Source organism: Carya illinoinensis, chromosome 14 (assembly GCF_018687715.1).
Source record: "Carya illinoinensis cultivar Pawnee chromosome 14, C.illinoinensisPawnee_v1, whole genome shotgun sequence".
In the NCBI taxonomy this organism is placed as follows: domain Eukaryota; kingdom Viridiplantae; phylum Streptophyta; class Magnoliopsida; order Fagales; family Juglandaceae; genus Carya; species Carya illinoinensis.
This window is the reverse complement of record NC_056765.1, coordinates 32590143-32651887: the sequence shown is the minus strand read 5'-3', so window position 1 is coordinate 32651887 and position 61745 is coordinate 32590143. Positions and strand designations below refer to the sequence as shown.

The window sequence follows — 61745 nt, the reverse complement described above, 5'->3', positions numbered from 1 at the left end:
AACTTTCCAGCTCAGGTCTCTTCAGTAGTACTGTTTTTCTCAGCTCTTGTAGGACTAAAGATTTAGGGCAGTAAAATGATCATTAAATTCAGACGCAGTAGTCAAAAAGTTACTAAAGTGGAGCTGCGCATGCTGAACCTTCCCCCCAATAAAGACGATGGCTACAATAATAGACAGACTTTTGATGGCCCAACAATCCCCTGCCTAGATAGATCATGATGTTGCATGATCTGAGGACTACAAATTGCCTACACTAATATCGTGTGATTAGCGGGGTTAGAAGACTTCCAAGTCTATTTGCAGAATTTGCATGAATAACGACGATGACTACAATAATGCAGACCCTTGATGGCCTAACAATTTTGACTGGATAGATCACGATATCGTTGCAAGAACTACTTGGAACTTTCCAGCTCAGGTCTCGACTCTCTTCATTACTGTTCTTCTCAGCTCTTGTAGGACTAAAGATGTAGGGCAGTCAAATGATCAATAAATTCAGATGTAAGAGTCAAAAAGTTACTAAAGCGGAGCTGCGCATGCTGATCAATGGAGCCAGCATCAGATGTAAGAGTCAAAAAGTTACCAGCTCTTTGAATAAAATGACAGCTAGCTAGCTAGGATGTCTATCACTACAATATCATGTCTATGATAGTAGTTCTTATGCTAATAATTTAAACATAAAGAATATCAAACTTTTAAGATTACTAAAATATCAAGCACATTCATATTACTGAAGCCATTGCGGATCCAAGAATCTACTTTAACACACTTGGTCATAAAGTTTGTGATCATATCATGGAAATAAAGTGGGAAGTGCTGGGGAATTGCTACGCGTGTTAATTTATTAGCCTTTGCATAAATAACAACGACTTAAAATAATAGAAAGACTTTTGAGTTGATCGCAAAGACTTGAAACTTTCCTCATGTCGACCACTAGTACTCGATGGCTAGCTTCTGTATAGAACTCACGATCTCCATTGTTCTTCTCATTGTATAGGCCCGCACATTAGCAATTCATTGTATAGGCCCGCACATTAGCAATATTACCGTTAACAATCTTAGCTAGTATGTTTTCACAAACTTTTCAATTCATTACATTTCAATTCATCTAATTATTATAATTTTTTTAAATCTCCACATAAAATAAAATAAACAATTCAATTTTTTTTAATCTCAAAACAAAAATAATATTAAAAATATATATTCTAACAATATTTTATTCAATTTTTAATTTTCATATCAATTCATCTCATCTATAAAAACAAACGAGTCTAAACTTTTAGGTGCAGTTTAAATAATGAGGTAAGATGAGATGTTAGTATATATAATATGTAAATTAATATAACCTAATGAATATTTTATATAGGAGGTTAAGGCAATACAATGTGAGACTCTTACATTGCAGTTGCACATCGGCCCCTGCCCCTATTGGGCTTTCTCCCTGTGAAGCAGGGCCCCCACCCACCATGCAAGGTCGAGTTAGCGGGGTGTGGGCCCTGCTGGCCACCCCTAACGCTTATTGTTGACTTACAAATTCTTATCATTTAATCAAAATACTTTTCCCCTAGTCGACAAGAAAGCAAATCAATATGCTCAATTGGCATATTGAAGTTGACGTGGCACTAGTACTTTAAAACTTTCTTAATTAAAGTATGGATGTGGCATACTAATGCCACGCCTCACACAATTAAAAACAAACATGGAATTAGTATACTACATGTCGATCCTCTTGCTAGGTTTCTAACTAGAGATTAGTAAAAATACCTAATAGCTAGCGATATGATTATCAAATATTGATATTGTAAAATTGAAAAACTATGGTCTGAAATTTTGAAACTGTGTTCCCAAACTTTGAAAAAGTAAAAACCAACTGGTTATTGATTTCATTTAAACCCCGATTCATTTTTATATGGAAAATGCTATAGAACTTGACAATGGGTCTCGATTGTATTTTTTTTTTATTTAATGATTACAAAATAGTTTTTAATAATGTTGTAAATTTTTTTTTTAAATGCATGAAATAAATCATAAAAAAAAATTTACACATCTTGGTATCCAAAATCGAGACCCAATATCCATAGATGCAGCACTCTACCTTTTTTATATTTGGTTATGGATTTGTAAAAATCCACAAAGGCTTTTTTTCTCTGTTTTTGTGCGATGAACTTTTTGTCCTCGTATGTTCACCGAAAGTCATTAATATATTATAATAAAAAGAAATGATAATTGTAATTGTGAGTATGTCGCGCTGCTCAATCACTTAAAAAAAATACAAGCTTCACATGAAAAGAAATTAATTTTTTGTAGATTCCACTCTTTTTCAAAACAACTGCACTTGCGTACTTTATGACTATATGTAACATTACTCTTATATAAATCACCCCTTCTATTTTAATTTTGAGACATATAATGACAATGTTTGACATGTTGGTTGCCATTCCAAAGTGCTCTGACAAGGAAAATGCTAAAAATATACTATTAAACGGTTGGAAAATAGTAGGGAAAGCGGAAACATAGTAAGGAGACTGGCATTGTATGGGCTAGATTGCAGCGGACCGAGTTTCTTCATGCTTGTCTGTAGCGGCGGGTGGGGACCACATGTCGGTGAATGTGAGGTGGGGTGGGTCAGGTCTGGAGGTTGTGAATATACCTGTATGGCACGTGTAGCCAATGAACACACTTTGTCGCAGTGGCATGGAACAAGACCCTTGTGCTTCTCACATGCCAAGATTTCCCGATTGATCGGTAGCTATGGGATTGCGTGGTGGAGCACATGCACGTCGTCAATAGTTGGAGTGCAATAGATCTGACCAAAATGTAGTTCGTAGAAAGAGGGAAAAAACACTAACTACAAAATTTATACACAAACAGATATTAGAAAATGAACGGAGCTGAAAATGGGAGCCAAGGCTCCATCCTCTTTTTAGAAAGAGAAATTCTTTGTTCTCTCTAGAAAGAATATTAATATGGTTAATCGAATGAATATATACTGACATAATCTGTGCTCGCATTGGGCAATATTCTAGGATTTCAATTGGTCAAATAGGAAAAAGAAGCTTTTCCTTAATATCCTAATCCTAACACAATTATGACACAGGTAAGGTTTGGATAGTGAGTTGAGATGAAAGTTAAAAATTGAATAAAATATTATTAGAAAATAATTTTATAATATTATTATTATTTTAAAATTTGAAAAAGTTTAATTATTTATTATATTTTGTGTGAAAATTTTAAAAAAATTTAATAATTAGATGAAAAGAGTTGGGGGCCTTTCAATTGGCTAAAGAAGAAAAATAAGTTTTTCCTTAAGATCCTAATCCTAACGCAATTATGACCTAAGCCTAATCTTAATACATGAACTCTTATAATTGAGTGCTAAATCTAACTAAACTTTGTCTATTCTTTCATATTGATATTCTAGGATTTCAATTGGTCAAAAAGGAAGAAGAAGTTTTTTTCTTAAGATCTTAATCCTAATGCAATTATGACTCAGGTGAGAAATAAATAGTGAGTTGAGATGAGATGGGATATTGAAAATTGAATAAAATATTATTTAAATATTATTTTTTTAATAATAATATTATTTTAAAATTTGGAAATTTTGAAATTTTTATTATATTTTATGTGAAAATTTAAAAAAAATTGTAATAATTAGATGAGATAAGTTAAGATGAGTTAGAGGCCTTTCAATTGGCCAAAGAAGAAAAATAAGTTTTTCCACGCAATTATGACTCTAAGCCCAATTTCAATACATGAACACTTATAATTGAGCGCTAAATGAAACTAAACTTTGTCTATTCTTTCCTATTTATATGGCTTTTCCACAAAATTATAACTCTTATAATATAACATAAAACAAAAATATACCAAAAACCAAAAATTGAAAGAAAATATATATATATATATATATATATATATTTTGTCTTATCATCTTATCATAAAATACAATACTACTAAAATTATTTTATGTAAGAACGAATTTTTAATAACATGGCGTTAACGCCTAGCTACTAATTTTATGTAGGCAAAACGTATGGATTCTATTATCAATTATCAAGACATGGGTAGACAAGAGACTTAATTTATAAAAATGACGAAAACAATCTATTCATCATTTATTATCTTATTATCTTCTCATTATCCCATAATATGATATTAGATGATAGATTCACAAGTAAAATATAATAAATAGTTTCTAATCATCTAATACCACATGATAGAATGATAAGAATATAGATGATGAGTAACATTACTCTAAAAAATACTATATTATGTAAAACACAGGTTTAAAAAGTGGCATGAGAGAAGTTTTCTCTACCTAAAGACGGACCAATTTGGATATAAGAAATATTTCATCTCATTTCATCTAATCATTATAATATTTTTCAAATTTCCACACAAAATATAATAAACAATTCAATTTTTTCAAATCCCAAAATAATAATAATGTTGAATCCAATATTTTAAGTTTTATATAATTATATATCTACATATGTATTTTAAAGATAAAAAATGAATTCAAGTAGTATAAATGAGTCACAATGTCAAGTTGTTTATACAATGGAGCCAAGTACAAATCTCAAATTATCTACACAATTGAGTCAAACAGATCAACAAACCAAGCGTGAGTAAGAAATAAAACAAATTCACAAACAAAACTCTTAGAGTAATTTTGTGCATCTCTTGAAAAATTCAAAATTGGATTAATGCTCAAAATTAATCTTTTCTTATAAACCACCAAATTGCATTTTTCACATATGCATGACCTAATTAAAAGTTTAAATTTTTTAAATTTGAAAAATGATTGATTGTAATCTCTCACCATATGTGCATGATAAGTTTGAAAATTTTCAAAAGTGATTGATACTCTTTTTGATATATGCAAAAGGTAGATGATTTTGTTTGAAAATTTTCAAAAGTAAATGATATTGCCTTTGATAATTGCAAAAAAGATGAACTTTTATTTGAAAATTTTGAAAAGTGAGTAGATGTGAATCTTTTTAAATTTGAAAATGAAATCTCATATGTTTATAAATAGATCAATTGAAATCTTCAAATTCACAACAAGATCATACACACATCAATTGCAAGCTTTACAACATTCATTCAAAACTTTCAATTTCTCATCTCTAAACATTAAGCCTTAACATTTATTCAGTTTGATATATATATAGTTTGTGATGTATTGTTCTTATTTCACTTATTAAAAAATATAGAGTATTTTCCTTTTATATTTAATTACAAATTGTATGAAATAGAAATAATTACATATCAATTAGAGGACAAATAAATGGAAAGTATATACAAAAAAATCTCCTAGAATTAAGGGTAAGTTATGTCACATATGGCAAGCCTTAGATTAAGGCAAAGTATCCTCAACATAAACCCTATGCATATAAAAGACGTTCTACATAGATAATAGTTGAATCAATACTTGTAAAGAGAGTATTCTACACGGATTTTTTGTAGCGGTACTGCTCAATTGTGTAATAGATTTCTATCTCCACTTGAAAAATGTTGAATTGTAATTTAGAAATTATCAAGAGGTAGTTTGAGGCGAGAAAGTAGGTAGTGGGACTGAACCTCATTAAAATATTGAGTTTACTTCTCTTTTATCCTTACCTTTTATATTTACTACTACTTCTTATTTTGTTCATATTGTACATTATGTATTTGGTTTATAATTATTAACTTTATTCAAGTTTTAACTTTCATTTTAATTTATCTTATCTTAACTTACTGTTCAAACTATTCCATAAGCAAGTCCACAATATCGGTAAGAAAAGTTGATTCTAATCATGATTGGAAAATAAAGTAGCTACTAATTTGCAATCACTATCAAAATGAATTTCTTCTATCATCCTCTAGAAAATGTAGCCAAGTCAATCAACAATTTTATCAAATTAATTTATGTTTTTGACATCATCCTATTAAGAACAAAATGAGCGAAGTTGCACAAAAACTTCGTATACATTCATAGGCACTATGTACCTACGTGTTAATGAATTGCAGAAAAATTTACATTACCTTATCGTGTCATTCAGGAAATTATTTCTTTTACGCATTGATCTTTTTCTGGATCATGATTAGGAAATTAAGGAGAACATGAATGAGCGGCTTGTGGTTAGACTTGGATAAACATAGACGTTGAAGGTACTCACACTCAGTTTTTACGTTGAAAATCTCATTTAACAGTATTAGTTGTATGCCATGATTATTCCTGATTCCCTTGAAGACGGAATGGCTATCCTGACAAGATCAATTGGTCTTTTTTTATATTTTTTTAATTATTTTTTATATTTTTAAATATTTTTAAAAAATTCACAATATTATTAAAAATTATTTTTTTAATTATTAATTAAAAAATAACTTTATTTAAAAAAATTATCGAAAAATATAGATCCTCGATCAGTAGGATTATCTTTCTCATATTCTTTACAGATAAGAATATCTTCATTATTAGTATTTTTAGTCAAAAAGTTTTAAAGTGGGTGGAACCCAAGCCACCCTGGAAATATGCTGTCAACGCTGACCAAGAGAAAAGACTCTACTGCTAATTTGTACGAATGACTTCATTATTAATAACGTTAATAGAATGAATATATCCAGACTTGTTTGTGGTTGCAATTATGACCTAAGCCTAATTTCAATGCATGACCTCTTATAATTCAGCGCTAAATCTATAACTAAACTTTATCTATTCTTTCTTATTGGTATTGTTTTTCCACAAAATTATAACTCTTATAATATAGCATAAAACAAAAATATACCAAAATAAAAAATTGAAACAAAATATATATTTTGTAGTACTCTTGAAATAAGTAGTTTAATAGAATATTATTACATAATCTCATAATATGCATAACGTGATCTTATCATCTTATCATAAAGAGTAACAATAAATGCGGTTGTGGAGTATATAAGCGTCGAGAAATCTTTTTTTTTTTTTTTATTCAAAGTAAGATCTACTTTTAAAATATCAATTTTTTTATATAGATCCCTTATTTACTTAATTTAAAAAATTGTTATATATAATTTTTCACATACGTAAAAGATAAGTAATAATATTTTAAGGAAATTATAATACGACTAATAAATATGCTTACCAAATGTGTTCACTTATCTGTTTTTATTTTTTTATTTTTTTTAATGATTAAAGATGTTTAAAAAATAATTAAAAAAATAAAAAACTTATCTATATTAATATGTATATTTAGTGAGCATGCATATTTAATAATCACTCTAGTATTGTCCATATTTGAAATAGGCAAGAGACGACTTAATTTAAAAGGAACTGCATTATTAAAAATGCAGGTTTATTTTTTAAAAAAGAAAAAAGTAGATTTAGAAAGTGTCGGCAGGAAGTTTTCTCTTCGTAAAAACATAGGCAGGTCCAAAAGGTCGGTGAGTAGCTACCATATGCAATGAATTTCTTCTTCCTCTAGAAAATGCAGCCAAATCAGTCAACAGGAGCTTTTAATGAATTGCAGGAAGTTGCACAAAACATTCGTATGCATTCATAGCCCATAGAATGCGTTTTAACAAACTGCAGGAAGAGTTGATAGAACCTTACGGTGTCATTCAAAGAAATTACTTCTTTTACACTTTTGATTTTCATCATGACTAAGAAATTAAGGGGAACGATCAACGGAGACTTGTGATTAGACTTGATAAATATGGACGTTGATCACACTGTTTTTACGTTGAAAATCTACTTTAATAATTATCCTTGTACTACTAACATATATAATCCATACTTGAATTGGGTTTTATAACAATGTCCATGTTTATTTGTGTTATAGTCAAAAAGTTCCAAAGTGGGTGGAAGCCCAACTGGAAATTACGTACATACGCAATTGTAATCAATGCATTCCATAACAGAAAGTTGATGCTGCATCTTCCTGGAACTTTCCTGCTCAGGTCGACCAGTAGTACTAGCACTCCATGGCTAGCTTCTATTATATATACATATAGATCAACTCAGGATATCTTCATTGTTCTCATTGTCTAAGCCCGCAAATTACCAATATTCCCACCTTCCACAATTAAGCTTCTAAATCTCTCGCATTGCATTCATGGGCCAAATCATCGCCACTCTAGGAATCATCGCCACTCTAAGACCCTCTTCATCTACTAATTCCGAGAATACTAAGAAAAGAAAAAGAGACGATTCATCTTGTTCGGAAGAAGATGAAAGAATCATAAGCTCTTCCTTACCTTCTTCCTCGACGGCTCGATGGAAACATGATGTTTTCCTTAGTTTCTGTGGCGAAGACACTCGCAGAAGTTTTACGGATCATCTCTATTTTGATTTAAAACGGAAAGGTATTCTCGTTTTTAGAGATGACGAATCACTGGAGCGAGGAAAATGCATTTCTCAAGAGCTTCCGCAAGCAATTCAAGAATCCCGATACGCCATTGTCATTTTTTCAGAAAATTATGCTTTTTCAAAATGGTGCCTCAGGGAACTTGCCGAGATCGTTGAATGGGAGGAAAAGAAGAATCTCACAATTATTCCTATTTTCTACCATGTGAATCCTTCCGATGTAAGAAATCAAAGAGGGACTTTTGCAAAAGCTTTCGCCGAACATGAAAAAGATCCCAAGGTAGACATCAAAGAGATTAATACGCGGAGAAAAGCTTGCAAAACAGTCGGGGGTCTTAAGGGAGAACACATAAAGGGGGACAGGTAACATTTAGTCCTCTTTGAGATAGCAATATAGTCCACACTAGCTAGTACTGTTGCGGTTATTGTTATTGTTAGTGTTGTTATTAACAACTATCTATCTATCTATTTAGCTACTCATGACATTTACAATTTTTCTATAAAACAATGCTAAATATTCTAATTATAAGTTGAAAGAGTTTTTTTTTTGTCCATTAGTTTTTTTTTTTGTCCATTCGTGCATATTCAGCTTTCGTCTATATTAATTGTTTTATCAAATTACAGGTACGAGTCAACAATTATACAACAAATCAGTGAAATGATATTCTACAATTATACAATGCTAAATATTCTAATTCATGATAACCAGACAATTGTTGGAATAAACTCCCGTGTAGAGGAAATGATGAACTTATTGCATATGGAATCGAATGACGTTCGCTTCTTAGGAATTCATGGGATGGGTGGCGTTGGTAAAACAACGCTGGCGGAAATAATTTATTATAGATTTTCTTGTCGATTCGAAGGAAGCAGCTTTATTTCTTGTACTGGAGAAAGATCTACTACTGCTCATGATCTAGCTTCTTTACAAAAACAACTGCTTTCTATGATCATGCAACAAGAAATACATATATGGGATCATCGCGACGGAATCATGTTGATGAGAAACAGGTTGCGGAATAAAAAGGTTCTTATCATCCTTGATGATGTGGATTGTGAAAAGCTACTGTCGGCATTAGCAGGGGATCGGAAATGGTTTGGTCCAGGGAGTAGGGTGATTATAACATGCAGAGATAGTCATCTGTTGATAACACATGGTGTGAATGATATCTATAACGTTGAGCTGCTTGGAACCGCCGATGCTTTGCAGCTATTTAGTTTGTCAGCCTTCGACAAAACCAATCCTCCAGAGAATTACAAGTATCTATCTATGAATTTTGTGCATTATGCCGGAGGCCTTCCTTTAGCTCTTAAAGTTTTGGGTCGCTTCTTATTTGGGAGAACGATAGATGCATGGAAAAGTGCTAGGGATCAACTACAAGCAAATCCTAATAAAGAAATTTTTGATATTCTTAAAATAAGTTTTGATTGGCTGGAGGAATCGCAGAAAAAATTGTTTTTGGATCTGGCATGTTTATATTTGATAAGGCCTTTTCTAAACCTCTACGATTTTAAGGAAATATATCCGGCCATCGACTTTGAGGTTCTCGCCGACAAGTCCCTCCTAAGCAAATCAGATTATGATAAAGGGTACTTGAAGATGCATGATTTGCTAGCAAAAATGGGCCAGGAAATAGTTCGCCGCGAAGATCCTGAAGAACCTGGACGACGTAGTAGGCTGTGTTGTCAGGAGGATGTCCTTCACGTGCTGGAGAAAGATACTGTAAGTTGATTAGTGTAGAGATTAATATAAAAAGGTATATTTTCATCCTAATTCTTGCTAATCCGCTCTTCTTGGTTACTAGGGAACTGATGCAATTGAAGTCATAGCCGTCCATTTTGGTGATCTTCCTGATGAAGCGGAAGATAGAATATTCAATATTAACGCCAAAGCATTATCAAAGATGAGAAAATTGAGATTGCTTCATATCGATTATTCTTTAAAATACATGTCAAGCGATAAGTTGCAATTCCAAAAATGGTTTGATTGTCCTTCGAAATCCTGGCCGAGCAGTTTCCAACCAAAAGGTCTTGTTGTACTAAGCATGCCTCACAGCCGCTTCAAACGACTGTGGAAGGGATTGATGGTAAGTTTCTCACTCTTATAAATACGTATTCTTCATAGTAATCTCCCGTCTTTTCCAAATAAGTTAATTAATATATTCATATTTTCAATGGTGGAGCCAGAAATTTATTCTAGGGAGCAAACAAAACTAGAATAATATACATAAAATATTTTTTGTTCTACTTTTATATAATTTTTTTGTATGATATATAATAATCTGATAGGAAGATTTACAATAAAAATAAAATACGTTTAAAACAACTTATGTATTAAAAAAGTATTTGATATGTCAAGAACAATATATCATTAAAATAATATAAAGACATTCATATAAATATATTAAACAAAAGAAATACAGAGTGTTTAAAATTGTAACTTGCGTTATTTTAAACAAACAAAATCATTAAGTATTGAATCTAAATCAAAATGCTTAACTTCTTTCAATATATACAATGGAAAGAGGTTAGAAATACTATTGGTCCAACTAACTACTTGTTTGTTTATAACAGGTTTTAGACAATTTGAAGATCATAAATCTGAGTTTTTCTTATAGTTTGATTAAAATACTAAATTTGAGTGGAGCTCCAAAACTTGAGAAAATAAACCTGACAAGGTGTCATAGCTTGCATAAGGTCCACTCATCCATCGGAACTCTCAGACGATTACAAAAATTACAAATGCCTGGCACCAAAATCAAACAATTATGGAAGGGGATGTTGGTGGTAAGTTTTTCACTCGTATAAATAAATACGTATTGACCTTCTTAATAATCCCCCTTCATATATTTTTTAAATAAGTTAATATATTCATATTTTAATCTAATCTATAACTACTTGTTTGTTTATAACAGATTTTAGACAATTTGAAATATTTAGATCTGAGTGAATCTGATAAATTGATTGAAACACCAAATTTGAGTCAAGCTCCAAATCTTGAGAACATAGATTTTTCAGATTGTATGAACTTGTGTAATGTCCATCCATCCATCAGATTTCTCAGACGACTAAAACATTTGAGATTAAACGGATGTCCAAGACTTGAGTATTTCCCGACTACTCCGACTACTCTGGGAGATATGATATCTCTAGAGAACTTGAGTTTACCATCATCGAAAGTCTCAATTTTTCCGAATGTTATTTATAGTTTTTCATCTCTTGAAAGTCTCTGGTTGGATGGTTGGCCAAGACTAGAGAAATTGCCAGAACTGAGTATGTTTGAATGTTTGAAGGAATTTATGGCATATGAAACTTCTATATCACAAATACCATCTATCAATCTAATCCCCAAGAGCATCCGTTGCTTTGAACTCGAAGGAGGAAAGAGGATGCCACGTGAATCAAGAGACTTGGTTATGTTCAATAATGACTGCTCTTTGCCGAAACAAAGCTCATATCCCACCAATCATGATATCGGATCACCTGTAGAATATGAGACAGAAGAAAAGTTTTCGGTGCAACTTCAATGTGACGATGATATTGTGAGTCTCTCTATCTCTCTCTCTTCTTCAATTTAGAAAAGAACACACGTAAATATACGTAGGGTGCTATTGACATAAACAAAACATGAAGTCGACATCCACCAAAACAAAAATAGCTTAGTTTGTGCGGCAATTAACATCTCTTTTTGTGCAGGGCTTATGGGTGTCGATAAAAAGGTGTTCATTGGGATCTAGAATCCCGGAGTGGGTCCACAATAAAAGTAATGGCTCCTCTCTTTTTTTTGACATGTGTAATGGCTCCTCTCTAAAGATAGATTCGGATGGTAATACGATGTCGGTGATGGGGATTGCTTTCTTTATTGTTTGTCAATTCCATTCAATTACTCCGGTTAATTTATCCAGAAATGAAATTGTGACGTTTCCAATTTGGTTGGATGACGATGCTCGACAATATCCTTTTCTCCAATTTTGGTTTACACTTTCCACGGACGTCATTTTGGATAAGCCAATTGTATTATGTAAGTATTTTTGGGATCCGGAAAATTTGGGTAGCTGGAGATTGAAGCGTCTGGATAAACGGAAGATTTCCACTGCAGCAAAATTTAATCAGTTCCACGGTCAGACTTCATTTATGGAAGTAGAAGTGAAAGAATGGGGATTGCATTTAGTATGTCCGGATGATGCTGCTCTTGGTTTGGAATCAGATTTAGATTCCTTCGTCGATTTTATTAATTTAGGATTGGAAACGCAGCATGACAGGAATGAAGATTAGATTCATCAGGGTACCCCTTTCAAGCTTAGTCGTTTTGAGTAATGGCTTGGCATTGTTTATTTTGGGAATAGAAGATGATCACCATTTTGTACCAAAAATCTCTCAACTCCATTGACGATGTCAAAGTGATCATAAAATCTCAGATTGATTAAGGGAATGCAGACAATCACCGAATCAGATTTTCTTCTTTGTCATGTTTATGGTACGTTATGCTACCTCTGTGCTTCATCTTAAACTTGAATCTCTATAAAACATGCAGTATTTAGTCATTTCTGCTTCTATCTATTTTTAATATGAAAAATATGGTTAAATGTTATGTGCATGGAAGTGATCATCAGGGAAACTTCAGCTGCCAAAACGTGGGACAATACTTGACATGGAAGTGCTGCATGATGCGAAATGAAGATTCGATTCAACAGGAGTCCTTTATAAAAGTTACTTTTTTGTGTTTTGAGTACTGGCTTTGGTATTATTTCTTTGGGAATAGAAGATATTAACCATTTTGTTTACAAGTTAGGAGTCGAATTTCCAATTGGTTTGTTTCAACTTGCCACATTTAAGCACCAGGAGTAATAAGTTAATTAAGGGAGCCAAAATATATTATTATATAAGAGATTGTTTCTTTTTTTTTTTTTTTTTTGAGAGAGATTGAGAATTCCTCATGTATATGAACTGTTTAATTTTCCTATTAATCAGATTCCAATTCTGCATATAATTCTAAAAAATCTTATATCTGAATGAGTTTCAAACATACCTATCTCATTTGGATTGAGAGGTGATCTCAACTCATCTTATCTCATCATTACAACTTTCTTAAATTTTCATACAAAATATAATAAACAATTCAACTTTTTCAAATCTCAATTTAACTTATTCAAATTTCAAAAATAATGATAATAATATTTTATTTAACTTTTATCTTTCCTCTAAAACTATCTCATCTCATCTCATATCTAAATCCAAACGAAGCAGATTTAAGGAAACCATTGATATCAAATTGTCAAGAGGTTTGAACCATAATTATTATTAAAAATTGTCGAACTTACTAAACATACACGATCATCGATATCAAGAGATCAATAGATACTTGAAATCACTCCCACTTGACTATAAGATGTATTTAAAACACTAAACTTCACTTTTGCCACTCACTCAAGCTTCACAATTGGACTTACTTTGACTCCACATGCACTTGCACCCTAGTAAATGCATGCATGCCAAACTTTGAATTGATTTGCGCTTAGCATTATTATCTCCTTACTCCAAATCGAGCCTTTACTACCACTGATCCAAGTAACAATCAAAAGAAGGTTCTTGACTGCTAACCTTGTCAGTTAATGTAATATGCAATCGATGATGCGCAAAATGGAGAAAATCATCACCTTCGTGTGTAATAGGAAAATAAAGATTATAACTACTAGCATCCCTACACGAATAGACATACATACCCTTAATATGAGCATTTTGTCAAGATAGAATTGTGTTAGCATAACCATAGTTTCATTATTTGATTAAGGACATAATGATATTATGTCAACACCACGAGTAACTTGACACTGCTCTAAAGTCAAGTCTTCCTACTTTCTAAAAGAAACAAGAAAAGCAAAAATGGTGCGCCACTAAATATTTTTTTCTTACAAACTCGTACGAGGTAAAATGAAAGGCAAACGTGCAGCTTTAATACCAATTTATCATACATAGGAGCACACGGCTCAGCTGCTGCCGTAGCTAAGCTCCTCAATCGTTTTTTACAATTGACATGAAATCCTACATAAATGATAGGAAGAGGAACACCAAAATCTCACTTTCTTTTGACCTAGAAACTCCTTGCAATTACAAAAGAATCAAGATACCGTCCGCCCATAACACAAACAAGCCAGATAGAGATTCTTTTGCCACTTTTCCTGCACATAAACCAGAAGCATAGATGAAAAGTTTAGTATTTCACATCTCAGAAAAGGTACAATGAACCTATATCTGCACCTCATAGAAATAATCTCATCCCAGAAGAATATACTCCCCAACACATTTACCTTAACATGGGTGCTCGGAAATTGGGATGTCTGCAATGTCTCTTGTGTTTTGTCACCAGGTTTGCACCTAGGCACACTCAAAATGAGGGCAGCTTGATCCCATGTAGCAGCTATCGATGTAATTCGGTAACCACTGTCCCAGCGCCTATGGATTCCCTCACTGGGATAAAGAAAATCAAGCTCCACAACCTTATACAAAGCAATGACAGCATAGGTCAAAGAACCCGAGGGGAAGAATAGCAACCATGCCAATTTGTCTTCAAATGTGAAGAAACAATGTTGAAAATATGATCGATTTGTCTACCAACTAGTTTCAACCCTAGGTCACGTTGCTGAATTCAACATATGCAGTCAAGTCCATGATCATAAGTTGTTTCAAATCTATTTGGTAACAAAATTTACACAAGTCAAGCAGAGTGAAAAATAACGTCATGAAAATTCCAACTTTTATCTCCTCTCATGGATTTCCAACAAGTCAAATTAACATTTAAAAGCCATTATTAAGTTACGTCTCCTAATTAAATAATATAAAAGGCGAAAGAATAGTTCGCTCTAAGGGTGGGAGTACCTTTAGAGATAAAGGTAAGGAGAGGGCTGTTAATGTTATTTATGAAACCTAAAATCATTTCTTAGAATGTTTGGGGGTTGAACGACTTTAGAAAGCGTCTTCGTGTGAAAATATGTTAAGGCAGTGGAAGGCTGATATTTACTATTTCCAAGAAACTAAACTGAAAATTGTTAGCCATTTGGTAATTCATAATTTATGGAATTGTAACTATGTGGGTTGGGTTGAGTTAGTCTCTAATGGAGCTTCCGGTGGTATCATTGTTATATGGGATCGAAGGGTAGTGGAAGTAGTGAATCATTATGTGGGAGAATTCTTGGTGGCTTGTCATTTTAAGAATGTAGTTGATGGTGTTGAATGGGCTTTTGCTGGTATTTATGGGCCAAATTTAGACTCTTGTAGGAGTTTATTGTGGGATGAAATTGCGGGCATTTGTAGTTGGTGGGATCTTCCATGGTGTTTTGGAGGGGATTTCAACATTACTCGTTTTTCTTGTGAGAGAGTCGGGGATTCGATAATTTCTAAAGCTATGTTTGATTTTTCTGAATTTATTTCTATGATGCAATTGATTGATTTGCCCATGGTGGGAGGAGATTTCACTTGGTCAAATGGAAGAGCTTGGTCCCGTATTGATAGGTTTCTTGTTTCAGCATCTTGGGAAGCCTTTTTTCGGAGTTAAGTCAGAAAAGGTTACAGTGTGTGGTTTCTGACCATTATCCTATTTTGTTGGACTGTGGGGGCATCATTAGTGGTCTAAGATCCTTTAAATTTGAAAATATGTGGTTGAAGGAGGAAGGTTTCGTTGATAGAGTTAGAAGGTGGTGGGCCTCCTATCACTTTATTGGTACACCTAGCTTTATCTTGGCAGGAAAATTAAAGGAGCTCAAAAAAGATTTGAAGAAATGGAATGTTGAGACATTTGGCAATGTCAAAAAGAATAGATTACTCCTGCTGGAACAGTTGAATAATTTGGAGGAAAAGGAGTTGAGGGGTACAATTTCTAGTGATGAAAAGGAATTGAAGGCAAGGGTGTCGGCGGATATTGATAAATTTATGCTTATGGAAGAAATTTCTTGGAGGCAAAAATCCAGAATTTTATGGCTTAAGGGAGGAGACAAATGTACAAAATTATTTCATAGAACGGCTAATTCTCATCGTAGATATAATGCCTTTGAAGTCCTCCATGTTGATGATAATGTGATTTGTGATAAGGAGATTGAAGAGCATATTGTGAATTTTTATGAGAAACTTTTTCGAGAAGAATTCTCTTAGAGGGGCTGGTTTTCGACTCCATTGATAATCAAACTGCAATTTGGTTGGAGAGGCCTTTTGAGGAAGACGAAGTTCTTGATGTGGTTAGGGGCATGTCTAAGGATAAAGAAAACAAGTAAGAATCCGCCACAGCAGCCCCTTTACATTTAGCGATCCTGAAAAGGCAAGAAAATGCTAATTTAAGAGCTAAATCACCACACCAAACATCATGCCAAAAAGAAATGTTGGATCCTGTCCCCACTTTGAGATTAGTGTTTCTGATAAAGTCCCCCCATCCCATTCGAATGGACTTCCATAGACCCACCCCAAACACCCCTTTTATTTCATTAGTACACCAGTTCCCCCACATCCTTCCATATTTAGCATCAACGGCTTTGTGGAATGAGTTATTTGTTAAGGTAGGTATCGATTGGGTAATGCCTTTTCATGTGGTGGAATTTTTGGCTTGCTAGCAAGGTGCAGCTGGAAGTGGACGAAGTACAGAGGAGTGGAGAATGATTCCCCTGTGCTTATTCTGGTGTTTATGGCTTGAGAGAAATGGGAGGTGTTTTGAAGATCGTGAACACACAAGGATGGAATTTAGAGACTTTTTCTTCAACACTTTAAACTTTTGGGTGAATAATCTTTTGAGGGATATCAACATTTGTAATGCTTTTTCTTAGTACTGTTTTTGCTTTAGATTGTACTTAGGTGTATTCTCTTGTATACTACCTGTATACTTGAGCTATGCCTATTTACTATGAATAAAATCTCTTTTATCTATAAAAAATAAAAAAAATAAATAAATAATATAAAATATATAATGAAATATTCTTCCCCCACCCCCCCCCCCCCCAAAAAAAAAAGAAGAAAAACTATAAGAAAAATAGTCTTTTCCAACACCATTAATCGCTGCAAATAATCCCTAAAATAGCTGCATGTTCGCTATCAGGGATTTCTACTGCGCTGGACGTTAGTCGTATTTGTTTATTCACTTATAAACAAAACCAGCCGGAAATAACACCTCATTTGCAGCCATTTACATCACTGCAAATACTGGACAAAATCGTTGCAACTGCACATCACAATTCTGTTTGAAATTGTTGGGAAAAATTATTTGCAGCGATTTGTAACTGTCGCAAATAGCTGGAGTATCGCTGCAAAAAGATGTTCTCATTTGCACAGTTTGAAAAAATCGATGGAAATAATATTTCTCACCTATGTAAAAATGCTGCAAATGCGCATGTCCAACAGCAATATGTTTATTGCCAACGGCTAAAAATCGCCAGAAATACTCAATTACAAATTAAAAAAAAAAAAATACTATCGACGCTGGAAAGCTGTTATAGCCTAAAACATACAATCGTAGTGGAAGATAACAATCAATTAATGCATAAAAATCAAATAGATAAACACCTAAATCTCAAGGAGACCCAGTAAGAGCATATTATTCTTAATTGATAATATTATTTCTGGGCATTAAGGAAATCCAACGATAGAAATGTGCAATTTATTAATATATATTGCAATAAAACTTGTAGGCTAGCTTATCAATAGCTCCAAAACCAAAAATAAGGCAAATCCTATCTCTAATATCAAATCCAAATCTATGCAAGTATGTAAATTACAGTTTAATATACAGTTCAATATAATTATACAGAACAGCAAGGTAGTGCTATATACATATACATACATAATCTGCTCCTTTGTAAAACCCAGTTTTATATACACACACACACATTTTGATCAGTTCGATTCTTGCAACTGAACAAGGATTAATTATGAAAATAAATTAACAAACATCGATCATAAGGCTTTTGTCTCAAAGCTAGCTCCAGCTAGAGTACGTAACGGGAAACAAGTAATAAGCTGGGAACTAATTAAGTTATCGGGATTAATATAGGAAGAAATAGAGTTAAAAGTATAGCATAATGTTTTGTAGAAAGTGTACAAATTGTAACAAAACAGGACAGAAAATCATTTCACCTCTTCAGGCTGTAGGTTGCACGATTTATGCTTGTTTCTAACTTCTCTCCACCTTGTTACACACCCAACTAAACAAGTATTAGAAGGAAAAAATGTCAGAACAGATGAGGTTGGAAGATACCATGACAGAATTTATGGTACTAAAATTTCAGAACTTGGGAATGTCTTGCTGGTATCTTTGAGCTAATTTCTCTAACAATTATCTCCTAAAACAATTATAGATTGTGGCACTCAAAGACATGGCCACTATTCTAATACAAATTGTACACAGCTAGTTTGCTATCAAAACATTTCTTCCTATTTTATCACCACCAAGTTGTCCATAAAAGTGATAGATGAAGGGAAAGGAGTAAAAGCAATTCCTCTAAAAAGAAAGTTCCTCCAGGTGCATGTTTTATAAAGAAAACACATACATTGACTTGTAAGAAATTGTAGGCTCTATGAAATAACCCTTCTCACATTGCCTCATTGAAGAAGCCATGTACATGGGCTATGCCTATTTCATTCATGTCAATATAATTTACTTCTTACTTATAAAAAAAAAAAAAAGTATATACATTGGCACTGCATGAAAAGATTATCATTTTCAGGCATATGAATCAGGACATGAACATCCAATCAGTAACCTCAATATTTCATCTCATGAACATTTTGTCAGATTTTTTTTTCTTGGTCTTCAGAAAGGGCATTTTGTAGTTAAAGGTGCCAGAGATGAGTTTAAAGAGATGGAACAGACAATTCAGTTAGAGCTGTTAATTCATTAGCTTCGTATGGATATAATACAGTTCTTGTCACAGCCTGCTGAATGTTCCAGGGAATAAAAGAAGGAGGCTCATCTCAGAAGTTTTTTTCCTTGGAACATCTTCAATATCACTACCTCAAGTACCTTCTTTTCTCCCAAAAATAGCAGCAACAAATAGAGGCCAAATAGCAGCAACAACAAATGGCATACCAGGAAGATACGTAAACCAAAACCAACACCACAACCAAGAAATAGCAGCAGTAAAAATTGAGGAAAATATGCAAACCATGCATTTCACAATAAAAATAGAGGAAAAACATGGGAGACCCAATCCAAGCAACCCGCAAGACCAACCCCCTGAGGAAAAAAATTAAAACTTAATAGCCAGGAAATACAGAAATGTTTGACACAGACTCAGCGATCCTAGAAATGATGTGCACCGAAAGATTTAAATCCAAAAATTCCTTCCCAGTCATAACAGGAAAAGCTATTAGGAGTTATGTTTACTGAAACCTTCTCACAACCACAGCTTAAAAAAAAAGTTTGTTCTGGACTCTGTCCTAGAGTTCCTTGGTCGACATAGATTTTCTAAAGTAATCCAGAAATTTTCAAAAAATATTTCTTCTAGTCTTTCATCCCCAGAATAAAACCATCCAAAAAACCCCATCTGACATCATTATAAAGAAGTACATGAACATATTTGAGCAAATATATTATAGAAGTTGGTTTAGTCTTATTTATACTCCACTTGCCAACACAGTGACCCCACTTAAACTAAACATGCTAACCCAACACAAGCATCTCAAAAATACCTTGCTCTCCATCTCAAACTTTTGAAATTCATTCACATTTTACCTCAAGACATGAAAATAAAGTCATCCGCCATCACTTACACACACAGCAGCTGAAATAGATGTAATTAATTACTTTAATATTTGAAAACGTGGCATGTATTAAGAGGAAACAAGAAAACCCCATATAATAACAGATATTTCTGTGATTTCAACACTACAATCCTGAAAGAAATGTTTGCATCATCTGGTTAAGCACTTCAATGGGCATGAATTAACAAATAAGCATTTCAATGGGCATGAACAAACAAATTCCTGGCGATCCTGAAGTTATTAAAGGTACTTTGTATATATATAACTTGTAAGGCATCAATATTATGTTTTAAAAAGATACTATAAAGGCTCCTTCCTCCCTGCTCCCCCTTTATTTTCTTTTGTCTGCTATTTATTGAAGATCCTACCTTTTTATTATAAAAGGGGGAAAGGGGCAAACAATATAGGGGATATTTGTTTATTTCAAATTTTTATCTGATTATTTATTTCACTTTAATTTGGTTATTTTAATGATCTGGTGGAGCAGGAGATGGGTCCGCTCGGAGGACTGATGAAGAATTTGCAAGGGAATTGCTGGCTGGAGTAAGTCTCCAAGTAAAACATAAGCTTTCATTAATCTATGTCTAAGATACTCTTTGAACAAGAGACAGAGAAAAAAATGAACGAACTTGGAATAAGTTTTGAAATCTATAAATGATATATATGTTTAAGTTCAGTTTCTTTTCCTGTCTTCTCAACTGCTAAACCACGTAGGTCATGTTTCATATGTCAAAACATACCCATTCTAATTTATCTGCAGGAATTCCCTCCATCAAGCAAGTTGGATGGTAAAATATATGGTGATCAAACTAGTACAATAACCAAGGAGCACATAGAAAAGTACTTAAATGGGCTCACCATAGATGAGGTAATTGTACTGATTATTAGCTCACTCACAATAGTCGTATAGTTATTCCATAACCAATAAATATGCTAAAGAATGTCTATCACAACATCTTATCAAAAAATTTCACAAATGTTACTATGTTTCATATACTTATAATCTACAGTTAAACCATGCAAAAATTAATGCCCTATGTCTGGAGGCTTATGCTAACAAACCAGTACAGTGTTATAACCTTTGTAGATACAGCTTAGCATAATTTTATCAAATAAAAGGTCTAAAATTGGGTTTTTGTAATGCCCGCTAGCTAGCATGATCCTTATAACTCAACCCAATTCTGAAGCAACTAGGATTAATGCAAGAGCATGATCCTTATTACTAGCAAGCATGCGCAAGAATTTCTTGGCCTAAAAAGTTTTAGATGTTCTATTCTTGTCTGATCTTGATGATCTATGTGCAAGGTAAAAAAGCAGGATGAGTTCTTTATTTAAACATTTGTTTTATTTTTCCAACCCGGCAAAGATCATTTGAAAGTAAGATATGTTCTTCATCAATGATGGCATGACCATCAATTTTCAACATCAATTTTGCAACACAGCAACCTAAGGGATAGAGCTAGACAAATGAAATGCAGAGATACTTTCTATATCATTTTGATCTATATTCTATGTGGACCTATCTCTTTCAGCTAACCAAAAAATGATGTCAGAGCAAGTGCTTTCACTAAAACAGAGGGATATCTTCAAATGATGCCCAGCATCTCAAAACAGAACCAAAACACTTCAGTTCTTCTTCAGAAATCTAATAGTCAGATGTTTACATAAACAATTATTTGTTTATGTAATGATATACAAGACAAAAATTATAAATATGAATTGATTAGGAAAACACAAGTAGTAACAATAACTCCATGTACGCAAAGAGCTAGGGCAACATAAAGAAAATACGTAGTATTGGGGAAGAAACTTACTTTAAAGAAGAAAACAAGAATGAAGCAGGCAAAGAACTCCTTGCTTTCATGGTAATTTCCCTTACTGCGCAATTTTGTCACTGTATTGTTAATGTCAGTCACTGTGAATGATAGGAGTGAAGAGTATCCATTCTGCAAGACATGGTCACTGGGAAAATGGATTAGCAACTGAAATGTATAACATCATTTATATTGGTTTTTGGATTGAGCTATGGCTATATATGAATGAATATAAATGAATATAAATTGAGAAGCTACATAACGCAACATAATATTTAAACAAATGATTAAGCTAAATGAATACAACGGGTGTGAACTATTTCTCTGGAATAACCCATAACCAGTCTGGTCATTGGGTTTTGAGGCTCTATATGAAAAATATTATATAGGATAAAAATTGTGTTCTGGTCCTACATTTGTCTACATATATCTAGTATTATATGCCCACAAGCTCATGCTTGCTTAAGATCAGCCAACAACTTTCCTTTTTTCGAAGGTAATATTGAACTTGAATAATTGATATCCTGCAATTATTTTGCAGACTTTACTCGTGTAGCAAGTTCTTCTGTCAACTATAATTGATAGTTGTTATTGTATTTCTACTGGGCTATGCCTACTCTTTGATAAATAAAACTTGCTTACTTATAAAAAATAAAAATAAAAAATTCTTTTCCTTGGAAGAAGATATAGAGCAACTTGCCATTTTTATGCTCAAACTATATCAAGCAAATTTGAAGAAAAGCAACATCCAACTCAATTTATACATAAAAACATAAATCCGAGAACACCATATAATTTTGACGGGTAGGTGATGGACAGGGGCTAGGTCTTAAACTTACATAGCAATCCAAAAATCAAGGTATTGTAAAATACAGCTCTTACGAACTAGATACATATCACAAAATACACAAATTCAAGCAAACTGAAAAAAGTAACAGCTTAAGGAATTGGGTTTCCTAATCATCGAGAAGATAAGGACTTTTGGCACCCAAAAAAAGAATACAAAAATGCAAGAAGGAAAATAAACAAACTAAACACACTGATTAAATAAACACCCAGAGTCGTGGTTGATGAAGCTTCATATGATGGGGCTTCAATGGATTTCGAGGGATGGGAATAGGGATTGGGCTAAGGCTTCAAAGACTCTGATAGGGGGAGGAAATAATTGCTTCGAACGGAGGGGGAGGGTGGAAGTGAGTCTGCGATGGCGATTTCGAAGACTGGGTGCTGGGCGACGAAAGACTAGAGAGGTCGACGCGGGCGGGATTTCTCAAATGCGAAATAGTGTTCCAGGGGGAAAGGGCATTTTGGTACGTTTTGGCGCCGAGTGATTTGCTCTTAAAAAACACTAGTTTCATCGGGCCATTTATTGTCGGAACTAGTTTTTTTACATTTTGCAGCAAATTTTATGTCGCAAAAAATAAAAAAATCGCTGCAAACATCCATTTCAAAACTTTATGATGTGTTTTTATATTACAGCAAATATTTTCGTCGCAAAAAGTCAAAAAATCGTTGCAAAAGATCAATTTCAAAACTTGATATTAAAAGTCCGCAGCAACATCAAAATCGCTGGAATTAATGATTTATTGCAATAATTTTATTCCCAACAATACTTAAATCGTTGCAAAAGATCATTTTTCTTGTAGTGCCCCCACAAATAAAAAGAAAAAGAAAAATCAAAGAAACACTAGGAAAACAAAAGGGCAGCTTGTCTTTCACTTTCACCACATTTTTGTAGGAACACAGAAAAATTGAAGTGAGAACAGAATATGTTTGTACATAGAACAAGCAAAATTCAACCTGATCACTGAAGCCAGCATTACGAGGCATGACAACACCCCAGTGGCTCCCGGCAGTTGCCATTGAGGTCACATGGAACCCTTCCCTCCACTTGTTTACTCCCGGTAGGGGAAAGAATTGCTCACTTTGTAAGACTGCTGAGTGTATTGGGTACCTGCAAAAATTTAGGTCAGAACTTAGTCAGTTGAGGATGAATACCATAAAGTAAAACCAGCATACCGCAGATGTCCCAAATCTTTTTAATGCACAAGAAAAAAGCTTTTGACCAAAACAAGCCACCAAACAGTATGCCTCTCACAAAGTTCTCGTTAGAAATGACATAAGATGTGCCACTTTTTCCAAGACAATGTGAATTATAGTATCGGATTGGTGTAGTTTGGGTTAAAAGAGCAGAGAATCCATCGATCATCTATTGATACATTGTGAGATTGCCACGACTTTGTGGAATGACTTTTTTGCTGGGGTGGGTGTAGCTTGGATGATGCCAAGAAGGGTGATCAACCTCTTAGCTTCATGGAGAGGTCTCCAAGGCACTTCTCAGATTTTTGTAATTTGGAAGATGGTACCAATATGCCTATGGTGGGTTCTTTAGAGAGGAATGAGTGTAGCTTCGAAGATGGATGAACTTCGAAACATTTTTTTTACACCTAGTTCCAATGGTCGATTGTAATAAATAATGGCATGACCATTCATGAATTTCTTGTATCACTAGAAACATCACTCCTAGAAGTTGCTCTTGTATGTGACCGGTGTACTTGGACTTTTGCCTATTCCTATGATCAATAAAATCTTATTTATGAATCAAAAAAATATAACTAAGGCTTTATGGGATGAGATCTTTTCTAGGTTTGGTTTTGCCTAGGTTGTGCCTAGGAGGGTGGTTGACTTATTGTTATGTTGGAGAGGAATTCAACGCAATCTTCAAATCGCGGTTCTTTGGAGGATGGTGCCTCCATGCTTAATGTGGAGTAATTGGAACAAAAGGAATGGTGATATGAACCCTAGGGAATGTTCGATGGGACGGTTTAGGGACTTTTTCTTTCATACATTGTTACTTTTGGCTTCGGCCATTGTATTGAATGGGACTAGTTTTAATGACTTTTATGCCGATTTTCACAGCGCTTAGCTTGTAATTAGGTTCACATCTTGTATACTTCCTGTGTACCTGGGTTATGCCTAATATGTGTATTAACAAATTCTTCTCACCTATCAAAATACACACGCGCGCCGCATACACAAACACATATATATTTATATATCTAATAATGTAAACAAACCTTTAAACATAACCACAAGGGAGCTCCCATTGTTGGCACCAGCAATAGAACTGATGTAGTAGTTCTTTTCCCATTGTTCCATGATCCATTCCTATGGATTTGAAACATCAAAATTAATTGTTATTTCATGATAATATCCCCTGAGATGAATACAACTATAATATGTATGTGTATGGCACAGAAATTCACCTTGTGCAAGAAAAAAGGTGACAGCTCGTAAACTTGGCTTGTAAAACCAGTTCCAGCATCCATAATAAGTGCCCAGAGATTGGAACAAGATGCCACACAACTTATACGCAGGCCATCTGCAATCCCTCTCTCCACATGTTGTGCCAGCCATGCATCAGCTACATTATAATGGTACCTAAACATTAAATAAGTGAGGTGGTCATTTTTTTTTTTAGATAAGTAATAAGTGAGCAGGTCGTAAAGCAACTAACTCGGTGATCCTCTATGATTGTTCTTTACAAAAAGAAAATACATAAAACTGGTATGTTAATTTTTTCTAACACCAAAGCCTTTTCCAGCAAGGAAATAATAATGAGGTGATTAAGCCTTTCAACCAAACCAGGGATCACAGAAACCAAAAGACCAGGTGACCCCAAAGATAATCCAACAGCAAAGGTCTTGCACCCTATAAGTCCATCTCCTCAATATGGTTCCAATTACATTCTCAGTACCATAATTTCAATGAGTTTTGAACCATGGCTTTTTTTTAAAAAAAAAAAAAAAAGAGGACGGTACCTTGTGATTTGAAAGAGAATGGTGCTCACTTGATCAATTTAATGACCCTATCAGGCCTACCTTAGCATGGGGAACCCTCTTGTACACTACTGTCCCCCTTTTTAGGCTGTTTATAACACTACTCTTACACATTAAAAGTCAGGCTTATCTTAAATTTTTCTTTTTTGACATGTAATAAGAGAATTATCATAAAAGCGCAAAAGACAGAGTCTAATTACACGTGACATACAGGTCATTCACCTATCTATAAAGAAACAAATATACAAAAAAAATCATGTAAATTAAGCCTATTGAAGTCTATAGAAATTGTCCAAAGGAGTATAGTTTTGCGAAAGAAAGCCTTTAGCTCCATTATCCGTCCACAATCCATCAAAACTTCTTTTGCTTTCTTTCCATCCAAATACACGATATGGGGCAAGTAGGAACCATTTTCCACACTGCAGCAACTCGACAGCTACCAACTAACCTTCTCCAAGCTTTGTTTAATTTATTGAATGAAAGAGAGTCAGGAGGCAAAATCTAGACGTAATAAGGAACCAAACCATCTTCTGAGAAGAATTTTGATCAGCAGTGTTGCCGCTCAAACTTTTTTTGATTGGTAGTGTTGCCACTCAAACTTCATACTATAACATAGGATTTTTTGGCTCTCAAGATTAGTATCTAAAAAATCTAAATTGAAGCTTCTTCATCTTCATCTTTTCGATAGGTGGATATGAAGAGGCTAGTCTAATTCAAGCTTTTGTGGGCCCATTCTATGCGATTGAGTTGATACACCACATGAAACATTTTAGAGCATCAATTGCAGAAGAATACAGACCCCGCACAAAAACACACACATGCACACAAAGAAAGTATACGTTACAACTCAAGAAAAAAAGTATAGCAAGATGTAACTAGAAATTATAGACGAGAGGAGGCCCACTGCCATTTTACATTAAATCTGGCATCAAGCAACGATCTTTCATGAACAAATAAAGTGATGTTGATAAAAGGACATATAAGCCAATAGCAGAAAGGTTAAACACCAGAAACTTTTTTTTTTTTTTTTATAAGTAAATTTTAACATAGCAAGATAACGTAACACCAGAAACTTTGAAGTCAGATCCAAAGGTTCTCTCTTTCCTTTCAAATAAACCTGCCAAACCTTGAAAGCTGAACATCCAACACTTTCTTTCATTAGCTGCTCAATAGTTCTTCTCAGAACCAAGTTAGGAGCCACAAGTACCAAGGCACACATTAAAGATATAACATATTCATGCAGATTTTGGGAAACATAAAGAAGACGTTCTTAGATTTTATCCTCTCATAAGTAAAGTTCTAAAGACTAATTTCAAAAAATTTGTAGTACTTGATAAATAGTATTTTTTTTTTTATTTTTTTGATGTACGGGAACCCTCTTCAAGGTAGGGCCCTTCCGACCCACCCTTGCAAAATAAACCTCAGTCCCATGCACTGCACCCTCAGAAGTTTCTCTACATGGAAATGGTTAAATTGCTGGCTTTTCACCAAGAGGTGTGACCCCAAAAGATTGTTTGCACCCATGAGGTGTTGAACCTTGGACCTTGAAGGGAGTGATACTCCAAGGTCAATGCTTTCACCACTTCGACCAACCCCCTGGGGTTAGTATTTTTTTATTAAACAAGGTTTTATTAATGATGTTGACTTGATAAATAGAAAATACCACACAAACACCACTTGTGTCCCTAAAAGTTGCAACCAAGCCCTCAAATATTGTAATTGTTAAGACTTAGGTCCTTTTTTCAGCCACACTAATACTATTTTTTGTAAGATTGTTTTATTAATGATCAATAAAAGAGAGGACGGCATAATCGATATACGTGGAGGTATCCAACAAATACACCTAGTGAGAGAGAGAAGAACATAGAGAGTAAAGCTAGAGAGACAAAGTTTGGCTGCCATCCAATAGTAGATTGCATTAAAAAGGACAGCCCGGAGGTCTTCGATGTTGCATTGGGTATCCTCAAAACTTGTTCATTGCTTTCCACAATATCTCAGTGAGTTTGTTCTCAAACCACCCCTTCCAATATGCCAAAATATCTACCACCTTTCTAGGCATCACCCAACTCAACCCAAAAATTATTTTTTTGATTGGTAAATCGACCCAAACGAATTAAAAACATAGAAGTGTTCAATAAGTAATTCTAGAAATACTGAACTATGTGATCATTATGCCATTCATGTTCAAGGATTCTAGAGAATTGTTTCATCTACATGAATTGGCCACTTGGCAGAAGCACTAGCCGATTGACTCTTGCTCACTAATGCTAATATATGATGTCACATTTAGTAGCTGATATCAAATGACTTATTGATAATTTAGCAAAACTTCCAAAAAGAGAACCAACCGAGTTTAGGGCTAGTGACGTGATTCCAATACCCAGTCAAAACCATGCTCTCTTTTCAACTGATTATTCAATTATTACTATTTTTTTTTTAATAATTATTCAATTAATAAATCTTCTAAGTCTTAAATTTCTAACGCATATTTGGACTTACTGAAACTCTATTAGTTTCTCTGCCCGCCAGAGGGGTGGTGTTTAATTGAGTGTGTGTGTGCACGAGCACGTGTGTGTGTGTGTGTGTGTGAGAGAGAGAGAGAGAGAGAGAGAGCGCAAAAGCAAAATGTAGACCTACCACTGTTTCATTAGAGCCTAGCATCGTAAACTGAATTCCACTGTGTAGCAGGAACTCCTAAACGAACCTTCTTCTTGGGCTGCCCATCATCATCATCCTCAATATTCAACCTACCCCGTTTTTGACCAACCTGACAAACATGTCAACAGCAGTTGCATAAAACACCTCTGAATAAAATAACTATAGAATCAGAACTTAGCCCATCAGTGCTTATTGGCCTTAAAGCTGGATTATATATTACCAAAATTACCTTTTGAGCACCATCAGTGCTGATTGGCCTTAAAGCTGGATTAGGGCTATTAAACCCTCGAACAAAGATATTAGCTTGGCATAGTTAGGCTCCTCATCAAATTTCATGTTCACCACAATCTCAAGAAATTGCTTAAGAGGTGGCGAGCAGAAGCAGCATAGCATTTTAGAAGAGGTTGCCATCTTTTTTTTGCAAACTAGAAATGATTTGTTATCATCCTATCAGTGAAAAATGGACAGAAAGAAAACATTCAAAATGGTCCCAAAAGCAACTCCAAAGACAATAACAAATACTCTAAATGGTATATGTGTTAGTACCTCATAGCCTTGCCAAGGCAACCTACCTCGATGGAGAAAGATGAGTGTGTATGCAAGAGACTCAAGATCATCTCTTCTACTAGTAGTTCTTCCCAGGTAAGCGTGAACACTAGCATATCGAACGATTCCTCTGGGACAGACAAGAAAAGGTATCAAGACCATCAGTAAAATAGTTTTCTTGCAAACCACTGGCCTAAGGACAAAAAGATTCATTCACCTAAACATATCAGGACGTTGATCATATTCAACATGTTGTCCATTAGAGCTATCTCTCCACTTTGTTGCTGCAATCATGAATTGATAATGACAACGTAAGAAAATGTGTAGAATAAATTAATTTGAGTGTGTAAGAATTACATGAAATTTACTCGCCTAATCCAAGGTTAACAAGAAACAACTTCTTCTCTTGCGATGAAGATGGCTGCCCAAGACTCAAATAAAAAGTTCTCTGGCTTGACATCACCATGGAAATAACTACTATCAAACAGATACATGATTACTAATTATACAGATTCAATATTTCACAATAAAAGGACCATCAAACAAGGCCATTTGATGCAGCATTGCCAATATATATATATATATTTTTTTTTAAATACAAAAGCAGCAACCGAACCTTACAAAGTCGAGAAAAACTACTACAATCACATACCCTCTTGCATGCATCTTCTCTAGAATTGATAAGGACCCAACTGCTATACAAGCAACCATTTCTGAGGACATCCTGTGTGTATATATCATTGTGTGAAAGATTTAGAAACAAGACATACATTTTGAGAGACAAGGAATGAAGAGAGGAAGAAGAAACATTGTTAGACCAATAACATATACTTCTAAAATAAAGAAAAACAATGTTAGACTCTAAACAAAATTCATGTTTCAGAAAAGCATTTAACAACAATCAAAATTGAAGTAGCTTGTTGTAGTAATTGTGGCCAGAAAAACAAAAGAAACTAGAATAAGACACACAAAAAACACAAGCTAGTCTGCAGGTGAACACAAACAAATGTAAATTAATTTTTTTTAATTAATAAGAAATTTTATTACCAAAAATAGGCAAAGCCCAAGTACACAGGATGTATACAAAGGAAATATCTACTACACTCTAGAAAGCAGAAAAAAGAAGGCTAATACAAATCAGAAAATTATCATCATTTAGTACAAGAGTCTTTGCCCACAAACAAAAATTACTATAGAAAAAATAAGGTGAAATATAAATAAGGTGAAAAACCAAACATAAAATATTCCCCTAAATGAATTGACCTAATTATCTTCATTTGTAGCAAACTAAAATATGTTGAGATCTTTGCCCATCACAGGTGCCCCCTAAAAAAGCGTGGACAAGATTTCCATCACCTCCACCCTCTCCTTTTTATACGGGTGGGTGTAGGACAGGAATGAAGGGCTGATATTCAATTCACTTTTTTAAGATATATACAAAAAAATTGCAATTTTATAACAGTTCAAGATTAACTTCAAGAGTAACAGTTGAAGATCACCTAACTAGATGGGTGTCTTTCTTTTATATGTCTGTGTACTTGGATTGAGTCTTTTGCATTTTTTTTAACAAATTTATATTACTTCTCAAAATAGATTACATTAACAAAAGTAGGATGCTACATCCACCTAAATATTTCATAACCAAAATGGCATAGGGCATTTTTATATTCATGGTCGGGCTGCGATTATTTAAGATGACAACCACCTGAATACAAGATTTCTTGATTTTCAAAGAGAATCCATAAAACAAGCCTGTACAAACTCCAAACTATCATCTTAAACTGAAAATATCACCACTATTAACCACATTTTTGTTTCTTTCAGAAACCAGGAAGAAAATACAGTTAAAAGGAGAGTACAAATCGCTCTTTGCTGCTTCATTACAGTGTTAGCCTATAAAGGTCATGGAAGTGATCTTTAGTTCCTAGTTGTATCACTGGTTGGACACTCATATGCTTGGTTGCCACTCTTGTATATGTCCCGTGTACTAGGGCTATGTCTACCTATATCCTCAATAAAACTCTTTGTTTACTGATCAAAAAAAGTTCAAAGTCATATATTTTCGTGAAACACCTTGTGGCTGGTTTCAGCATTCTTCGCCAACAGAGCATATAAGCAGTGGAATTTAACTCACGGGGCTTTGCAATATAATTTGAATCATGCTGATTTGATAGAAACTCTTTAATTTTTTTAAGGAATAAAATCAGGAGTTCTGGTAGATCATAATTGTGGATACTAACGATTCCTACTTTTAAAGACCCTTTTTTCTGCATAATTACATCCTTTTTTTCCCTTAATTTTCTTTTGAAGTTAGACCCAAAGCTACGTGTACTTTCAAGTATTATAAACCTGTGACTTTGAAGGCATGATACTTAGTTTACTAAAGTCTAAAAGTCTTTCCTTTAAATAACTTAATTGAGCTTTGCCTCCAACCAAGCCCACAACAGTCATCTATAACAAACTCAAGTTTAAGATTTCAAGAAAGCACAGGACGACAGTAGAACAATAAAAATTATGACACTCTAGGAGGTAAAGAAAGATACAAGCATGGGATACTCACGCCTGCCCTGTAGTATTCCAAACATCCCACAAGCTGGGACCTAGCATGTCCATAACCTGCATATAAACAAGTATAAAAGTTTAACCAACAAGTTATAATGGAGAGATGGTAAAGATGCAGTTTGTGTGGATCATTCCATAACATAATAGTCTCCTTGCCTCCTTTTATAGTGACTTTTGGCACTCCATGACTACCACCAAGAGTGCTGTTCAAACAAAATGAAAGAAAAATCATAAATAAATGCATATAAATAGACACACACACACACATATATGGTACAATGGTCCACAATCCTTATAAAAAAATTAACCCAGAAAAAGGACCTACTTGTACACTTGCCACTCATATGGTGGACCATAGTTGCAGCCTTTACTGTTTCTATGCTCGAATTTCAGAGCTACCTGTGTATTCCATTTTCAAGTGCAGTACAATCACTCAGCATCATGAGTGCCATTTACATGTGTCATGGCAGCCAATGCTTGAGGAATGTCATCTGGCTTAAGAGCGTGATCAAACCGGTGCTAGCATTTTAACGCAATATGCCCCTTTTTTTGCAAATTTGACAAGTCTCCATGCGAGTAATGTCTCGAGAAGAGTCACGTACATTATTTGGGGCAGAGTTGTGTTGTGTCCCACTGGGAGAGGGATTTGGGCGTGACACGTTATTGGCTTGGGAGAAGCCACGTCCGCAGGAAGAGAAGTACTTCGGTTTAGAATTCTCGTTCCTTGCGTTTTGACCATGAAACACATAACTTTGTGCATTGTAGGTCTTGTGAAGTTGGGTTCGTGTCTCAAACCCCTGTAGCAGCGCCACAACCTTAGCATAAGAAGGCATCGGCGGTTCGAGCATGGTGGTGGTGAAGGGTTCGTACTTCGGTCTGAGGCCGTTGAGAAGGGCAAACACCTTCAATTTGTCACTCACCGGTCGATCAGTTGATGCTAGATTATCACATACAGTTTTGAAATTTCTAAGATGGTCCTGTAACGAAACCGATGCCTCCTTCTGCATGTAGGTGAGTTGCTAAGTAAGTTGAAATTCTCTTTCTTGGGACTCCTGAGCATTGGCCTCTTGAAGAGCATGCCAAACTTGGTAGGAAGTTTCAAGCCCTATGACTAAGCCGAATGATTCCTCGGACAGTGTACCGATGATCCCACCCTGAAGCAATCGATCCTTCTTCCGCCATTGTAGGTAAGTGGGGTTGGTTTCTTTGTGGGTGATTGTTGTTAGTAATCGGTGGAGGAACAGAATTGATGAGGTGGTTCATGAGATCTTGGCTCTCAGCCAAGGCCACGACTTGTTATCTACATGGGGGATAATTTCCCAGGTTCAACCGTAAAAGTTATTGACAGATAGTGAAATGGCTGCTGTGGGAGTAAGACTCTCTTACTCTAACAATGGCTCTAGATGCCATGAAGACAATTGTGAACCAACTGTACGTGGAAATGTGTCACACAACGTGAGAGCATTGAGAGTCTTCTATTATATATAAAATATGTAGTCTATGTACATACTCAAAGAAATTATGAATATACTTAAAACTAAATCACACATTGCTCAAGTAAGACTCTTGAATAGCCTTTGAGTCCTATATATGGTTGGCCTCCTATACCAATTCATTACACACTCTTGCTCAAAAGTTAAATAAATTGTAATATATATTTATATATACAATTTGTAAATTATAAATATAAATAAATATAAATATATATTTATAAAATGAGGGGCGGGGTTAGGCCCTACCTGCCCCCGCCCTCGCTAGGGAGTTAGATGCGGTGCAGGTGGCCCCACCACCCACACTTGGCAGATGAGGGCAGGTTAGCGGGGTGCGGGGCTCCGCTGCCCACCCCTATATGAAAGGGATGGGGTGTGCTATCTTTATTGTTTGTGATTATCAACAATTCCATTCTCCATAAGGGAGTTCAATTTCTTTGTTATTTAAGGAATCGTTTTTTTATTCTTCACATATCAAGTTTACATTTTGTTTTGAAACGGATGCAGGTTATGTAGAACATTTTTACTACTCCCTTGCATTTCCTTTCTTGGAAGTCTCTTTCTTTAAGCCAATTGGATTATGGGTGTATATACCGGCTCTGATGTTTATGGAACGCTCCAAATTGAATAATTTGAATCAATTGAGCTTCATTAAGATTTTAATTACAGCAAAAATGGATAGCTTCCACTCTCGTACTCGAATAGAAGTGAAAGAATGCGGGGTGCATTTAGTTTGTCCAGATGATGCTAATTCAAAGTTCTTTGATAGCAATGTAGCATTGCTCCTCTGGGTTTGGGGTCTTCAATTTAAATTTCTATTGACGATTTTATTTGTCTTTGTACCAGAAACATCCCGATTTAAGCGACGAGCTTGAAGTGTTCATAAAATCCTAGATTGATTAAGGGAATGAAGTCTATCGACCACCCAAGCTTTTCTTCTTTATCATGTTTTTGGTACGTTATGCTACCTTTTCCCTTCATCTTAAGCTTACTACATCTCCATAAGCATGTAGTATAGTCATTTATGTTTCTATCTGTATAAAATATAATTAATGTTATGTGTATGGAAGTGATCAGGGAACCTTCGGTTGCATAATCATGGGAGAATATTTGACATGGAAGTCCTGCATGACGAGAAAACAAGATTAGATCCAGCAGGAGTCCTCTTTTAAGGTTGAGTTCTTTTGAGCATTGGCTTGGCATTGTTTCTTTTGGGAATAGAAGATCTTGACCATTTTATTTACGAGTTAGGAGTCGGGTCTCATGTAGTGTCAGCTTTCCAATTGGTTTGTTGCCTCATTTAAGCACCGCGACTTATCAATTCAAGAGAGATCAATATTATTATTATTACAAAAATTTTATTATCATTTAAGCACCATACTTATCAATTCAAGGTTTCTAAATTTGATTGTAATCAATTAATTCTATAGGAAATTTGAAGGTGGTGGCTAAGTACTGAAGTGCTTTTTCGTACGAAAAGTTATTTGAAATTAGTTTTCTCTTGGTGACCAAAAACTCGGCCAAAATGGCTGGAAGTGGTGCTGCATAGAACCTTCCCTTAATAAAATATGTAATATTTTTTTAGAAGAGTACAATATCTTAATTTTATTAATTAGCCCTCATTTATACTGGTAGATGAATACTGTCATAACCAAGATTTTTCGCAAGCCATCTCAACATTTTTTTTTCCCTCCCTCCCAAAGGTCGGTTTCTCCTCTCCCACTACACACATTTCCCCATCCCCGTCATTTTCTCCCCCATTTTCGTCTTTCCCACATCTTTGCAGTTGGGTTTTCTCACCATTTTGCTCTCAACAGATCCCCTTACACTCCTCCCTCCTTTATGATTTTTCTTTTGGTCGTGTGGTGCTACAATTCTCTAGATTTTTTGTTGTCGTCGAGCCTCCATCTCATGAAACAACCTCTTTGGACCTGCATGGATGCCATTGTCTGTCTGCCATACAATGCTGGCCACCACCACCTCATCCCACGAAAAATCCACACATCCACGTCTCAGCATTATTAGTTGCTGCACCACCCCACCACTCACACACCCAACCGTAAACCACCAGAAACGAAGCCCAACTGTGCCCAACCACCGTAGCTCTTCATCACCAACCTCTTTCCCTCAACCCTTCTATCACCTAAGTCTAAGCCACTGCACCATTGTTGCCACCTTCCTCAGCCATAAAGCCACCATAGGTCAGCTTCTAGTTTTGGAAACACATGGCTGCAAACCATTGCACCATCACCACACCTAAACCGAGAGCCTCTGTTTTAGGAAGTTGAAATAGAGCAAGTTTTTGTTCAGGACTCAGTCCTCTAATGTGCATAAATTAGCCCAATCGTCAACGGAAGGCTCTCATAATTGTCATGCACTGCATGGAGACACACGAGCAAACCAAGACCACCGTGGGCATCCCTCCCCCACTCAGCCTCTTCAAGCCGCCCAACTCTACACAAACTGAAAGCCCCTTCCTGTTCGGTCGCTACCTTGCACCATGGCGGCACCAGCAACTCCTTTCCACTCCCTCATAGTGAAAATTCTCATAGCCAAAGTTATGGCCAAAATACTGAAACGCACTCAAAACTGCCTCAATTAGGAAAAGATCACGATTGCTTGCTATCTTTGTGCTGATTTGCCAACTCAAAGTATCTCAGCGCTATCAATGTACCATCTAACAACTCAGCATCATCTAACTCAAATCCTCCTACATCTCAATGCCTGCAATATATTAGCATCAAACAATGAAAGAGAATAATTAAGATAATAGTTAAATTAAACAGGATCTTGGTCCAGACTGGATTTAACCCTACCAAGTAATAAATTATAAAACTTATAATGGTGTCCATCTCTCAAGAAAAGCAATACTGAAGCATTTAGTCCATTCTTGTAAGTGGTTTAATGTCAATTTGTACTAATCCGATATGAATAAATGAATATTTTTTATCAGTATGTTGCTTAATGTCTTCCTTAGTTAACTACAGTAAAGATTCATAATCATTATTCAAACTAATAGTTTTCTCTACAATTTTGATCGAAAAAATGGTAAGAAATGAAAATTTAGAAGAAAGTGTAGCTTGTTTATAAATTAGACTTTTTGGGACATGGGGAATTATCTAGTCTTGTAAATTTCTTTCAATATTTATTATATTATAATCTTACTGATTAAAATAATCTAGTCGTACAGGTATACTTATTGAAGATCTAACTGAATTTGATCTAAATAAGGAATTAATCGACACAGATTAGGAAAAGATATCTATTTCAATGGGAATAGGTAAATCATGTCTTGAGGGAATGCCATCAGGACCACCCTAAAGCTTCCATGCATTGACGGAGTGACCAACAAATTTTCCTTAACTTACCAACACAAGACTCTGATAAACACTATTGATACTTTCATTAGAATATTTTATTAAAAATCTATTATTAAAATACCTTTTTTTCTTTTAATAAGAGAGGAACTAGTTCAAATAACTTTAATATTTGTTGCGTAGAATCTGAGTATATTTAACATGATCTTCTAATGCAATTACAGATTCTCCTAGGCTTCTAAAGATATGATACCTAGCAAACATTGTGTCAGTATCTTTTTATCATTATTAATTGCTTCTTTTTATACTCTTCAATTCTATCAAGTAGTAAATTTATTTCAAATATTAAATTATAAGTGATATCTTTTAAACTAATATAATCCACATATCATATTGTGTAGGCAATCCTCGTGTTAGGTTTCTAACTAGAGATTCGTGAAAGTACCTAATTGCGTGTGAATTGATTCTCAAATTAAAAAGTAAAAATCTAGTTACTAATTTTACATTTAAATCCACGAAATCATGTTTCTCTGTTTTCGTGCACTAACATTTTTTTCTCATCATACGTTGACCGAAAAGTCATATTATATATTATATAATATATAATATATTATATATTATGTATTATTTTATTTAAATAAACTTTCAAAGTGCTCTGGCGATGAAAAATACTAAAAATACACTATTAAACTGCTAATACTTAATGCAAAAAGTACTTGTCTATTTCAAATACGAGTTCGTAACCAAGAAAATGGGTTCGAATATGTATCTCAAGGTGAAAGTTTTGCTTTGGGAAGACATCTAACATCGTAAAACCGTATAATTAAGGCTAATTATATATATTATATGTTGTAAATATCTCAAAATAATATATATTTTATTTATTATTAATATTATTTTGAGATTTAATTTAGAAATTATAAATTCTTTTGAAAAGAGAGAATTTATGAAAAGTTTATAAGCTTATGGTTATATTATTTTGGATATATACAAATAAAAATATTCTACTCAAATATTATTTTGGAAAGTTTATAAGCCCAAGGTGCAATGCACATCGCCAAATCAGCCCAAGCGCCCAGGAAATTAATCTAAAAATTATTTTCAAGGGGCACGTCTGGTACTCAAACTAGTACAAACTGGTTGTTGGAGTAGCACGGTGACCGTTGGACTAAGTCCAAACTACGCATTGTTTGGCAGCAGATCTAATATATGTATCTCTTCATAACCAATTTTAGTAAAACAAAAAGTTGTAACTTTTTGCAACTTTTCGTTCGCATAATTTAGCCATCTATAAATAGACTTCATAGCTTACAAATTAACATAACCTCATTAGGCAATTTCAAAATTCTATCTCTCAAAAATTTTCATTTTTTCAAAACATGTTATTAATATCTGTTCATTTTGCAAAGAACATATTTCTAATCTTTTGATTAAATAGTAAAATCTGAAAGTATTTGAAACTAATTTCGTATGTGCATAATGCAGTTAGACAAACAAATTTGTTTTGGACTTCATTATATTTTAGAGGCAAATTTGCTTGTAACTCATATGTATATCGATATTGGTGAGAGCGAATATTATCTTGAAGAAAGCGATATTGTAACGTGTCTTAAAGCAAACTTTTCTCTTATTGTTTTATTTTTTGTAGCCCTTTTACACCAACATTATAGCAACGAGAAAATCATTAAGTTTTGAATGTCAAATACATCTTGTAAAAGCTGTGACAGAGGGAGGAGTATAGAGGGCTGGTGTGAGTGTCGCGTGCACATTTTCTTTGATCCTTTGAGAGAGAGAGAGAGAGAGAGAGAGAGAGAGAAGTATTAATGAAAGTTTCAGAACTATCAATGAAACCAACAACCACTAACACTAACAATAACAACGATTGCAATGTCCAAAGTGGCTTATAAAAAGTCAACTGGAGCTCGAGGCACTTGGACTCCATCCAATCCAAGAAGCCGACGATGTAATTTGGATCGGCGATTGACCTCATGAGCATGTACTCCTAGATTCAGCAGGAGCACTCCCTTAAAGCTGAGTCCTTTTGAGTATTGGCTTGGGATTATTTCGTCTGGGTATAGAAGATGTTAGCCTTTTTTTTTTACAAGTTGGGAGTCAGATCTCATGCAGTGTCAACTTTCCAATTGGTTTGTTGGCTCAATTAAGCACCACAAGTTTTTAGTTAAGGGGAGCCAGAAAATATTATTATATAAGAGAGAGTTTAATTTGAGAGATTGCAAATTCCTCTAAAATCTTTATAAGAGAGCAAGTATCTCTCGAATACCCTATCATAGTCAGTTAATAGAGTATTGACAGACATTATTACTACATATGATAATCAATTTTTTCCAATATTTTAATTGATGAAAAGCCTAGTAGTTAGCTCCATGAATATTATGAGAACCCAATTTGTGCACATTGACTATTTCATTTTCCTATTAATCAGACTCCAATTCTACATATGGTCCTAAAAAGTCTTAGACCTGAATGAGCTTCAAACAAATCTAGGCATAATGTGTTGGTTTGGAGAAGATGTAATTAATACTAAATTGTCACAGGTTTGAACCAAATGAAAAAAGCAATTTTGATAGATGTTGGTGGATTTCAAGGCTTCTAGGTGTGGTCAAGCTGTTTCATTATTCACATCTAAAAGAGTTCAAGACTCTGTTTGGATACTAAAAATATCTCAAATGATCTGTGAATAATAGTGAAAGAATTTATAAATAGTAGTAAATAGTTTGTAAATAGTTTTTCAATTGTAGTGAAGTAGTACGAGAGCATCTGATAACAATTATGTTTCCAAATAGATCCTAAGAAGATGCCCTCCAACATGTCCCCATAGGTTCATGTGGCTGAATTAAGAGTGAATGAATCTAAAAGTTGTGTCGGAATGGGATGCATAGTAGTTGCCAACCTCTGTGATCAAAAGTTTGGGGTGCAAAGAAAAAGGAGTTGCAACTGACTAAGAATTTTTGTTCTAGTGAAAGCAAACTTCAGTGTTCAAGTTACACCACATACAAAATGAGAAATTTACCATTTACATTGTGGAAGGCATGGAATTAGTGAGTGCCTATTACTAGTAAATTACGTTTTTAATTGGCTTAGTTTAGATTCTCTTGTTTGTCCTTTATTCTTTTTGTTTATTGTTTGTAGGCTTTTGCAAAATACTTGCAAGATGAAAAATATAAATGTGGATAATGGGACGTGGGTGATGTTATCATGATTGGAAAGAGGGGTTGATGGCATTAACTCAGAAGGACAGATGGAATTCAATTTGGGCACCCTGCATATCCATCACCTATGGGCATTGTTCTGACACAGAGAGATTTAATTTCAACTAGTCTAGGCATCGTGCTTACCTCTTCGATCGGCGGAATTAAGACTAGGCATTAATTATTAAATGCAAATGAATTTTCAGAAGTGAGTCAACAGGCATGAAATTTCAAATATGTGATGGGAGAGCTTTGATTTTTATATTGATTTGTAAACATCCTTTACCAAACTAATTTACAATTTTAGCATGGATCGAAGACAGTGATTTGAAATTATAATAATAATAATGCAAAGTGCTCCCCCATCATAAGTTTGAAATGATTTGATGCATGTTAACTGACTTGGCCACATTTCCTTTCTACAAGAGTACGAAAGAATTCATACGAGGCATTTAATCACTACCTTGTCTTTCAGCCGAAGAGGCATTTAATAATACCCCTTATTGCGGTCGGTATTAATGGGTAGAAAATAGAATAGTTTTGATCCTTTTCTCATATATTGGTACAATCATTATTTGGAATTGCATAGAAAACATCCTCTATTATTTGGGTTTATTTATTTATATTTTTTATACCCACAGATTTTGTAGCTACAACTCATTGATTTTGACTAAAGATAATGTGATCATAAGTGCACTAAATCCAACAGTACATTCATTTAAACGTGTTCTAAACCATTTTACGTGCACTAACAAAACAAGTATCATCCACATTATACTTAATGAATGCCTCAAATTTAATCCTGGATTTAATTTGCATAATCCAATCTCATTAATTAAGGCGTTATGGGAAATGGATACAGCACATTATTTAACCCTTGTGTGCATGAAAATTCTTTGAATAAATGACAGCTAGCTAGCTAGCTAGGATGTCCATTACTACAATATCATGACTATGATAGTAATTCTGATGCTAAAAATTTGCACATAAAGAATATCAAACTTTAAGATTACTAAAATATCAAGCACATTCATATTATTGAAGCCATTGCAAATCCAAGAATCTACTTTAACACACTTAGTCATAAAGTTAGTGATCATATCATGGAAATAAATCATGCAGAGAAGTGAGAAGTACTCAGGAATTGCTATGCGTGCTAATTTATTAGGCTTTGCATAAATAACGATGACTAAAATAATAGAAAGACTTTTGAGTTGACCGCAAAGACTTGGAACTTTCCTCATGTCGACCACTAGTACTGGATGGCTGGCTTCTATATAGAACGCATGATCTCTTCACTGTTCTACTCATTGTATAGGCCGCACGTTAGCAATATTACCATCAACAATCATCCGCCAACAATCCTCATTTGGTTTTACAAACTTCTCAATTCAATTCATTTTATCTCATCTAATTATTACAGCTTTTTAAAATCTCCACACAAAATAAAATAAATAATTTATTTATTTCAAATATCAAAACAAAAATAATATTAAAAAATATATTTTAACAAGATTTTATTCAATTTTTAATGTTCATATCAACTCATCTCACCTGCAAAAACAAACGAGGTTCAACTTCTAGGTATGGTTTGGACAGTGAGATGAGATTAGATATTAGTGCTTATAATGTGTAAGTTAATGAAACCTAATGAAGTCTTTATATAGGAAGCCAAAGCAATACAATATGGAACTCTTGTTTTGTAGTTGCACACCCCTTACCCCCTCTGGGCTTTCTCCCTGTAGAGTGGGCCCCGCAACCCTGCAAGGGCGGGGTAGTGCTACTGATAGACATGTTGTTAAGGATTTTTAGAATTGGAAATGAAAGTTCTGAACAAAGAACAGGAGAGACTGAATTAATGATGCTTTAAGGTAGGCAAGAGTAACGGTTGAGGAAAGTGCTTTTGATTTTGTGACAAACTAAGAGATGAGGTTTATGTAAAGAGAAGGAAGAGAAAGAAAAATAGTAAATTGATAATAACCTTTTTTTGGTAATTCATTCCCATGCGTTTGTGTGTTTGACTGGCCTTATTTGAATGACCATCGTTTGTCTCTCTTCCGAATTAGAACTGAAAAAAACAGAACATAAAGGGAATGAATAGTTACGTGTTAGGGCAAGTTTAGACATGATTTCCTTTTTTACTTAATGATGCGGTTATTTTGCTCCGTTATATGTGATGATGCAAGCATCAATTCTAAATGTATCGTCAAAAATACTATTTCCTTGGATCTGTTTCGATTTTTTAAACATCTTAAGTCTAGGTTTAAAGATCAGCAATGGATTTTTCTGCCTTGTATATCTGTTTTTTTTGCCTGCTTTTGAACAATGGAGATTGATAAACGTTATCAAAATAATTTAATGGATTCATTGAAGTGAGGATGAGAAGATATAAATTTGTATTGTTATCATCCTTTTTTTTTTGTATGTATATATTAATTTTCTAACTGTTTGTGTAAGATCATATTTATTAGTCCAAATTTTGTGTGGTGGATGTATGGATGTTAACTTGATCGATGTGTAGGCTGCTGAGTAAAATAAGTATCGTGAAAAATGTTCATGCTTTATCAATGTAACGGTATCAATACTTAAATGGATTGAGAAGGAAGCAAAATGGAACAGATCTTATAGCTATTAGTTTCTAAATAGATTTTCAACACAGCCCTTTTATTGCATTCCTTCAAAAAAATCTCCGCAGAGGGTAAACTCCAAGTTCCATGTTCAATGAAATGTCGATTCATTTTATTTTCTCAAGCCAGCACAAGAACCAACCAATATGATCATGAGATGTCTTGAGATGATTTGCATTGGAAGTATTGGAAGCTCTTTATAGCTATGTGAGCTAGGCAGGTTGGCTGTGGTGATTTGCATTTACCGATTATATGTTACTACATCATGTGTTGTTGTGACGTGTATCTGCTGTGGGAGTTATTTTTTATTCACAACATCAGTACAGTAGGAAGACCAAACAACACCTTATAGTCAAGGTACAATCCTCTGTTCTATTTACATCTGAGAGAGTTCACTATGAAGATGGCCTCCAACATGTCCCTGTAGGTTAAGGTGGCTGAATTAAGATTCGATGAATCTAAAAGTTACTGCAGAGGAATGGGATGCATAGTGGTTGCCAACCTATGTGATCCTCAATGAAGGTAAATTAGTGGAAAAAGTAGGGGTTGCAAAAAAAGAGGAGTTGCAGCTGATTGAGAATCTCTGTTCTGGTGAAAACAAACTGCAGTGCTCAAGTGACACCACTTAATGAGTAAACGAGTAATTTACTATTAATATTGTGGAAGACATGGAATTAATGAGTGCTATTACTTGTGAAATATGGTTTTAAATAGTTTCCGTTTATATTCACTTATTTATTCTTATTATTTTTTTATTATTAATTACCCTCTATCCAAATTCTAGAACTTGAGTAGAGGAAACTGCAGTTACGTATATCGATTTAGAAGATGTTTAGAGAGAAAGATGAGATGAGAATTTTATAAATAGTTGTAAGATCTGAAGACAACAAATTGCCTAGACTAATTGTGGGTGACTGACTACTTAGACGAACGCATCGTGGGATTTATTGGTGAGAAACTCAATACATTGATTACCATTATGCAAAACTCGTCACAATTAGACGTGAATGTGAGTTCATGATTACTATTTGTCATATTAAGATTTTATTTCTTTTTCTTTTTTACTTTGCCGTCACAATAGTACAGTACCTAATTCTATAGTGCATTATTATATATACCTATTATAAGAAAAAGAAAAAGATAGTGCATTGATCAATAAAACTTCATTGAGAAAAATTAGAAATCACTATCGAGTCATCGATTCAAATACATGGAGTATGGACTGTCAAGACTCAAGACTGATGCAGGGAATTGTGCCATTGTGGCTATTTCATTTTAATATTTTGATGCTATAAATTTAAATTTATTGTGATTTGTAGTTTTAAATTTAATTTTATCATTTGTGATTTGTAGTTTGATTTAGTCATTGTATTAAAATTTTAGTTTTGTAACTTATTTTTTACAGTATTTTAGATTTTTTGAATTATTTTTTTACATTATTATTTTTAGTTTTTTAAACAGGGGTGGGCCAATCTAAATTTCAGATTGGGCCGTTGGGCCAGGCCCAATATGAATAGGGCAACTGAGCCTAATTGTGGGCAAGCCCATTATTAACGTTTTTATAAGCAGTTGGAAGCCAGCTAGAAATTACCTGCAACAAATTAACAAAGACTTCCATGCAAGTTCATTATTTTATATATAATAATCAGGCCGGCTCAAGTAAATTAGGCCATTGCCTAAGCCCATTTATGTAAGGCTTCTAAAATTAAAAATAATATGTATTTTTTAATTTTTTTTGAAAAAAAAATAAAAACTATTTCATTATATAAAATTTTACATAATTTTTTTATTTTTTAATATGTGCAAGGCCTCATAATACTAAATTTAATATTTAATACAATGAATTATTTATATTTTTAATAATTTTTTAAAATCTTGCTAAATTGAAGTGTTAAATTTATATTGAAGTCTCATTTTTAAGTTGTAGTATTTAATATAAATTAAAAAAAATTTATTTAAAGATTTTAAATAAAATTTTATTTTATTATATTATAATTACGAATGATTAATTTAAATTTTATCTTAGATCTTAATTTGTATTGAGCGGCCTTGATAATAATACAGCTATTTTCCAAAAGTAATATTTATAATTAAAGCATATCTGTTAGAATTAATTAATGGTGTCACCGGCAAATAGAGTCGATGGATTGGACCTACGGGTTACGATATTCATTTTTAACTTTTATTTTTTATTTTTTATTTTTTTAATATGGCGTGATTAGCGGTTAGAAGACTTCCAAGTCTATTTGCAGAATTTGCATGAATAACGACGATGACTACAATAATACAGACTCTTGATGGCCTAACAATTTTGACTGGATGGATCACGATATCGTTGCAAGAACTACTTGGAACTTTCCAGCTCAGGTCTCTTCATTACTGTTCTTCTCAGCTCTTGTAGGACTAAAGATGTAGGGCAGTCAAATGATCATTAAATTCAGATGTAAGAGTCAAAAAGTTACTAAAGCGGAGCTGCGCATGCTGATCAATGGAGCCAGCATCAGATGTAAGAGTCAAAAAGTTACCAGCTCTTTGAATAAAATGACAGCTAGCTAGCTAGGATGTCTATCACTACAATATCATGTCTATGATAATAGTTCTTATGCTAATAATTTAAACATAAAGAATATGTTCTTATGCTAATAATTTAAACATAAAGAATATCAAACTTTTAAGATTACTAAAATATCAAGCACATTCATAGTACTGAAGCCATTGCGGATCCAAGAATCTACTTTAACACACTTAGTCATAAAGTTTGTGATCATATCATGGAAATAAAGTGGGAAGTGCTGAGGAATTGCTACGCGTGTTAATTTATTAGGCTTTGTATAAATAACAACGACTTAAAATAATAGAAAGACTTTTGAGTTGATCGTAAAGACTTGGAACTTTCCTCATGTCGACCACTAGTACTCGATGGCTAGCTTCTGTATAGAACTCACGATCTCCATTGTTCTTCTCATTGTATAGGCCCGCACATTAGCAATTCATTGTATAGGCCAGCAATATTACCGTTAACAATCTTAGTTAGTATGTTTTCACAAACTTTTCAATTCATTACATTTCAATTCATCTAATGATTATAATTTTTTTAAATCTCCACATAAAATAAACAATTCAATTTTTTTTAATCTCAAAACAAAAATAATATTAAAAATACATATTCTAACAATATTTTATTCAATTTTTAATGTTCATATCAATTCATCTCATCTATAAAAACAAACGAGTCTAAACTTTTAGGTGCAGTTTAAATAATGAGGTGAGATGAGATGTTAGTATATATAATATGTAAATTAATATAACCTAATGAATATTTTATATAGGAGGTTAAGGCAATACAATGTGGGACTCTTACATTGCAGTTGCACATCGGCCCCTGCCCCTGCTGGGCTTTCTCCCTGTGAAGCAGGGCCCCCACCCACCATGCAAGGTCGAGTTAGCGGGGTGTGGGCCCTGCTGGCCACCCCTAACGCTTATTGTTGACTTACAAATTCTTATCATTTAATCAAAATACTTTTCCCCTAGTCGACAAGAAAGCAAATCAATATGCTCAATTGGCATATTGAAGTTGACGTGGCACTAGTACTTTAAAACTTTCTTAATTAAAGTATTGATGTGGCATACTAATGCCACGCCTCACACAATTAAAAACAAACATGGAATTAGTATACTACATGTCGATCCTCTTGCTAGGTTTCTAACTAGAGATTAGTAAAAATACCTAATAGCTAGCGATATGATCAAATATTGATATTGTAAAATTGAAAAACTATGGTCTGAAATTTTGAAACTGTGTTCCCAAACTTTGAAAAAGTAAAATCCAACTGGTTATTGATTTCATTTAAACCCCGATTCATTTTTATATGGAAAATGCTATAGAACTTGACAATGGGTCTCGATTGTATTTTTTTTTATTTAATGATTACAAAATAGTTTTTAATAATGTTGTAAATTTTCTTTTTTAAATGCATGAAATAAATCATAAAAAAAAAAATTACACATCTTGGTATCCAAAATCGAGACCCAATATCCATAGATGCAGCACTCTACCTTTTTTATATTTGGTTATGGATTTGTAAAAATCCATAAAGGCTTTTTTTCTCTGTTTTTGTGCAATGAACTTTTTGTCCTCGTATGTTCACCGAAAGTCATTAATATATTATAATAAAAAGAAATGATAATTGTAATTGTGAGTATGTCGCTCTGCTCAATCATTTAAAAAAAATACAAGCTTCACATGAAAAGAAATTAATTTTTTGTGGATTCCACTCTTTTTCAAAACAACTGCACTTGCGTACTTTATGACTATATGTAACATTACTCTTATATAAATCGCCCCTTCTATTTAAATTTTGAGACATATAATGACAATGTTTGACATGTTGGTTGCCATTCCAAAGTGCTCTGACAAGGAAAATGCTAAAAATATACTATTAAACGGTTGGAAAATAGTAGGGAAAGCAGAAACATAGTAAGGAGACTGGCATCGTATGGGCTAGATTGCAGTGGACCGAGTTTCTTCATGCTTGTCTGTAGCGGCGGGTGGGGACCACACGTCGGTGAATGTGAGGTGGGGTGGGTCAGGTCTGGAGGTTGTGAATATACCTGTATGGCACGTGTAGCCAATGAACACACTTTGTCGCAGTGGCACGGAACAAGACCCTTGGGCTTCTCACATGCCAAGATTTCCCGATTGATCGGTAGCTATGGGATTGCGTGGTGGAGCACATGCACGTCGTCAATAGTTGGAGTGCAATAGATCTGACCAAAATGTAGTTCGTAGAAAGAGGGAAAAAACACTAACTACAAAATTTATACACAAACAGATATTAGAAAATGAACGGAGCTGAAAATGGGAGCCAAGGCTCCATCCTCTTTTTAGAAAGAGAAATTCTTTGTTCTCTCTAGAAAGAATATTAATATGGTTAATCGAATGAATATATACTGACATAATTTGTGCTCGCATTGGGCAATATTCTAGGATTTCAATTGGTCAAATAGGAAAAAGAAGCTTTTCCTTTAGATCCTAATCCTAACACAATTATGACACAGGTAAGACTTGGATAGTGAGTTGAAATGAAACTTAAAAATTGAATAAAATATTATTAGAAAATAATTTTATAATATTATTATTATTTTAAAATTTGAAAAAATTTAATTATTTATTATATTTTGTGTGAAAATTTTAAAAAAATTTAATAATTAGATGAAATGAGTTGGGGGCCTTTCAATTGGCTAAAGAAGAAAAATAAGTTTTTCCTTAAGATCCTAATCCTAACGCAATTATGACCAAAGCCTAATCTTAATACATGAACTCTTATAATTGAGCGCTAAATCTAACTAAACTTTGTCTATTCTTTCATATTGATATTCTAGGATTTCAATTGGTCAGAAAGGAAGAAGAAATTTTTTTCTTAAGATCTTAATCCTAATGCAATTATGACTCAGGTGAGAAATGGATAGTGAGTTGAGATGAGATAGGATATTGAAAATTGAATAAAATATTGTTTAAATATTATTTTTTAATATTATTATTATTTTAAAATTTGAAAATTTTGAAATTTTTATTATATTTTATGTGGAAATTCAAAAAAAATTATAATAATTAGATGAGATAAGTTAAGATGAGTTAGAGGCCTTTCAATTGGCCAAAGAAGAAAAATAAGTTTTTCCACGCAATTATGACTCTAAGCCCAATTTCAATACATGAACACTTATAATTGAGCGCTAAATGAAACTGAACTTTGTCTATTCTTTCCTATTGATATGGCTTTTCCACAAAATTATAACTCTTATAATATAACATAAAACAAAAATATACCAAAAACCAAAAATTGAAAGAAAATATATATATATATATATTTTGTCTTATCATCTTATCATAAAATACAATACTACTAAAATTATTTTATGTAAGAACGAATTTTTAATAACATGGCGTTAACGCCTACTAATTTTATGTAGGCAAAACGTATGGATTCTATTATGAATTATCAAGACATGGGTAGACAAGAGACTTAATTTATAAAAAAGATGAAAACAATCTATTCATCATTTATTATCTCATTATCCTCTCATCATCCCATAATCATGATATTAGATGATAGGTTTACAAGTGAAATATAATAAATAGTTTCTAATCATCTAATGCCACATGATAGAATGATAAGAATATAAATGATGAGTAACATTACTCTAAAAAATACTGTACTATTTAAAACACAGGTTTAAAAAGTGGCATGAGGGAAGTTTTCTCTACGATCAATTTGGATATAAAAAGTATTTCATCTCATTTCATCTAATCATTATAATATTTTTTAAATTTTCACACAAAATATAATAAACAATTTAACTTTTTCAAATCCCAAAATAATAATAATGTTGAATCCAATGTTTTAAGTTTTATATAATTATATATCTACATATGTATTTTAAAGATAACAAATGAATTCAAGTAGTATAAATGAGTCACAATGTCAAGTTGTTTATACAATGGAGCCAAGCACAAATCTCAAATTATCTACACAATTGAGTCAAATACATCAACAAACCAAGCGTGAGCAAGAAATAAAACAAATTCACAAACAAAACTCTTAGAGTAATTTTGTGCATCTCTTGAAAAATTCAAAATTGGATTAATGCTCAAAATTAATCCTTTCTTATAAACCACCAAATTGCATTTTTCACATATGCATGACCTAATTAAAAGTTTAAATTTTTTAAATTTGAAAAATAATTGATTGTAATCTCTCACCACATGTGCATGATAAGTTTGAAAATTTTCAAAAGTGATTGATACTCTTTTTGATATATGCAAAACGTAGATGATTTTGTTTGAAAATTTTCAAAAGTAAATGATGTTGCCTTTGATAATTGCAAAAAAGATGAACTTTTATTTGAAAATTTTGAAAAGTGAGTGGATGTGAATATTTTTAAATTTGAAAATGAAGTCTCATATGCCTATAAATAGATCAATTGAAATCTTCAAATTCACAACAAGATCATACACACATCAATTGCAAGCTTTACAACATTCATTCAAAACTTTCAATTTCTCATCTCTAAACATTAAGCCTTAACATTTATTCATTTTGATATATATATATATAGTTTATGATGTATTGTTCTTATTTTACTTATTAAAAAATGTAAAGTATTTTCTATTTATATTTAATTACAAATTGTATGAAATAGAAATAATTACATATCAATTAGAGGACAAATAAACGGAAAGTAGATACAAAAAAATCTCCTAGAATTAAGGGTAAGTTATGTCACATATGGCAAGCCTTAGATTAAGGCAAAGTATCCTCAACATAAACCCTATGCATATAAAATGCGTTTTACATAGATAATAGTTGAATCACCACGTGTAAGGTGGTTGTAAGTGTAAATAGTGTTCTAAACGGATTCTTTGTAGCGGTATTGCTCAATTGTGTAATAGGTTTCTATCTCCACTTGAAGAATGTTGAATTGTAAATTTGAAAATTCTCAAGAGGTAGCTTGAGGCGAGAAAGTAGGTAGTGGGGCTGAACCTCATTAAAATATTGAGTTTACTTCTCTTTTATCCTTACCTTTTATATTTACTACTACTTCTTATTTTGTTCATATTGTACATTATGTATTTGGTTTATAATTATTAACTTTATTCAAATTTTAACTTTCATTTTAATTTATCTCATCTTAACTTATTGTCCAAACTATTCCATAAGCAAGTCCACAATGTCGGTAAGAAAAGTTGATTCTAATCATGATTGGAAAATAAAGTAGCTACTAATTTGCAATCACTATCAAAATGAATTTCTTCGATCATCCTCTAGAAAATGTAGCCAAGTCAATCAACAATTTTATCAAATTAATTTATATTTTTGACATCATCCTATTAAGAACAAAACGAGCGAAGTTGCACAAAAACTTCGTATACATTCATAGGCACTATGTACCTACGTGTTAATGAATTGCAGAAAAATTTACATTACCTTATCGTGTCATTCAGGAAATTATTTCTTTTACGCATTGATCTTTTTCTGGATCATGACTAGGAAATTAAGGAGAATATGAATGAGCGACTTGTGGTTAGACTTGGATAAATATAGACGTTGAAGGTACTCACACTGTGTTTTTACGTTGAAAATCTAATTTAACAGTATTAGTTGTATGGCATGATTATTCCTGATTCCCTTGAAGACGGAATGGTGATCCTGACAAGATCAATTGATCTTTTTTTTATATTTTTTTAATTATTTTTTATATCTTTAAATATTTTTAAAAAATTCACAATATTATTAAAAATTATTTTTTTAATTATTAATTAAAAAATAACTTTATTTAAAAAAATTATCGAAAAATATAGATCCTCGATCTAGGATTATCTTTCTCATATTCTTTACAGATAAGAATATCTTCATTATTAGTATTTTTAGTCAAAAAGTTTTAAAGTGGGTGGAAGCCACCCGGCAAATATGCTGTCGCATATTCTTTACAGATAAGAATATCTTCATTATTCCTGTTTTAGTCAAAAAGTTCTAAAGTGGGTGGAACCCAAGCAACCCTGGAAATATGCTGTCTAAGCTGACCAAGAGAAAAGACTCTCCTGCTAATTTGTACGAATAATTTCATTATTAATAAGGTTAATAGAATGAATATATCCAGACTTATTTGTGGTTGCAATTATGACCTAAGCCTAATTTCAATGCATGAACTCTTATAATTCAGCGCTAAATCTAACTAAACTTTATCTATTCTTTCTTATTGGTATTGTTTTTCCACAAAATTATAACTCTTATAATATAGCATAAAACAAAAATATACCAAAATAAAAAATTGAAACAAAATATATATTTTGTAGTACTCTTGTAATAAGTAGTTTAATAGAATATTGTTACATAATCGCATGGTATGCATAACGTGGTCTTATCCTAAAAAGTAACGATAGATGCAGTTGTGGAGTATATAAGCGTCGAGAATTTTATTTTATTTTTTAAGTAAGATCTACTTTTAAAATATTAATTTTTTTATATAAATCCCGTATTTACTTAATTTAAAAAATTGTTATGTATAATTTTTCACATACGTAAAAATAAGTGATAATATTTTAAGAAAATTATAGTATGATTAAGAAATATGCCAACCAAATGTGTCCACTTATTTTTATTTTTTTTTTCTTAATAGTTAAAGATGTTTAAAAAATAATTAAAAAAATAAAAAACTTATTTATATTAATTTGTATATTTAGTGAGCAATATTTAGTAATCACTATAGTATTGTCGATATTTGAAATAGGCAAGAGACGACTTAATTTAAAAGGAACTGCATTATTAAAAATGCAGGTTTATTTTTTTAAAAAGAAAAAAGTAGATTTAGAAAGTGTCGGCAGGAAGTTTTCTCTTCGTAAAAACATAGGCAGGTCCAAAAGGTCGGTGAGTAGCTACTATGTGCAATGAATTTCTTCTTCCTCTGGAAAACGTAGCCAAGTCAGTCAACAGGAGCTTTTAATGAATTGCAGGAAGTTGCACAAAACATTCGTATGCATTCATAGCCCATAGAATGCGTTTTAATAAACTGCAGGAAGAGTTGATAGAACCTTACGGTGTCATTCAAAGAAATTACTTCTTTTACACTTTTGATTTTAATCTTCTTCTGGATCATGACTAAGAAATTAAGGGGAACGATCAACGGAGACTTGTGATTAGACTTGATAAATATGGACGTTGATCACACAGTTTTTACGTTGAAAATCTACTTTAATAATTATCCTTGTACTATTAACATATATAATCCATACTTGAATTGGGTTTTATAACAATGTCCATGTTTATTTGTGTTATAGTCAAAAAGTTCCAAAGTGGGTGGAAGCCCAACTGGAAATTACGTACATACGCAATTGTAATCAATGCATTCCATAACAGAAAGTTGATGCTGCATCTTCCTGGAACTTTCCTGCTCATGTCGACTAGTAGTACTAGTACTCCTTGGCTAGGTTCTATATATACATACAGATCACCCCAGGACATCTTCAGTGTTCTTCTAATTGTGGTTGCATTGGATAATATTCTTGGATTTTATTTGGTCAAGTTTTTCCTTTAGACCCTAATCCTAACGCAATTATGACCTAAATCCAATTTCAATACATGAACTCTTGTAATTGAGCGCTAAATCTAACTAAACTTTTATCTATTCTTTCCTATTGGTATTGTTTTTCCACAAGATTATAAATCTTATATTCATAAAACAAAAATATACCAAAATAAAAAATTGAAACAAAATATATATTTTGTGGTACTCTTGAAATAAGTAGTACTAGTTAATTAATAGAATATTGTTACATAATCTCAGAGCATGCATAAAATTGTAGAGTATGTAAACGTCGAATAATTTAAAAAAAAAAAAGATCTACTTTTAAAGAATTAATTTTTTTTTATATAGATTTCATATTTATTTAATTTATAAAATTGTTATGTAGAGTTTTTCATGTACTCCAAAGATATGTGATAATATTTTTAAGAAAATAATAGTATGATTACTAAATATGTATACTAAATGTGCACACTCATTTATTTTTATTTTATTTTATTTTTTTATTTTTCTTAATATTTAAGCAAATGACTATTAGTGATTTTTTATTTTTTTATGTTTTTTAATGGTTAAGGACGTTTAAAAAATGATTAAAAGTAAATAAAAAAAACTCATTTGTACTAATATGTAAATTTGTGAGTACATTTAATAGTTTCCTAGCATTGTCCATATTTTAAATAGGCAAGAGACTTTAAAAAGAGAACTGGGATGCGGTCCTTCTTTCACCTCGTGAGAGTAAGGTTTTCTCTCAAGGTTTCCTGTGGAAATCTTTGAGATCTTCTCTCGGACTTAGGTCTGTGGAGATGGAGGATGGTGTTTTATCATCCCTCTACGAGGGACTGAAATTAACAGATGAGGAAAAACAAGAGATTGAGGTTAGCACTGAAGAAATATCGTTATCAACTTCAAAAAGCAAGCTATGCATAATGGTTTGTCTGATTTCTGATAAGGAGACAAACAGAGGAGCTCTCATGGGTACGCTGCCTAAGATATGGAATGCAGAGGGGAAAATTGTTTTTAAAGAGGTTGGAAGAAATAAGTTCTTGGTGGAGTTTAAATCGAGGTCGGATAAAATAAGAGTGTTGAATGGTCGGCCATGGTCCTTTGACAAGAGCCTGCTGTGTATCCAGGACTGTGAAGGTGCCAAGTCCATTAAGGAAATGCAGTTCTGTTTTGAACCCTTCTGGATTCAGTGTCATGACATGCCATTCGCAGGTATGACTGCGAGTATGGGGCAGAAGCTGGGAAGCTCCCTGGGGAAGGTTCTTATGGTGGATACGGATGGCAGTGAAACCTGCTGGGGCAAGTTCTTACGTGTGAAGGTAATGCTAGACATAACCAAACCACTTGCTAGAGGCAGGTTTATTTCTCAGGATGGTGAAAAGTTCTGGATTCCTTTTAAATATGAAAGAATGGCCAACTTTTGTTATCACTGTGGGTCCATAAAACATGGACATGGAACTTGCGAAAACATAGAGAAGGGGCTGCATGTGGGGGCTAGTCTCGGGCAGCAGTATGGTGCGTGGCTGAGGGCTAGTAACAAAAAGCAAGTCAAGTCGGCAGGCAAGGTGAGGAAGATGACAGATGACGGTGGATCATCGGAGAGTGGTCGGAGGGTGTCCTCAGATGAGTCCACTAAAGAAGATGACAATTATGGAAAGGTACCAGAGGCAGTTAGGCAGCAGGCAGGCAGCCAATCATTGCACACGCATGAGGAGGCTGCACCTGTCAGTGCTAGGAGGAAAGTTGTCGAGGCAGTGGAATCAGTGATGCAGGAGGGGGGACAGTCGCCAACAATTCTGTTAGAGGAATCCCAGCTGGGCCCAGTGGTAGTGGAGGAATCTAAAAAGGAAAGGAAGGTACCAAGCAGTGGGCATAGCTGGAAAAGAAGAGCACGTGAGGCCAGAATATCACCAACTAATCAAGGATTAGAGGAAGAAATTATAGTGACTAAGCACAACCATTCAAGTAAAAGGAAAGCTCAAGAAATTTATGAAGGTGGAGTGGAAAAAAGAAGTAAGCTAACCCTTGTAGATGAGGAAGGGGATGAACTCTCTATGGCAGTGGCTGTTGAGCAGCCCTGCCAGCTACTATGATTCTTTTGAGTTGGAACTGCCGAGGGCTTGGGAACCCTCGGACAGTTCGAGAACTTCGCCTCATGGTGAAGGAAAAGGGCCCAGGTTTCATTTTTCTGTCAGAAACAAAATGTAGGAGAGAAAGATTGGAGGGGATAAGGAATGGCTTGGGTTTTGAGTGCAGTTTTGTGGTGGACAGTGTAGGGAGAAGTGGAGGTCTAGCTATGTTTTGGAGAGCTGAAGCACAAGTTGAGTTATTCTCTTACTCACAGAGTCACATTTCTGTGATTGTAGGCAAGGATGATGAGAGGCAACAGGTGATGGTTACGGGTTTCTATGGTAATCCTGTGGTGGAAAAAAGAAAGGAGAGTTGGAGGCTGCTTAGATGTTTAAAACCGACAGGGAACATGGCTTGGATATGCTGTGGTGATTTTAATGAGTTGCTCACTAATGAAGAACAGTATGGGGGAGCTAATAGACCTTTCTATCAAATGGAAATCTTCAGGGAAGCTCTTGATGAATGTGAGCTTAGTGATCTAGGCTATGAAGGATCCAAGTTCACTTGGAGTAATAAGAGAGAAGGGCCTGACTTCATCAAAGAAAGGTTGGACCGAGCTTTTGGCAATCACCAATGGAACATGTCCTTCTACCAAACTAGAGTACAGGTCCTTTCAGCTCTTCATTCTGACCATTTTCCTCTACTGATCTCGTGTGACTGTTCTGAGGCCCCTAGTAGAAAAACTGTCAAGATTTTTCGCTATGAGGCCAGCTGGTCCAGACTGGAAGACTGCAAGGAAGTTATAAAAAGAGCTTGGGAATCAAATATGGGAAATGAGAATCCTATTCTCAGGGTTCAGGACAGACTGTTAGCATGCAAAATTAGACTACAAGATTGGTCAAAGTTAAAGGAAAATGGGAAGAAAAGAACATTACAGCAGAAGAGGATCCTGCTAAAAGAGCTCCAATTATTAAACAAAGGGGATCTAAATAAAGAGATAAAAGGGTTGCAGAGTGAGGCAGAAGTAATGCTGGAGGAAGAGGAGATCAAATGGAGGCAAAGGTCTAAGCAACTCTGGTTAAAAGAAGGGGATAAAAACTCCAAATTTTTCCATAAATGTGCCACTCAAAGAAGGCAGTGGAATGAGATAAAAGTAATTGAAAATGAAAGTGGAAAGAAAGCCAGAAGTCAAGAGGAAATTAGCTTGCTGTTCCAAGAATATTACCAGAACCTTTTTGAGTCTTCAAACCCCCGAAGTATTGAAGAGGTTCTGAGGGACATAGAACCAGGAGTAACAGATGAAATGAATAGGCAACTAGTGAAGGAATGCAGCCTTGCAGAGGTGAAACAAGCAGTTTTTGAGATGGACCCTATGAGTGCCCCTGGCCCTGATGGTTTTTCTGCAGGGTTTTATCAAGATAATTGGCAGTGTGTTGGAGATGGTGTCTTTTTGGCTGTTAAGGAGGTGCTATCGGGAGGCAGAGAATTGGGTAGGATTAATGAAACATTTATAGTTTTAATCCCAAAAAAGAAAAAGCCAGTACTTGTATCTGAGTACAGACCTATAAGCCTGTGCAATGTTCTTTATAAGATTGTCTCTAAAGTGTTGGCTAATAGGTTGAAAAAGATACTTCCCTTGTTGATATCACCTTCTCAAAGTGCCTTTGTTCCTGGTAGACTAATTTCAGACAACATTATTGTTGCATATGAAGCTATGCACTCCATGCAACACAGAATGAGGGGAAAGAAAGAAGGGTATATGGCAGTCAAATTGGACATGAGCAAGGCTTATGATCGCATTGAGTGGAATTTTTTGGCTGCGGTTTTAAGGAGAATGGGATTTGAAGAGAAATGGGTGGGATTAATAAAGGCTTGTGTGGAAACAGTGAGATATTCATTGATGATAAATAGAGTTCCTCAGCAACCTTTTCACCCTTCTAGAGGATTAAGGCAAGGGGACCCTCTCTCCCCTTACCTTTTTATTCTATGCTCAGAAATTCTTGGCAGGATGTTGAACAAAGCTGAGGAGAAGGGTTATATTTCTGGTTTTCCCTTTGCCCGAGGCTCCCTATTGGTTAACCATCTCTTTTTTGCAGATGACAGTTTGCTTTTTTGCAAGGCAAATGCTTTGGAATGGAGCAGGCTTTACAGTTTACTGAGTCAATACGAGAATGCATCTGGCCAAAGGTTAAACCTGGAGAAAACTGCAGTGTATTTCAGTAGGAACACAAGTACTGAAGCCAAAGATGCTATCCTGTCAGGAGTTAGGCTGTGTGAAGCTAGATCCTACGAGAAATACCTTGGCCTCCCCTCATATGTTGGAAGACAGAAAGTGGCAGCATTCAGACCAATCTTGGAGTCAATAAGGAATAGGATGAGCAATTGGAAGGTAAAATTCCTAACTCAGGCAGGCAAGGAGGTGTTGTTGAAGGCCATAGTTCAAGCAATCCCAACTTATTGCATGAGCATCTTTAAACTCCCCAAGGCTGTGCTTAATGCTATCAACAAGTCTATGAAAAAATTCTGGTGGGGCAGTAGGGAAGAGAAGACAAAAACCCAATGGATTCCTTGGAAACAAATGGGTAAATCTAAAAGGGAGGGAGGATTAGGCTACAGGGACTTTGAAAATTTTAATTTGGCTCTCCTTGCAAAGCAAGGGTGGAGGATTATTCAAAATCCCTCTTCCCTAGCTTCAAGAGTTCTTAAAGCAAAGTATTTCTTCAAATCTGATTTTTTAAAGGCCAAAATAGGAAGCAATGCTTCCTTCCTGTGGAGAAGCTTCCTGGAAGCAAGACCAATCCTGCAGGAGGGACTTTTTTGGAGGATTGGTAATGGGGAATCAGTGAACATATGGACAGACAAATGGCTTCCGAGACCATCTTCTTTCAAGGTGCAGTCTCCTGTTATAGCAGAATTTGCTGCCAGTAAGGTATCTACATTAATTGACTCAAGCTCGGGGGCATGGAGAATGGATACTCTTAGAGAGGTTTTCAGGATTGAGGATGTGGAAGTAGTGTGCAGAATACCAGTAAGTGTGAGTAATAGCCAAGACAAGATGATATGGAGGTGTGCAAAAGATGGAAGGTTCACGGTCAGGAGTGCTTACTACTTGGCAGGGGAGATGTCAGCTGAACAGAATGGGCAAACCTCTCAAGTTAGGCAGAAGTCTGAACTTTGGACTAAGCTTTGGAAGATAATGGTACCAAGTGCTACTCGAATGCTCTTATGGAGGGCATGCCATGACTCTTTGCCTACTAATCAGAAGCTTGTGCAGAGGAAAATCATAGAGTCCCCCTTGTGTCCTATCTGTGAGACAGAATCAGAATCTGTTACTCATGCCCTCTGGTCTTGCTGTGCTGCCCAAGATATATGGGGCCATAACCTTCTCTGCTTTCAGAAGCTGAAAGTGAGGGAAGTGCCTTTCAAAGAGTTGTGTAAAGACATGTTTGAGGTTCTGGATGACCACAGTATTGCTGTATTTGCTGAAACAGTTTATATGATTTGGAGGAGGAGGAACAGTTTTGTGTTTGAAAACAGGTTCATGGACCCGAATGAGCTGGTAAAGGCTGCCAACCAAAAAGTGAAGGACTACCAGGAAGCAAACCAGACATCAGGGGGTAAAAAGGAGGCCACTACCTTATCTCAATCCAATTGGTCTGCTCCTCCAGATCAATGTTATAAAGCTAACTGGGATGCCTCAGTGGATAAGGCCAATAGTAGAATTGGTATTGGGGTGATTATTAGAGATTGGAAAGGAGGGGTTGTAGCTACTCTCAGACATCAAAGGAAATCCTTTCCAGACCCGGTTGTAGCAGAGGCTCTAGGTGCTTTAAAAGCAGTGTCTTTGTGCCAACAATTGCTTATTGATAGAGTCATTCTCGAGGGGGATGCTAAAGTAGTGATAGATGATATAAATTGTGATACAGTCAAGTGGAACACGGGTGGAATGATCATTCAAGACATCAAGCACAAGCTCAACTCGATGGGGGAGTGGTCTGTGCAGTTTATACCAAGGAACATCAATTCAGTAGCTCATATACTAGCTAAGGATGCACTCAAACTCTCTGAGGAGAGCATTGTAATGGGAGGAATCCCTTCTTGTATCCAAGCTTCAATGCTTTAAGATGAATATCAATATGAATTCTTCTTTTCAAAAAAAAAAAAAAGAGACTTTAAAAAGAGCTGCATTATTTAAAACGCAAGTTTTTTTTTTTTTTTTTTGAGAAAGAAAATAAAGTAGATTTAGCAAGTGTCGGCAGGAAGTTCTCCCTCCGTAAAAAGACATAGTCACATAGGAAGGTCGACAAGTTGGTAAGAAAGTTGGTTAGTCAATCAAAAAAATTAAGTAGCTGAATTTCTTCTTCCTTTGAAAAATGTAGCCGAGTCAGTCAATATGGGCTTTTAATGAATTGCTGGAAGTTGCGAAATACCTTCGTATGTATTCATAGGCCCAAAGTACGCATTTTAATCAAATGCAGGAAGAGTTATAGAACCTTCTCGTATCATTCAAAGAAATTACATTTGATTTTAATCTTCCTCTCCATGACTATATTTGTTTTAGTCAAAAAGTTTCAAAGTGGGTGGAAGCCCACCTGGAAATTACGTACATACGCGCTTGTAATCAATAATGCATTTCATAACCGAAAGTTGATGCTGCATCTTCCTGGAACTTTCCTGCTCAGGTCGACCAGTAGTACTAGTACTCCATGGCTAGCTTCTATTATATATACATATAGATCAACTCAGGATATCTTCATTGTTCTCATTGTCTAAGCCCGCAAATTACCAATATTCCCACCTTCCACAATTAAGCTTCTAAATCTCTCGCATTGCATTCATGGGCCAAATCATCGCGCGCGCCACTCTAGGAATCATGGCCACTCAAAGACCCTCTTCATCTACTAATTCCGAGAATACTAAGAAAAGAAAAAGAGACGATTCATCTTGTTCGGAAGAAGATGAAAGAATCATAAGCTCTTCCTTACCTTCTTCCTCGACGGCTCGATGGAAACATGATGTTTTCCTTAGTTTCTGTGGCGAAGACACTCGCAGAAGTTTTACGGATCATCTATATTCCTATTTAAAAGGGAAAGGTATTCTCGTCTTTAGGGATGACGAATCACTCGAGCGAGGAACATACATTTCTCAAGAGCTTATGCAAGCAATTCAAGAATCCCGATACGCCATTGTCATTTTTTCAGAAAATTATGCTTTTTCAAAATGGTGCCTCAGGGAACTTGCCGAGATCGTTGAATGGGAGGAAAAGAAGAATCTCACAATTATTCCTATTTTCTACCATGTGGATCCTTCCGAAGTAAGAATACAAAACGGGACTTTTGCAAAAGCTTTCTTCGCACATGAAGAAGATCCCATGGTAGACATCAAAGAGATTAATACGTGGAGAAAAGCTTGCAAAACAGTCGGGGGTCTTAAGGGAGAACACATAAAGGGGGACAGGTAACATTTAGTCCTCTTTGAGATAGCAATATAGTCCACACTAGCTAGTACTGTTGCGGTTATTGTTATTGTTAGTGTTGCTATTAACAACTATCTATCTATCTATTTAGCTACTCATGACATTTACAATTTTTCTATAAAACAATGCTAAATATTCTAATTATAAGTTGAAAGAGTTTTTTTTTTGTCCATTAGTTTTTTTTTTTGTCCATTCGTGCATATTCAGCTTTCGTCTATATTAATTGTTTTATCAAATTACAGGTACGAGTCAACAATTATACAACAAATCAGTGAAATGATATTCTGCAATTATACAATGCCAAATAGTCTAATTCATGATAACCAGAAAATTGTTGGAATAAACTCCGGTGTAAAGGAAATGATCAGCTTATTGCATATGGAATCGAATGATGTTCGCTTCATTGGAATACATGGGAAGACACATGGTTGTGAAAGGAATGATGTTCCGTTGTGAAAGGAAAATTCCACGTTTCGATCTAGCAACCTCAATTCCTAAAAAATATCTGAGTTGTCTCCGAGATCCTTCATTTCGAATTTAGTAGCCAAATACTCTTGTAATGCTTTCATTTCGCATGGGTCATCTCCTGTTACAACCATATCATCAACATACACAATTAAAGCTGTTACCTTCCCTTCTTTGTGTTTTATAAACAAAGTATGGTCTGAATTGCTTTGCTTATAACCGAATGCCTTCATTGTAGAAGAGAACCTCCCAAACCAAGCTCTTGGTGATTGTTTCAGTCCGTACAATGACTTCTTCAATCTACAAACTTCATTTCTACATGAGGAACTATATTTAACTCCAGGTGGCAAATCCATGTAGACCTCTTCCTCTAAATCTCCATTGAGAAACGCATTTTTTACATCAAATTGCTGTAGAGGCCAATCCCAATTAGCTGCTATGGATATGAGAATGCGAATTGTGTTGATCTTAGCTACTGGTGTAAAAGTCTCTTGATAATCCAAACCAAACCTTTGTGTATACCCTTTTGCAACTAACCTCGCTTTATACCTATCAATACTGCCATCTGCTTTAAGTTTTACCGTGAACACCCATCTACATCCGATTGTTTTTTTTCCTTCGGGCAAAGGGGCAAGTTCCCAAGTGGCATTCTTCTGTAGGGCCTCCATTTCCTCATTCATTGCCTTTGTCCATTTTGGATCAACTAATGCATCCTGCACACTACTAGGAATAGATACAGTTGATAGTTGATTAACAGTAAATGCATACGATTGAGACAATCTATGGGAAGACACATGGTTGCTAATTGGGTACTTGGTCTTGGCTTTCGGATCAGGTTCATATTGTTTTTTTGGAACTCCCTTATTTGATCTTTGTGAATACTTGGGAGCAATACATTTTTCAGAATCATGTATTTCATTAGACTCATCAATACTGGGATTCGAAGTTACCTGAGGAAGAACATTCTGGGTTGATTCTTTAGTTGATGGTGTAGACATAGGCAATTAGTTTTTTTTTTTTTGTCCATTAGTTTTTTTTTTTGTCCATTCGTGCATATTCAGCTTTCGTCTATATTAATTGTTTTATCAACTTACAGGTACGAGTCAACAATTATACAACAAATCAGTGAAATGATATTCTACAATTATACATTGCTAAATATTCTAATTATGATAACCAGAAAATTGTTGGAATAACCTCCCGTGTAGAGGAAATGATGAACTTATTGCATATGGAATCGAATGACGTTCGCTTCTTAGGAATTCATGGGATCGGTGGCGTTGGTAAAACAACGCTGGCGGAAATAATTTATGATAGATTTTCTTGTCGATTCGAAGGAAGCAGCTTTATTTCTTGTACTAGAGAAAGATCTACTACTGCTCGTGATCTAGCTTCTTTACAAACACAACTTCTTTCTAAGATCATGCAACAAGAAATACATATATGGGATCATCGCAACGGAATCATGTTGATGAGAAACAGGTTGCGGAATAAAAAGGTTCTTATCATCCTTGATGATGTGGATTG

The 61745-nt window shown here is 34.3% G+C and overlaps 4 protein-coding genes, 2 long non-coding RNA genes and 1 pseudogene across 9 annotated transcripts in view; 5 read left to right on the top strand and 2 right to left on the bottom strand.

The window, feature by feature from the left end:
- Positions 1–7930: 7930 nt before the first annotated feature.
- On the top strand, positions 7931–13133 carry LOC122294432 (TMV resistance protein N-like). 3 transcript variants are annotated; one of them, XR_006237609.1, is made up of 7 exons: positions 7931–8689; positions 8951–10049; positions 10132–10413; positions 10901–11113; positions 11242–11868; positions 12023–12803; positions 12940–13133. XR_006237609.1 is itself a non-coding variant. In XM_043103167.1 (6 exons), exons 1-6 carry the CDS (start codon positions 8076–8078, stop codon positions 12599–12601), a joined length of 3414 nt encoding a protein of 1137 aa, XP_042959101.1. In that variant the 5' UTR covers positions 7931–8075; the 3' UTR covers positions 12602–13133. The 3 variants fall into 3 exon arrangements, 1 of the variants encoding a protein (XP_042959101.1); XR_006237608.1 differs by having other exon boundaries at positions 12930–13133; XM_043103167.1 differs by having other exon boundaries at positions 12023–13133.
- A 1120-nt stretch (positions 13134–14253) lies between these two features.
- On the bottom strand, positions 14254–32900 carry LOC122294439 (annotated as a pseudogene).
- Positions 18230–23670, bottom strand: LOC122294444. Of its 2 annotated transcripts, none has more exons than XR_006237618.1 (3): positions 22917–23670; positions 21877–21977; positions 18230–18504 (listed from the first exon to the last, which is right to left on the bottom strand). It is a non-coding gene; the product is annotated as an uncharacterized LOC122294444 (long non-coding RNA). The 2 variants fall into 2 exon arrangements; XR_006237619.1 differs by having other exon boundaries at positions 18486–18504; positions 21877–22024.
- LOC122294445 lies at positions 32536–34338 on the top strand. Its single transcript, XR_006237620.1, has 3 exons — positions 32536–32668; positions 33818–33925; positions 34042–34338. It is a non-coding gene; the product is annotated as an uncharacterized LOC122294445 (long non-coding RNA).
- An 18669-nt stretch (positions 34339–53007) lies between these two features.
- On the top strand, positions 53008–54300 carry LOC122293864. Its single transcript, XM_043102307.1, has one exon. It carries the CDS (start codon positions 53008–53010, stop codon positions 54298–54300), a length of 1293 nt encoding a protein of 430 aa, XP_042958241.1.
- A 4712-nt stretch (positions 54301–59012) lies between these two features.
- LOC122294437 (TMV resistance protein N-like) lies at positions 59013–60737 on the top strand. The gene is made up of 2 exons (XM_043103174.1): positions 59013–59734; positions 59996–60737. The coding sequence occupies exons 1-2, from the start codon at positions 59115–59117 to the stop codon at positions 60207–60209; spliced, it is 834 nt and encodes a 277-aa protein (XP_042959108.1). The 5' UTR covers positions 59013–59114; the 3' UTR covers positions 60210–60737.
- A 946-nt stretch (positions 60738–61683) lies between these two features.
- LOC122293862 (TMV resistance protein N-like) overlaps positions 61684–61745 on the top strand; it is a 380-nt gene continuing 318 nt past the window's right edge. Inside the window, exon 1 of the mRNA XM_043102305.1 lies at positions 61684–61745. This exon is cut by the window's right edge and continues 49 nt beyond it. Within this exon, the coding sequence (XP_042958239.1) occupies positions 61684–61745 (62 nt within the window).

Bases quoted from the DNA above. Each gene is read 5' to 3' on its own strand.
- LOC122294437 (XM_043103174.1), top strand. From the start codon at position 59,115: ATGGGCCAAATCATCGCGCGCGCCACTCTAGGAATCATGGCCACTCAA. The intron at 59,735-59,995 runs GTAACATTTAGT...ATCAAATTACAG, and splicing joins GAACACATAAAGGGGGACAG to GTACGAGTCAACAATTATAC.
- LOC122294432 (XM_043103167.1), top strand. From the start codon at position 8,076: ATGGGCCAAATCATCGCCACTCTAGGAATCATCGCCACTCTAAGACCC. The intron at 10,050-10,131 runs GTAAGTTGATTA...CTTGGTTACTAG, and splicing joins ACGTGCTGGAGAAAGATACT to GGAACTGATGCAATTGAAGT. The intron at 11,114-11,241 runs GTAAGTTTTTCA...TGTTTATAACAG, and splicing joins TATGGAAGGGGATGTTGGTG to ATTTTAGACAATTTGAAATA.
- LOC122293864 (XM_043102307.1), top strand. From the start codon at position 53,008: ATGGAGGATGGTGTTTTATCATCCCTCTACGAGGGACTGAAATTAACA.